The following is a 70,170-nucleotide window of genomic DNA, read 5'->3' as shown; positions in this document are numbered from 1 at the left end:
ATTTATAGAGTAGATCGTTTGTACCCATAATAACTTTTTTTATATTTCATTTATTTGTTGAGTTATTTCATGTAATTTACGAAGACTTTGATTTATTTTATTCTGTCTATGAATATAATTAATCCTTAGTTTTGAACATGTTAATTGAAATGGAGTACTAGATTTAAATATCACAATAGATAATACCTTGGCCAGTCATAAAAATTATTGCCACTACATGTAAAGTGAATTGACTTGAAATAAAAATTTGTTATCATGTTCGTCTCTGTCTTTGTACATGTCCTTTTTTATACACAGGCTCTAGCCATTTAGTTTGAACCCTAAATGCCCAAACTCATTGCATCTTTCCTATAATGGTGTCGCATACACCGATTATTTGTGTGCCGGTAAACAAACACTCGATGTATGTAAATGAGTACGGCCCACACGCTGCACCGGTTGTATTTGTTGGGAGCTGGATATTCTTGTTTCGACCTTCAAAATCCCATGATTCCTTTGCCAAGACTTCAGCCGGCAAATGATCCATCAGCTTACTCTACGTCAACAACTTGGACAACAACTTTAAGAGTGGCTGCATATGGGTTAAAAATGTCTTCTCGCTGAAGACAGGTAAGTTGCAGTCATAAACCTTAATTTTTTCCTCGTATATTAGTATCTCAAGAGGGAGAAAATGTGTGACATCCATATTCATGACTGCATGGAATCTCTTTGCCTTGGTCCATCTCTTGCCATGTGGATATGGCCTCTTTCCTCTAATATATTTAATCGCTTCTTCATCCCATTAAAACGTAGAAACTATCTGATCAAATCTCGGACCATCGAAATCAGCTATCTTATAGAGTTTAGCGTACCTATCCTTGAAATTATTGTAGAAGTTGAGGTCCATTATCCTATCGACAACATCATAAGCATCCGGGTACGCTAATTGCCTGCCCTTCATGAGGCAGAGAATTTCATCAACATACTATGGTATAAGAAGATAATTTTTAAATAGGTTAGAAATTGTAAGGAATAAAAACACAGTCGAAAGAATCCGATAGAGAGGGTTCTCTAAATCAGTTCACAGATTACCCAGCCAACGCAACTTATGCAACAAATATGTATTATGTTGCAATAGAATACCAAATTTTTGCAACAGATTACACATCTGCTGTATAGATTCTTCTTCATGGACTAGATTGGAAGGGTAGGTTAGCAAAAGTAAACTTACCTTGTCCTCGTACCACACACACATATTTGTCATATTCGAGAAGTCTTTGGCGGTAAATAAATGCATGGTGTATTCTTTTCAAACCTTCATCTTGAGGAATTCTTCCAGTTTCTTCTTATTCTCCTTGCCAAACTCCGCGAATATATCCACCTTCTTCGGCTGCCCCTAAACTTCAAAAACTATTAGAGCGGGAAAGGGGGAGGGGGGAGTTGTAATTTTTGTTGATTTCAGAATCGAAAGAATTTGTCTAATTTTTCTTCTCTTCCTCCTAACGTCAATTGTAGAAGTGCATGGCTCCCTTACCTAGTTGGATGGTATGACACCCCTTATTAATTGCAACTCCTCGACAGCTTCAGCAATAACCTCTAGCTTTTCAAGGAGTTTATCCTCTCAGTTCTAGCATACTTTGCATTTGCAATGAGAACATGAGAGTGAGGAAGGGTGAGAGGGACCACTATAAGGGTGGGAGGGATCGGTGTAGGGGTGAGAGGGAGAACCTGTGCAAGGGGATTTTTAAACATATTTATTTTTTGCTGAGCACCAACATGCTCATAATCATGACTGGCAGCAGAAGCAGCAGCAGGATGGCTGCCACCATCACAAATAACTCCACCAGCAATACCCCTTGAAGAAACACCCGGATCGGTTGCAGTTTGAGGTTGGTCGTAAAGAGCTTCAATATTAGGCTGACCTTGCCTAACTGCTCTTCTTATGGATGTTGCTCTATCCAATTCTTTATTTATTAACTCCACCGTTTGGTCTTCTTTTGTATCAACAAGACCTAGAGTAAGAAAAGAAGTCATCCCCAGGCCATCAATGGTAGGCACGATCCAAGGATGCACAACCTATAAAAAAGACAGGAGGAATTTAAGTCATTTAATAATAATTTGTAGTCAGTTGGGTTACATGGAGCTCGGGTTATATTAACACAACCAACTTATGCAATAGACGATCTAGCTACTGCAACAGCTAATCTGTATGTTAAAATAGATTGATAATATGTTGCATCAGATTACCCATTTGTTGCATAATTTGTAGTAGATGGGTAATCTGTTGAGTAGGGTTTAGAGACCAGAGCAACATATGGTTAATCTGTTGTGAAATATGGATTGTCTGTCACAATAGATTACCTATCTGTTGCATAAGTTGCAGTTGACGGGTAATCTGTTGTAACAGACGACCCATCTGTCGCAATAGATGGAACATCTATTTTAATATCTTTCTTTGAGACAAATTATTTTAGTTGAAAAAAGACGTATTGCATTATCCGAAGGGTTAAAGAGATCAGCCTCGTTAATATTTTTTTTGCTGCTCTCTACTGCAGCCAACTACCTAAGGATCCTTGGATGAGAAACCTTATCCGGGTAATCCTTGAAATGCTTTCGGAGGGGATAAATGGCTTCACATGCCCAAGCCTAAAACTTATAAACAAGAAGCAAGCAAAAAAAAAAGTCACAAGTATATTCAATATAAATTAATGAATGAGTAAAAATAGTGATCAATTCTACCATGAAAGCCCAAGGAAAGTCATATAATATTGTCGTCTTTGGCTTTAGCTCTTTCAGTAAATATTTGACAGTCAAGTAGTAGCTATCGTATCCCCAGGGATAATCGTTGAATTTCCGAAAATCATCAGCAAGCGCCAATAAATCATGTTCTATGACTTCCTGACGTCTCTTGCCAATAAAATGGAATGGACAAACCAAACTAAGCACAATTTCTCCCTGTAGTGCTTTGGCATGTCTTTGTTCTTGAAATCTGCCATCAAATCCTCTACTTTTTAGCTAGGTCCAACAATTCCCAACAACCCATCTTTTTTCTACCTTGTGTTTTTTGGACCCTTTGTGGGGTGTTTTCTCGATGGAAGGTTCTTCTGGACGATCGCATCTCAAGCCCATCACAATGGCAAACTCTTTCAATCCAAAACAAACCGACATACCATAGTAGTTGATCCAGACTTCATCCATCTTTTTTCCACCCTTATTCGAACCTCCATCATCCCCTACATACTTGATCCTGCGCTTGAGAAGGCCATATACCATGATCATTGGGAAACAGAGAGGGCGAGGCCCAAACAGCTCAAGAAAGTGTGCAAAGTAGCTCTTCTTAAAAAGTCCATCTATGTTTTCCTTCTTCATAATACTCCTAAGTTCGTCAAAAGGTTTTCTCAACTGACATTTAAGTACAAGATCACCAAATACTGCTTTAGGGCTATTCATCGGCATCGTAACTCAAAACTTATCAATACTAATGATTTTGACAGAATCATGTTGGAATTTCGATATTATTTCATGCCCCATTGGTGAGGAGGAGCTATCACTTTCCTCGACTTCATTTTGCCCTGATTGAGATTGTTCTGGAAGTTCATCCGAATCTATCTGTACTCTAGCCTTTTTTGTTTGGTGATCGGAAGTTGATTCACTTTCTTCACTTTTAGTTTCTTTTCTTTTGGGAGACATCTTTTAACTACAAATAAAAAAAGTATATATATTGCATTTGATGTCTGCATAATTTTTTTAAAAAAGGTGAGACAAATTTCAATAAATTATTCTTACCACATAACAAAAAAATACTCCAACAGACAACCCATCAGTTGAAACAGATGAGGAACCCAAATCTGTTTGAATACCTATTTAATATCTCCCAACAGATATTCCACCTGTTACAACAGGTGGACAAATTTCAATAAATTATTCTACGCCACATTACAAGAAAATATTTCAACAGATAACCCATCAGTTGGAACAGATGGGGAATATGTTTGAGGACCTATTTAATATCTCTCAACAGATCTTCCACCCGTTGCAACAGATGGACCACCACCACCACAACCAATGTCACCACCAGTGCCACCAAGACCACCACCAATATCAACACCAAAACCACCGACACCACCGCCAAAAAATACAAATACCAACACCACCACCAACAGCCACCAACAATACCACAAACACCATCAAATAATACCACGACAATCAACAAAACACTGAGAGAAAAAATAGGGTTTTCTCGGGTGCTTCCTACTTTTTTAGCATCAAAACTCAAAATTGTTAACTATTCTCGAAGATAATACAACTAAAAGTCTTCTTTTTAATCATTAACTAAAAAGCCCGATTTTTTAGAATAAAGAACAAATGTAGAACTCTTATCGAACTCTGTTACTTGCAAAGACAGAGAAAATGACGGATACAAGCGAGAATAAAGTAAAAAAAACAACTATATGTAGTTGTAAATGGGAAGAAAATCGACTTGTTTTGAAGGGTTCAACAATATGTTAAGTAGTTATTGTTTGTATTATTGAGAGGGAGAGGAGACCCCAAAAGAGAGAGAGAGAGAGAACAGCGAGAACTTAAGATTTGAAATGAAATTTTTTTCGCGCAAATGGATGATTTGTAATTTTGGAAAAGAATGAATGGTTTTGAAATTGCTAATTTAGTCCGAATTGATCTTAATTAATTTTAAAATTTTTAAAAGATACAGTTTTTAAAACATTGAGTTATGAGAACTCATTTCAACTCAGAGTGATCGATCGACGACTCGGGTCGGGATGAACGCAGTACCAACGCCATGCAATTACAAAGACTCGATTGAATTTGTAATTGAACCTGCGAGCCCATTCATTCATCCCTAGTTCCACCTAAATTAACTTAGGTACTATCATTATCCTAATATTGAGTTGATGAGAACTCATTTCAATTCAGAGTGATCGATCGACGACTCGAGTCAGGATGAACGCAATACGAATACTATGTAATTACAAAGACTCGATTGGATTTTTAATTGAACCTGCGAGCTCATTCATTCATTCCTAGCTCCACCTAAATCAACTTAGGTACTATTACTATCCTGATATTGAGTTTATGAGAACTTATTTCAACTCAGAGCGATCGATCGATGACTCAGGTCGGGATGAACGCAATACCAATGCCATGAAGTTGCAAAGACTTGATTGAATTTATAGTTGACCCTGCGAGCTCATTCATTCATCCCTAGTTCCACCTAAATTAACTTAGGTACTATCACTATCCTAACATTGAGTTGATGAGAACTTATTTCAACTCAGAGTGATCGATTGATGACTCGGGTCAGGATGAACGCAATACCAATGCCATGCAATTATAAAGACTCGATTGGATTTGTAGTTGACCCTACGAGCTCATTAATTCATCCCTAGTTCCACCTAAATCAACTTAGGTACTATCACTATCCTAACATTGAGTTGATCAGAACTCATTTTAACTCAGAGTGATCGATCGACGACTCGGGTCGGGATGAACACAATACCAATGCCATACAATTGTAAAGTCTCGATTGGATTTGTAGTTGACCCTGCGAGCTCATTCATTCATCCCTAGTTCCACCTAAATCAACTTAGGTACTATCACTATCCTAACATTAAGTTGATGAGAACTCATTTCAACTCAGAGTGATCGATCGATGACTCGGGTTGGGATAAATGCAATACCAATGCCATGCAATTGCAAAGACTTGATTGGATTTGTAGTTGACCCTGAGAGCTTATTCATTCATTCCTAGTTCCACCTAAATCAATTGCAATAAAGTTTGTTGCAACAAACGACTGAGCTGTTGAAAATTTTCAACCAGGTATTCATATCTGTTGTAACAGATGACATATCTGATTTAATTATCAAATAGACATTTGCATCTGTTGTGACAGATGACTGAGCTGTTGAAAATTTTTAAACAGATATTTATATCTATTGTAACAGATGACATATCTGATTTAATTAATTATCAAATGGACATTTTTATATGTTGTCATAGATGACTGAGCTGTTGGGATTTTTAAACAGATATTTATATCTGTTGTAACAGATGATTGAGCTGTTCAAATTTCTAAACAAAAATTTATATATGTTGTAATAGATGACATATCTGTTTGAAAATCTTTTTTTTCTCTTTTAATTTTAAAGCAAGCTTCTGGTCCGAGTAGATAATAGAAAGCAATAGTACTTACTACTAAAGACGGTAAAAAATGTTTCTTGGATATCTCAAAAGTGAGTTCATTGAGCAGTCTTGTCATGTCTTTTCAATATCACTAGTCTTAGTCTTCCTCGTGCCTCTCAAATTATTAATGAAATTAATTAGTGAATATTAAAAACCCCCACGTCTACGTACACAATACATCTATAGAAATTATCTCATCTCTTCCTTCAGCTGCAGTTTATTTTATTCAATTCTCATCTTTTTCTTTCTCTCCTTTTTAAGGTAACAACCTTTTTTCTCTATTTTCTCTTCTTTTCTCATAAAGATCTTTTTGGATATAAACCGATCCATATCTTTCCTCGACTGAGATTTTTGTTTTGATCCTCTATTTGATATTAAGGTATGGTTCATTATTGCTCTTTCATTCTCGTCTTCTTCTTTGCAAGTTATTTACATATGTTCTTTTATTTAATTACTATTTACCCATATCATATTTATTAAAAAAATTTGAAGGAACTTTTAAGTGTCGAATAAACAAATCGAGAATTTTTATTACAATGTGCAAAAAAAGTCATCTGCTGGGAGAAGTTTAAAAGCCTTGTTGGCAGTATCATTTTTTTGTATGTATTTTATTTGTTTCTTTATTGTTGATGCAGTTATTGATGTTGTTGGTGGAGTTGGCGTTGTTGGAACTTATGGTATAGTGTTGTTGATGGTTTTGGAGCAAAGAATGTTGCTTCTTTATTGTTGATGATATTGTTGGAACAAATATTGTTGTTTCTTTGTTGTTGATGTTTATGCTGTTGTCGATATTGCAATAGATGGAGAAATTATTGGAACAAATCAAACTACCAGAAAGGCTGGTTTGATGTATTCCATCAGACTCCATATCTGTTGCAACAGACTCCACATCTGTTGCAATAGACTCCACATCTGATGCAACAGATGGATAATGTTCTTTTTGTGACATCAATTTTTTTCCTTTTCTTTGTAGATATAAGTAACTGACAGTTGATCAACTTTTGCTGGACTATCGCAAGAGGCTGCAATAAAGATGGGTTCGGAGGAATAAGCTGTTTACAGATGGAACCACATCATATGTGGGAGGTATGTATTACTGATAATGTTATCGTGGAAACACACATAGAGTGCACTGATTTTGTGAATGCTGTTTTTATTGATTAGTCATAGATTGTTCAAAAAAGATATCTGTAATTTTACAGTTAGGATTGGTAGGTCCGAACTGATAAGACTGAGGGACCATGAATATGGTTCTGATACCCTATTAAGATTTAATGTTGGTTGTTTCTCATGTTTATTTGTCAAGCATTGTGAAGGGATCTAGTTTTGGTGTCATTGTAAAGAGATTCAATAGCGATTGGACTAACTTTTAGAGTGCATTGGACCCTTAGAGGGCCTTCGAAGCTTAGCACTGCATCTAACAAGAACGAAAATCCAATATAATTATTGCCCTGGCCAAAATTTATATAGTTAGGTTGCTCGCTCGGGGTGATGATTATATGCCAGAAGGTGTGGTAGGAGAATGCCTTCGAGAGAAAATAGATGGTTGATGGAAGACTATATCATCTGAGAGCTAATTGAAGAAGAGACATAGGGTAGAAAGTAACTTCTAGCAAATCTGGCCGATGGAATTGTCTTAACAGATGCAAAATCTTAATCAAGTGCAAATATGAAAGTGTTCGATAATGTAATTTCGTCTGTTGTGTCTCTGAAAGAAAAATAATATAGATGGACACTTTGCTAGGGAGCTGCATGGCCGAAATTATCACCTAGATAGAAAATAGGAGAAGACCAACAAAGCAGCCTCACGGGTATCGAATCTAAGTGAAGGCGGTAATTTTTGAATTTTAAATTTCATCCCATGCCATTTTGTTTGTGTTTTCGATCAGGTCCACTGTTCGTTGACCAGATCAGAACAACAAACGAGATTGAAAGGCAAATAGAGTGTCATTGCTTCCTTAGAAATATGGTTATAATTGATTGTGTTTTCTTGCCTTAATATGCTTTCAATATTCCTTGGAGAAGATCAGATGCTTGCTGTAATATGTGAATCCCAATAATTTTCAAGCTTGCCTCCAGCTTGCTGATTCTGTATTCAAGTTGGTCGTTGCCATATTCAAAGTTGGTTAAGAGTTTCTCATCTCTTGTGAGTTCGATCAAGGACACCACCTTTAAAGTTGTGGCATTCTAGAAGTCCTTCAGAACACTTTCTTTAGAAGCCTAAAAGGATACATAGAGGGTCGCTGTGTTTGTTTTAGGTCAAAATATGTTGATACACGTTAAAGATGTAGTCCCAACAGTGAACAACACACTTTTATCGAGCGATGTTCAGTGCATCTTGCTCACTAATCTAATAAATTAGTAAGCATGAAGTAACGTAGCGTGTGATCTAAACTGGCTCTACCAAGCCTATCAAACGTTATGTAACTCCGAGCTTATTACCCTATCAAAAAAATATGATCGAGTTAGTGCACAAATCGAACGAGCTCAATCTCTCAGCCTTTCTGTTGATCGCTCTTCTCCAATACAGATGACAAGATATCTGCTATGCAAAAGTCTACACTGTGGCCAGAAATGCTTACCTAGGAGTAATTCTTCTGAAGATATCTGTTGATTTCTTCTGAAGAATTGCTCCCAGGAAAGCATGTCTGGCGATGGTGTAGGATTTTGCATATCAGATATCTTGTCATCCATATTAGATAAGTGTGATCAGCAGAAAGGCAGACAGATTGGGCTTGTTTGATTTGTTCCCTAACTCGAGCATATTTTTTTGATAGGGTAATGAGCTTGAAGTTATGTTACGTTTGATAGGCTTGGTAGAGCCGATTTAGATCACATGCTACGTAACTCCATGGTTACTAATTTATCAAATTGGTTGAGCAAGATGCATGGAGCAATGCTCGATAAAAGTGTGTTGTTCAACTGTTGGGACTACGTCTTCAATGTGCATCAACACATTTTGACCTAAAACAAACACATTGACCCTCCATGTATCCTTTAAGGCTTCTGAAGAAAGTGTTCTGAAGGGCTTCTAGAATGCCACAACTTTGAAGGTAGTGTTCCTGATCGAGCTCACAAGAGACGAGGAACTCCTTACCAACTTTCAAGATAGAAACGACCAGCTTGAATACAGAATCAGCAAGCTGAAGGCAAGCTTGAAAATTATCGAGATTCACATACTACAGCAAGCATCTTATCTTCTCCAAGGAACATTGAAAGCATGTTAAGGCAAGAAAACACAATTAATTAATCTATATTGCTAAGGAAGTAATGATACTCTATTTTCCTTTCAATCTCATTTATGGTTTCGATCAGGTCAACGACAGTGGACCTGATCGAAAACACAAACAAGAAGGCATGGGATAAAATTTAAAAGTCAGAAATTGCCACCTTCACTTAGTTTTCTTATTTTAACTACAGTTGTTATTGGCGTAATTTTTCTAGACTCGCTGAACATCATTTCAACCCTTGATGCCCGTGAGGCTACTTTGTTGGTCTTCTCCTATTTTCTACCTAGGTGATAATCCCGACCACGCATCTCCCTAGCAAAGTGTCCATCTGCATTATTTTTCTTTCAGAGACACAACAGATGAAATTACATTACCGAACACTTTCATATTTGCACTTGATTCAAATTTCGCATCTGTTAAGATAATTCCATCGGCCAGATTCGTTAGAAGTTACTTTTTACCCTATGTCTCTACTTCAATTGGCTCTCAAATGATATAGTCTTCTATCAACCACCCCTTTTCCCTCAAAAGCATTCTCCTACCGCACCTTCTGGCATATAATCATCACCCCGAGCGAGCAACCCAACTATATAAATTTTGGCCAGGGCAATAACTATATTGGTTTTCCGTTCTTATTAGATGCAGTTCTAAGCTTTGAAGGCCCTCTAAGGGTCCAATTCACCCTAAAAGTTAGTCCAATTGCTATTGAATCTCAGCAGGAACGACAAATATGGATCCCTTCTCAAAACTTTACACGCATAAACACGAGCAACAACCATTAGTAATTCGTAACAGGGTATCTGCACTATCTTCATGAGGTCCTCAGCCTTATCAATTTCGAACCATCAAGCTTAATGGTACAATGCAAGATCTTATTAGAATGATCAATGCCTAATCGGTTAAAAACTGTATTCACAAAAACTTTGTACTTTGTGTGTGTTGTCCCGGTGACCTTATCAGAAATACATACTTAACTCCCACATATATGATACTGGATCCACCTGCACACACCTTATTCTTCCTAGTCCATCTATGGCTTAAATTGAATAAACTGATGACTAGCTAGTTGCAATAGATGACACATCTATTTCTATTGTCAAATAATTAGACACATCTATTATGATAGTTGATCAACCTGTTGCAGAAATCAAACAGATATATACATCTGTTGCAAAATATTGCCAGTATGTTGTAAGTTATCTAGCAGAAAGAATATATTTTACAACAGATTACCCATCTATTAGATTTATTTTAAAACAATTTTCTTTTCTTTTCGAGATAGAATAATTTATAAATTGGTACCTCCTTACAAATATGGATGATCCAGATTCGTACAAGAATATTCATATCGAGTCCTTGCGTGAACTTCAAAGGCAGTTTGATGAACTCCAGAGAGATTTGACTGACTTCGGAGCAAATCTGCCGGATGAAAAATGTCTGATTGACAATAATAAAAATAGTAGTAATAATAATTAGGTAATATTTTTTTATTTTAGTACATGTATGTATTTTTCTCCTTTTGTATATCGGATCTACCTAAGGGATTCAAAAATCTATGAACATTCATTTCATTTTGTTGTCGACTTTGAATTTTTAATTCTTATTTAGTATTTAATAATAATCATTCTGTTTATTCCTTGTTCTCAACATGTCGACGGTTGGTGGTAGGGATTGAGCAGCAATTTATGTCTACAGAGATTAATCTGCTACGACAGATCGATCATATGTTGCACCTGACAGTTATTAATAAAAAAGGGTTATTGTTGTTATTGAGAGGGTGAAAAGAAAAAGACATGACTTTCCGATTATTCAATATGAAAAATGTTTTGTAAATAAATAATAAGGAAATAAATGATAAACACAATTTATAACCACAATTTTAATAACTGATCGTGACTTTTCACCATTTTTGTTTTTGAATTTATTTTTTAAAATTATTTATTATATAATAAAATGGTTATTATTTGATTATGGAATTTGAAAAGGTGTTTTTTTATTTATAAAATAAAAAAGTAAGCAAATTTGGATTAATGATATGATGATAGTTATTTTTTTAAAAAAGTAGATTAGATATTGCAACAAATAAATTATATGATGCAACAGGTTCATTATTGTTGCAACAGATGATATAACTGTTGTCACAGATGATTTCTCTTATGCAACCAATGTCGAATCTGTCATCACAACTCAATAAAAATGGTTCGTGGAAAGAACTAATTAATAATAATAATTTGAAAAGTCATGACTTATGACTATATTTCTTAATTTAATTAAGTCATTACTTTTTCACATTAATAAAAAATGTAATTAATAAATGGAGGTGAACAATTAGATTATATGTTGTAGCAGATAGGTTATCTGATGCAACATATTTTATATTTGTTGCAACAGATAATATATTTGTTGTCACAGATGTGTTATCTGATGCAACAGATATAGAATCTATTGCCACAACTCAATAAAAACGATTCTTTGAAAGAACTAATTAATAATAATAATCTGAAAAGTCATGACTTATATCACAATATTTATTTTTTTAATTTAATCAAAAATGTAATTAATGTATGAAGGTGAATAGTCGCGCATTTTGCCTCTCATTCAAATTCAATCCTCTTTAAATACGTCCCTCCTTACTCAATCGTTCATTCAACTACACTCCATTTATTTATTGCATCTCGTCTTTCATATTACACTATAGAAGATAAGATTATGGCTGACCCAGTGTGGGACGTTGCTTTTCTGCAAGACGCCGTGAATGAACTTCGAAATCAAGTTTGTGACCTGTAATGGGAACTGGGAGGAGTTAGAGCAAAAATGCTCCACGAGATACGCAGGATGAGGAGGGCCTTGCTACTTCCAGTTGAAGATTGGCCGGCTGACAATGATGATGATAATAATAATAATAATTAGATTATTATTTTTCTTTTAGTCTATTATATGTATTTTTATTTGTTTTTGTTTAGTAAATAAATTATGTTTGATCTTTGATGTTTTAATCCATATTTAATTTTCATTCTGTCTATTATCTTCTCAACAAATATGTCGATGATTTGACGTAAAAAGGAATAATTTAGAATCCAGTAGCAATAGCAAGATTTATCTGTTCGGTTTGTGGCAGGGGTTGATGTGTTGTTCAAAACAGATTATTCATGTTGCAACAGATAAGAAGTACAATGCAATAGATAAATGGTCTGTTTCAACAGATGACTAGTTTGTTGCTTTGCTTGACTCTGACGTTTTAATTTGTACTCCTTCCGTCTCAAATTACCCATCCCAAATTGAGATGCCACATTGATTAAGAAAAATAATTAATAACATGTCTAGTTTACCATAACCCACTGATCAGTTGATGGGACAGTAGACGTGTTTGAAATAACCATTGTTTGCTATTCAATCAAAATTTCATAAGAGAAGAAAGCTATTAACATCGGTCGGCGTATAGTCCCCCTATTAAATGATGTTTCCATTTTAATTTGAAGAAAAAATGATTAATACAAAGAATAAACATGGATTTTTTTTAATCTTTTCTTGATTTATGAAAAAGACAAGTAAAATGAGAAATTGAATTAGGAAATTTAGGACGGGTAATCGAATGTAAGGAATAATTTTGAATCCAGTAGCAATAGCAAGAGTTGAAACATATTGGTTATTTGTTGGGTTTGTGGCACGGGTTGATTTATGTTGTTTCAAACAGATTAATCATTCGTTGCAATAGATAATTAGTCTGGTGCAACAGATAAATATCCTGATACAACAGATAATAGTTTGATGCAACAGATAAATCTCCTGATGCAACAGATTACTCATCTGATGCACCAGATGATTGATCTGTTTAAATTATGGGCACTTATGCTGGATTCATGATCGGGGTTCTATCCATTGTTGGAAAAACAGAAGTGTACCCAGATGACAAATACGAATAAAAATCAAAATTTTACTTACCAAAGTCACCTATGACAGATAAACATCCTGATACAACAGATAATATGCCTGATGCAACAGATAATACGTCTGATGCAACAGATAAATCTCCAGTGCAACAGATTACTCATCTGATGCACCAGATGATTGATCTGTTTAAATTGTGGGCACTTATGTTGGATTCATGATCGGGGTTCTATCCATTGTTGGAACAATAAAAGTGTACCCAGATGACAAATACGAATAAAAATCATAATTTTACTTACCAAAGTCACCTATGAAGTAATGCCAAAGTGGAAAGTGATGTAGTAAATAAAATTTGACCTAAGAAATTGGTCAGATTGCAGCAGTAGCGTTGTACCAACAACAACAACAAATGGTCGACAAGAAGAAGATGAAGATGATAATGAAGTAGAAGATGATGATAATGAAGCAGAAGATGATGAATAAAGCAACATAAACAGAAACAATGAACAACAAAAATCGCTAAGAGAGAAAAAACAACAATGGATTAGAAGAGAGAGAAAGACGCCTTTTTTCCCCTCCGTTTCTCATTATTTTAGGTATACATTGGGATCAAAGTATAAATTTTAAAACTTGTGGGTTATTTTCAAACTTCCCCAACTTTCTTAATCCATAATAAAGTAATTGTCACCTCCAACTAATAATTAAGATTTGTGTCACCTACACCTCATTTTAAAAACTCTTTTGTCACCTGTGGCCCAAACCCCCGAATTGACATCTTATATGAGGCCCGTTTGAATTTTTTTCACATTAATTTTTTACAGTAATTTTGTTATATCACTTCTTATAAGTTATTATGAGTCATTTAAGACATGTACGCTTCGCTGCTTCAATCGTGATTTTACTGTGTCACCCTAATTAATTATTATGATCATCTAAATACTAAAAAAATATTTCTTAAAAAAAGGTAAAATAGACACAAAATGATATGTCAATATAAAAAATTTGGTTGACTATCGAAATTATATTAGTGTCACATAAATTGGGATGAGATAGAGGAAGAAATAAAGTAACATACATTATTTGAAAATAAGATGTATTATAAATAACAATATTAAGAACTTAATATAAAAATATATAAATTACATAATTAACAGCTTAAAAAATTTAAAAGATATAAAATATTTGGTCGACTCTCCAAATTATATCAATGTCACTTAAATTATAATAGAAAAAACTATTATAAATGACAATAATTAAAAAGTTAAATAATTTTAGTGACTAATTATCTAACTTCAATTTGCATAACATAAATTGAAACAGAAAATAACAAATATTGAACCATCACAAACAAACTGAAAATTCGGATAGCAAATCAATTGAGCTACTACGATTCCTTAAGTCACATAAATTGAACTTCTGTGAATAAGTTATAAAGTATACTTTGGTTAACTAAGTAATTTTAATTTTAGAATCTCTATAAAGTGATTGTACCACATACTTCGTTTAGTGAAATACTAGATGGGCCCGTGCTTTAATTTACTAACAAATGGGGACGAGAAGGCAGTTCAACTTCAGATTGTTTCGTGGGTTGTTTTAGCGCTTTCTCGCTTAACACTCAAGTGAATGGCGTGCAATATTAATACGACATCTATAAACTTCATCAGATCTTCTCTCTCCTTCTCGAAACACCAGAGGTAAACTGCCAGATATTAGGTCCTTGTAAATCTATAGATAATTGCACCATAATTTCATGAGCAAGAGTATCATTTGTATAGCTACTACCCACCTCTTACATCCACCTAGGAATAACACTCATTGTCAACAAATGTCCAAAAGTTTGGCTAGTATAACACTCAAGTTTCCCATGCTGTCTCGATAGAGCATCAATAACTCTATTCTCTACACCTTTCTTGTATTGAACTTCGTAGTTTAGCCCCAAAAGTTTAGTGAGACCTTTTTGTTGTAAAGATGAAGTCACCTTTTGTTCCAAGAGATATTTCAAGTTGCGGTATTGGTCAGTTCTAATCACAAAATGCTTGAACTGCAAGTAGAGTCTCCACTTATCCACTGCATTCAAGAGAGCCATGTATTCCTTTTCATAAATTGACTTACCCCTGTGTTGATGAGCTAACACTTCACTCAAATAGGCAATAGGATCTACCGTCTTGCATTAAAATTGCCTCTATACCACCGTGACTTGCATCAATTTCTACTATGAACTCTTTAGAATAATTAGGTAGAGCTAATACAGGTGTAGTGGACATTGAAGCTTTGAGAGCAGCAAAAGCTTTGTCAGCATCCTCATTCCTCTTAAGAAAGTCATTCTTCAATAAGTTTGTCAAGGGTCTGCATATTGTACCATAATTTGAAACATACTTCCTGTAATATCCAATCAACCCTAGACATCCCCTAAGTGCTCTAATTGAGCTGGGAGTAGGCCATTCAATCATTGCTTGTATCTTAGTGGAATCAGTGGACACCCCATCCTTGTTTATAATATTGCCTAAAAACTCCACTTTGGGTTGACCAAACGAGCACTTAGACTTTTTTGCAAATAATGAATGCTCTCTTAAGGTAGAAAATACAACCTTGAGATGATGAATGTGGTCCTCAAGTGATAAAACTGTACACTAATATGTCATCAAAGAAAACTAACATAAATTTTCTGAGATAAGGCTAGAAAACCTAATTTATTAAAGCTTGAATTGTTACTGGTGCATAGGTCAACCCAAATGGCATGACCTTGAATTCATAGTGTCCTTCATGAGTTCTACAAGAAATTTTGTGCACATCCTCCATCTTCAGCCTTATCTGATGATATCCAGCCCTAAGGTCCACCTTTGAAAAAATGATTGAACCATGCAGCTCATCCAATAGATCATTAACAATTGGAATAGGATATTGTATTTAATGGTGATTTCATTTAATCCTCTGTAATCTACACAAAACCTCCAAGTGTTGTCCTTCTTCTTGACTAGTAGAGCTGAAGAGGAAAAATGGGACTGACTTTGTTGGATAATGCCATGATCTAGCATTTCCTTGACCTGCCTCTCCAGTTCATTCTTATGATGTCTCAAACTGACTGGTGTTGCTCCAGATTTAAGGGGTATAACATGGTCTAATGACCTCACAGGGGGTAAGGATTTAGGTTCATGGAAAACATCTGCATATTGCACCAACACATGTTGAATCTGATCATCTGTTACTGCTTGCCCACTACATACACTAGCTATCACTAAAAACAATTGAGCTATGATGGCATGTCCTCTCTTAAGCACCTTTCCCATTGAACTCCTAGAAATCATACTCAGACCACCGTTTTCAGTAATGCCTTACAAAACTACCTTATTGTTTTTAATTCAACTGTTACACTATTCTTTTCATGATCAAACTTAGTGGAATTATTTTTCTTCATCCAGTCATTACCTAACACTAAATCACAACCTCTTAGAGGAATCATGAGCAAGTCCTCTTGAAATGTTTTGCCCTGCATCTTCCAAGTGAACCCCTTACAGTTGGATTTACACATTGCATGGTTGCCATCAACCACAGTGACTCTAACTGGAGAACAATAATTGGAATAGTTACCAGTTTCCTTCACAGTATGCTCATCAATGAAACTATGGGTGCTCCCATTATCCACAAGCACTACTAAGTTTCTATTCTTTACAATTCCTTTCACTAGTATAAAATTGACACCTCTGTTGCCCCCAGTTAATGCACTTAAGCATACAACTTCTTGGACTTCCTGCTCAATCTCCCCTTCCAGTATTAATTCAGAAGGCTCTTCATTAATCTCCACCACTGGTACAACCTCTCCCACTAGATAATTGAGCTGCTTTTTCTTACCTATGTGACCTGGTGCAAATATATCTCCACACCTAAAACACAGGTGACTAGCCTTTCTATACTCATACACTTCAGGAGTTAGTCTGAATACACTAGTTTTACCAGGTGGATTAATAGTAGTTTTAGGTGTCATAGCACTCATTTTAGACCCTTCCATTAGGGTTTTTGTAGGATCCTTTGCACTGCTTCGATAGCCTTCTCTTAAAGCCTAGCTTGTTCTACTGCAAGCTTAAGAGTAGTAGGTTTATACAGTTTAACCCCATACTTGATCTCTTCTTTCAATGCTCCTACAAAGCTAGATAAAAAATGAGACTCACTCAAATTAGGATTCCTCATCAACATTTGGGCTTTCAATTCTTCAAACTTTACCAGTAACTCACCTACAGATTCCGTTTGAGAGAGTTTATTGAACTCTTCTGCTACATCTGGCTCCACACTAAACCCGTTGCATAATTCCTCCTTAAATTTAACCCATCCTATCACTCCTCTACTCATTACTAACGAGTGATACCAAATTTCTGCAACTTCACTTAAATAAAGAGCTATTACTTCTACTTTTTTGTTGTTTAATAGTTCGATACAAACTGAAATACCTCTCACATTTTTTAATCCATACCTTAGGCTCCTGTCCGTCAAACCTAGGTAGTTCCCATTTAGAAGGTGGTATGGGAACCATGTTTCCCCTGTTATTTATGTTTTCCTACCCAGGAATAGGAAGCAATCCATCTCTGAGTGGTTGATCTCTATTTTTGTCAATTCGGTGCCCTTCCTAAGTTCATCAAGGGATCCAAAATAAGTTCCAATGTTCTTTGTATCCCTGTTTGACTGTTACGAAGCTCTTGTTGTTGGTTCACTGGCACAACCAAAATTTTTTCATGTCGAGCTACCCGATTCTCTAGAACCTTAGAACGAGTCCATTCAGCCATATCTGCAACCACAAGTCGCACAAATCGCGGGTCTGATACCAATTGTAAGGAGCTGACCTCGATTACGTAACTAAAACTCACTGAATTTCAATTGAACTCAGCAAAATTCAATAATCTCAGGACAAGAAGTATTTTGGGGCAATTTTCTATATTCAAACTTAATGGAATCTAACTGAAATTGCAGGTAACTAAATAAAAAAAAATAAACTACAATTGTGAATCGCTATGAATAGAGCTTCAACCTGTAATTGATAGAAAAGAATTAGAAGGAGAAGAAGACGAAGAGGAGGAGGAGTGAGCAACGAATGAATGAATTTCTGTTAGAGGAGAGAGAGTAGAGAGCATGAAGAAAATATCAATTTGATCTCAATGCTTCTTCTCTCTCTTAGCAGTTGCTTTTAATCATGACTTGAGCAGAGGTGAATTTTGCTGACGTGGCATAATCTGCGTCCTTACACTTCATTTAATTACTTCGAATCACCCAAAAGCCTTCTAACTAATTATCAGAATTCTAACTACTATTTGAATTAATCAGCTATACTTACTGAATTAACAGCTCAACCATGACAAATTTGTATCCTTATTAGCTGATGGGAAATATAAAGTTAAAATCGAAATAGGACGTCTGCCATTGAAAAGGAAGACTAAACAAGCAAAGCCGTTATCAATCCGATTCCCATTTTATGTAGTCGTTTAGCTATGAAAATCATAATTTTGTAAAGTTGGAGTTCTGTTTGGCCATAACCATACATTGGAGTAGTTTTGAATTTTTATAGAAGAAGTGAAAAAAGTGAAAATAAATTTCACTTACTTTCATTTCTCTAAATATGACTCTAAGTTGTATTAGCAATTCTTATGGCCAAATAACTTTTTTGGAATTAAGGATGTGTTTGGTTGAAGGAAAATGTTTGTTTCTCATGAAAAATATTTTTATAGAAAATAAGTTGTTTTCTTACTTATTTTCTCATGTTTGGTTGGTGAGTGAAAAATATTTTTTAAAAATATTATAATTTTTTAGGAATTAGTGGAAAATACACTGCGAGTGTTCATTTATATAATTAGCTAGATGAGTAAAGCCGTGTTATGCACGATCCAACGTTCAGCTCTCAACTTTTAAAAAATTAAAAATTTTTTTTTTAAGGGGGGCGAGGAGGAGGAAGGGAGTGACTGAGAGGAGGGAAGGGTCGGATAAGGAATGGAATAAGAAAAAAATTATTTTTTAAAAAAAAAAAAATTATTTTTTTGAAGGAAGACGGGGAGTAAGGGCCGAAGCAGGAGATGTGGTAAAAAAAAATTAGAATATTTTTTTAAAATGAAAATTGTAGGAGATAGAGAGTCGAAGTAAGAATGGATAATTTTAAAAATTATATGAACATTTCAAGTTTCAACTTGAGAGTGAGGTTGAGAAATAATTTTTAAAAATATTTTTCTTATTTTTTAGAAGAAAGTCTTTTTTCTTAAATTTGAGAAAAATAAGTTGATTTGAAAAACATGATCAACATTTAAGCCAACCAAACATGAAAAAATTTAAAATAAGAGAGTCGAAGTAAGAATGGATAATTTTAAAAATTGTATGTACATTTCAACTTGAGAGAGGTTGAAAATTTTTTTAAAAAAAATTTCCTTACTTTTTAAAAGAAAGTCTTTTTCTTCAAATTTGAGAAAAATAAATTAATTTGAAAAACATGATCCAAACATTTAAGTCAACCAAACATGAAAAAATTTAAAACAATTTTAGAAAAATATTTTCTTCATACCAAACACACTCTAAATGAATAAATTTCCAAACACACAAAAAAAAAAGACAAAATGCTCTATTAGACCTCTGTACTATGTCAGTTTTGTAATTTGAACACTTCTACTTATATGTTTGTCATCAAGACCCTTTGACCATTGACCTTGCCTATGTGGCAAGGTCATGGTGACTAGGACAAAGAGAGTGTAACCACTCGCCTAGGGATGCGAGTGGGGTCAATTTTTGACCAATTTTACATTAAAATAATTTAAAAAATAAAAATAATATTAAAATTTAAAAATAAAAAATAAAAAAGGGTTCTTTTTTCCCTCCATCTTTTTAAATTTAAAAATATTTTTAAAATCTTAAAAATAATTAAAAGCTATTTTTAAAAATTTTAAAATAATTTTAAATATTTTAAAATTTAAACAAAATAAAAATATTTTTAAAATTAAAAAATAAAATAAAAAAGATCTTTTTTTTCCTCCATCTTTTTAAATTTAAAAATATTTTTAAAATATTTTTAAAAATATTTTTTTTATAAAAATTTAAATATTTTTTCCCATCCCACCCCCTCTCCAGCTCCCCTACCCCAGCCTGTCCCCACCCCACCCATCCCCACCCAGCCCTCTCCCCTAGCCTGTCCTCAACCCACCCAGCCCCACATAACCCCTCCCCCTTGCCCAGCCCTATGCAACCCCTTCCCCAGCCCCCCACATCACCCAACTCTCTTCCTCCAGCCCCCCACCCCACCCAATCCCTCCCCCACCCCCCACCCACCTATCCCCACGCAACCCCTCCCCCAGTCCCCAGTCCACTCAGCCCCTCCCCCAGTCCCCCACCCCACCCCACCCCAACCCCACCCATCCCCTCCCCCACAATTAATTTAAATTAAATATTTTAAATATATAAATCATATTTAAATTAATTAATTATTAAAGTAAAATTTATTTAAATTAGGTAAGAATTTTAAATTTGATAAATTAATTAATTTAAAATTTAATTAAATTAAATAAATTAATTAGTTAAGAATTTTAATTAATTAATTTTTTACTAATTTAAATTTAAAATTTAAATTAATTTTAATATTTAATTAATTTTAATTTAATACTTTTTTTTATTATTTTTTTATTTTAAAAATGATTATTCAAATTTTTTAAATTTTAAAAGCATGATTATTCAAATTTTTCTCTAATTTATAATTTTTTTCTTATTTAATTAAATTAATTTTAATATTTTATTCAAATTTTTCTCTAATTTATAATTTTTTCTTATTTAATTAAATTAATTTTAATATTTAATTTGCTATGTAACATTTTAAAAATAACTTGAAATTTAATGTAATAATTTTTCTTTTTTTTTTTTAAATAACGTGGCAGATGACGTGGCATGCGTGGCAGATGACGTGGCACACGTGGTAGCTGATGACAACTGACATGGAAGAGTGTAACACACTCTCCAAAAAAGTTAAAATGTAACTTTTTCGTCGGTTCATGAATCCAGATGACAAATATGTAAGTAGAAGTATCCAACTAACAAAACTGACATAGTACAGGGTTCACTATATTATTTTGTAAAAAAAAAAAAAAAAAAGCAAAGTCCTTATGCCCCAAGAGGGCTTAAATTTTTTGTATACAAACAGCAAAGGAAAGAACAATACTAAGACAAAAGTTAAAAAAAATCATAAAGACGGACTAACGCAACTACACAGTGGGAATGACATCTACCATAATAACTAACAAAGAAAAAAAAAACAGCATACGCTAGCTGATCAATCAAACCATGTATTAATACTTGCGGAAAATGACAGCATCAGAGTGCGAGCGCTTCAGCTGCTGATGGCATCGAGTAGCAGTGTAAGGTGAACAAGATGGTGAGTAAGAGCCATAAGTGTCAGCACGTTAAGAAAGGATGAATATGAGTTCAACTTGTTAAGCTTCTGGCTTAATTTCACCGATTGGGCGGACTGCTCTGGAGACATTTCTGCCTGTTTAGTTGTTGTTGTTGTCTGACTGGTCGTCTTTGTCCTCGTAGGATCCAATATAGACTCCACTCCTCTACTGCTTTGTTCACTGTTGGATATGTGTATACCTCTGCCTTCTTCCTTCTCTAACTTCAATCTCTCAAACATAACCTGCATATCCCAATAGCACATCATTAAAGAGAACTACAAATCCAAAAATAAGATCACTAGTTAGAAATTACTACCAATGTAGAAATACGAGGATTAGAACACAATTTTGCTGTCACCAGTTCTTTTAAAATAAATTTTATATATTCTTGAAGACAGCCGAATCGGAAGAAACAGGATTGAGATATGTTTTCCATTTGGGGTCATTTTTTTTTTCCAAATTTGAAATAGGCTAACATACTTAAATGACACACATTCCGTTTTTCGAGTTTCAAACTATTCCCTCCATTCTTTCTCCTTTTTTGAGATTCAAACTACTCCTTTCGTTCCAAATTTTGTGTAATATTTTTTCTTTTCGAGATTTAACCTACTCCCTTTGTTTCAAATTTTGTGGAATACTTTCTATTTTTCAATATTCAAACCACTATCAATGAGTGTGCCACTTTTTATTTTTTGATTTTCAAACTACTACTTTTTAACTGCTCTTTAAGGCTTAAATTGAACTACATCAACTAAATATCTTCAAAACTAATATATTTAAAAACTAAAGTAACAAAATTAGTTCTTGGGAAAAATGTGCTAAAAATATCTGTACTTAGGCGAAATTTGCAGTTACGCCACCTTGAACTTTGCGGGAGTCCTACGACCCCCTAGACTATTTTTTACCATATTTAACTGGCATATATTTAGAACTTGGACCATTACGTGTATTTCACGCACATTGAACGCATAAGAAAAAATTGTTTGATAAGGAGCAAATATATGCCAATAAATGCGGTAAAAAATAAGTCTAGGGGGTCATAGAACCCCCGCAAAGTTCAGGATGCGTAACTACAAATTAGGCCAAAGTATAAGTATTTTTGCACCTTTTTCCCACCTTTTCCCTTAGTTCTTTCCATTCAATTTGTTTGGCCTCCTTCCATTTTAGTTGGAAAAAAATGATCCTTTCGACATGCTTAAGACCCCACTTTAAACAACAAATTAAAGGTCATTTCAACATAATTGAAATATCTTTAATTTAAAACCACAAGATTTAAAATTCTTTACTTAATTAATTATATGTTAAGTCAAAATAGATCAATCAAATTGAAACTGAAATGGAGGAAGCACTAAGTTATATTATGAAAAAATGGCCAAAATTCACATAATTTAAATCATAAAAGAACTCATAAGTTGGGATCGAGGGAGCAAATGCAAAATTTATGCAACAGTTTGTAATGTATGAAGAATGTTAAATTATTTAATCTACTTTGTTAGATCAACGGAATTTTGATGATTGACTTGTAAAGTAAACATGGAACTCAAGCTGGTCCAATCACATGAAGACGGAGGACAGATCTCACTAAGAGGACACAGACAAGATCACTTGAAGACAGGAATAGATAAGCTCTATTGATGGATCACGCGTGATAAGGAAGAAATTATAGTTAAATATAACACTTCAAGATAAGCTGAAGAAAGAGTTCTACTCGAATAAGGAGAGCAGGTTGAAGAAGGAGTTTTACCTATGCAATGAGTTGTTCTTCACTTTGAAGAGTTGTTGATAAATAGAGAAAGTGATCGACAAAATCACTCATGCACTTACAAAGACAGCAATATATCGACAAATTACCTCTGAAGTTCCAAAGCTTGAAGCAATCGAAGTTGAACTTGTTCCTATTACTTAGAATTAAAGAGTCTTAAGTCTTTATGTATTAGGTTGGTTCTTGAGTTGTTGTGTTTTCTAGTCTCAGTGAAGTATAAACTGAGTTAGGAACTTTGTCTTCAAGTTGGGGAACTCGAAAACTTGGGAACACTCCCCTTGGGAAGGTTTTTGTTTTGTTAAATAGGAGTTGGAGTTTAATTCCTAGATTACAAGAGTCTTGTAATTTGTTGATTGTTGAGGCTCGGTTGTTTTAGTGAAGTTGGGGCTAAATTTTGTAGAGATACGGGTCGTGCTTTTTTTACACCTCTCTGACCCGGGTGTTTTCCACGTAAACATCACTGAGCAATTACTTACTGTTTTAGATAGAAACATATTAGTCAACCCGTTCCATTAATAGGCAACTGTTAGACTAAAATAAGTAATCAGTAGGGCACGTACTCTAACAAGTGGTCTCAGAGGGAGGTTGTCTTATATATGGCTGAGCCTAAGAAAAGATCACTATGATGAATTTCGCACCTCCTACTGGTCACAGTGAAGGTCAATCCACTACTAGACCTCCTCTTTTTATGGCACTCATTTCAGTTGGTGAAAAGCAAGGATGTAAATGTTCATCCAAGGTTAAGACTATGAATTATGGGATGGGGTTAGATAGTCCAATTATTCCAATGAATCTGGTTGATGGAGAACAAGTCAAGAAAGAGAGAAGTAAATTCACTACGGATAATCTGGCTGCATTAAGGAAAAATGCAAGGGCCAAGAATATCTTAGTGTGTGGTTTAGGCCCTGCTGAATATAACAGGGTATCTGTCTCCACCGCTGCCAAACAAATTTGGGCTAAGGGTATTACCAAGTTCAAATGGGATGTTAAGGTTACTGCAATTAGGGAGGCAACGAATCTTGCTGGAAGAACTTTGGATGAGCTTGTAGGAAATCGGAAATCTCAAGACTTATGAGATGCAGATTGATGAAGCAAAAAGGGAAAAGGCAACTCCTAAAAAATTCTTGGCTTTAAAGGTTACTGAAAGTGATGAAGAAATTGAACTGACTGAGGAGCAAGTGACATTTATAACCAAGAATTTCAATAGTATTCAAAAAGAACAATGGAATAAGTAGCAAAAGGAGGTCCAACGACAATCCTACGAGATGTTACAAGTGTGGCAAGACTGACCATCAAATCCGAGATTGTACTGTATGGGAAGTTGAATGGAGAAAAGAAAGAGATGAGAAGGAGTGGAAAGAAAAGACTTAGAAAATGGGAAAAAAGAAATATGCTATGGTAGCTACTTGGGGATCAGACTCATAAGAAACAGATGAGAAGAGATTGATAAAACTGCTCTCATGTCCATTGGAGATTCAGAAATGGAAGAAAAAGATAACACCACTGAGGTAAGTGTTCCTGGACTTAAAAATAACTTGCACCTATTTTCTAAAGAAAAGTTTATTTCTCTGATGAGTATTTTAATTAATGACTTCCAAGAAGTAACTTCTAATAGAGATGAGCTATTCAACAGTCCTGCAAGTCTCAAATTTGACCTAATTGATATGGAAACTTGCAAAAATACTGTTGAAAAAAAAAACAACTCTCAAGGAACAAGTCATCCAAATTGGTTCTTCAAATCTGATTCTAAAATCTGAAATCTTAAAACTAACTCTTTCTAAAAAAGGAAAAAGAATGAAAAATGTTGAACAAGAAAAAATTGAGGTTGAGTTTGCTAGGGTCAAACAAGAATGCAATGATGAAAAAGATAAGGTAAAAAGGTTAAGTTAAGAAATTTCAAAACTGAAACTTGATCTTTACAAGGCTACTAGATGGACAAATTCCTAAAGAATTGTTCATCAAGTGGGTGAAAAAACTCACAATAAAAAGGCTAGATTAGGTTTTCATAAAAGCTACAATATTACTATAGGTCTATGCTATATATGTGGCAACCATGATCATCCTTCTACTAAATGTCCTATTACTGCTAAGAGTAGATCTAGGAGTACAATGTTGGCTATGAAATCTGACTACATAAAAATCCAGAAAAATAAAATAAATAACAGATCTGGTCAGAGGAACAGGTCACACGACTTGTTGCCTTGATGGGCTAGAAGAAATCTGATCCACCCTTTTTCTCATAAGAAAAAACCCAATCTTGTCTGGTATGAAAGTACCCAAGCTTGTCCGGGTTCCAAAATATAACCCCTGATATTTTTTTTTTAGGAAAACATGAAAGGAAGCAAGAAGCACTGGTACTTGAATATTGCTTGCTCAAGACACATGACTGGTGATAAGAAAAAATTCCTTTTACTCTCCAAAATAAGTGGAGGGGGAGTGTTTTTTGGTGATGGAAAAAAGGGAACCATTACAAGAATTGGGAAGATTGGGACTCAGAGTCAAAGGCATTGGAAGATGTGTACCTTGTAGAAGGACTGAAACACAATCTGGTTAGCATATCACAACTCTATGATAAAGGTAACAAAGTCATTTTTACTTCTACAGGTGTTGAAGTCAAAAGGGCAGATACCAAAGAAGTGGTACTTACTGCAAGAAGACACGAGAATGTGTACAAAGCTGATATAATAAACATGCCAGCAACAAGGCTAACTTGTTTGAGCTCAATAAAAAAATGATTCCCTCCTATAGCACAAAAGACTTGGGACAGGCAAGTCTAAAACAATTAAACACTCTTCCAAATACATGATGTTGGGTTTGACCAAAACTAAGCTTAAAGATGAGAAGGTTTGCAGTGCTTGTGTAAGGGGGAAAACAGGTAAGGTCCTCATTCAAATCAAAGAACTAGGTCAGTATTATCAAGTGCTTCGACCTGGTCCATATGGATCTTTGTGGACCAATGAAAATTCAAAGCATAGGGGGAAAAGGTATGTTTTTATAATTGTTGATGATTATTTCAGATTTACCTGGACACTCTTTCTAGCTTCCAAAGAATATTCCTTTGATGTCTACTTCATATTCATTAAGAAAATGGAAAAGAAGCTAGGCACTTCCCTACTTTTCATGAAATCTGATTATGGTACGGAATTTGAAAATGCAAAATTTTTAGAATTTTGTTCCACAAATGGTATAGATTATAATTTCTCCGCTCCTAGAACACCTCAGCAAAATAGAGTAGTAGAAAGGAAAAATAGGACATTGGAAGAAATGGCCAGAACAATGATGCTTTCAGGAAAACTTGCAAAAAATCTATGGGCTTAAGCAATCAGTACTGCTGCATATATAAAAAATAGATACACGAATAGGGCCTATTCTAGATAAGACTCCCTATGAATTACTAAAAGGAAAAAAGCCTAACATTTCCCACTTTAGAACCTTTGGTTGCAAGTGTTTTATTCATAATAATGGCAAAGATAATCTAGGAAAATTTGATGTTAAAAGTGATGACGAAAATATTCATATCATAGCAAAACTTATAGGTTTTAAATAAAATAACAAACTGTGTTAAGGAAAGTGTGCATGTGGTATTTGATGAATCCTACGCTAAGACTAACATGTAAGAAGAAATTGACTCTGAAGAACAATCAACGAAATAGGTTTCACAATCTGGTCCATCGACTCGAGAAACTGAATCTGGAGGCACCTCGACATGGGGGACTGAATCTAGAGGCATTCAGATGGGGAACTAAATCACCATCTATTCCTGCTCAAACTAGTTATGGCAATCCTAGAAGCTCTCTAAAATTGATCCCAAAAGGGTACAAGTATCAAAGATCTCATCCTATAAAAAATATTCTTATAGATCTCACTTAAGGAATCACCACAAGATCAGGACTGAGAAGTTTGTGTGCCTTCAAAGCATTCTTGTCTTTGATTGAACCAAAGAGGGTAAATAAAGCATCCTTGATGCTGATTGGATCATAGCCATGCAAGAAGAGCTAAATCAGTTTGAAAGAAGAAAGGACTGGCACTTAGTTCCACCTCCAAAAGACAAAAGTGTGATTGGGACTAAGTGGGCGTACAGAAACAAAGTTGATAAACATGGAACAATTGCAAGGAACAAGGCCAGATTGGTGGTCCAAGGATACAATCAGGAAGAAGGCATATATTTTGATGAGACTTTTGCACCTATGGCATGACTTGAGGCTATCAATCTTCTTGTGGCATTTGCGGCTTAGAAAGAATTCATACTTTACCAAATGGATGTTGAGAGTGCATTCTTGAATGGTATTCTTAAAGAGGGGGTGTATGTGAAACAACCTCCTGGATTTGAAAGAAAGGAATTTCTTGACTATGTGTACAAGCTTAACAAGGCATTGTATGGACTGAAACAAGCTCCAAGAGCTTTGTATGAGCGTTTGTAAAAATTCCTTTTGGAGAATGGACATACTAGAGGTAAAATTGACAACACTTTATTTTTAAAGACTAACGGAGAAATTTGTTAATAGTGCAGGTTTATGTTGATGACATCATATTCGGCTCAACAAACATCAATATGCCTTATGACTGTGCCAAACTCATGAGTTGTGAATTTGAGATGAGTATACTGGGAGAGCTAACCGTTTTCTTAGGCCTGCAAATCCAACAATCACCTTCTGTAACCCTGATTCATCAACAAAAATATGTGAGAGAACTTCTCAAAAAATTCTCCACGAAGGAAGCCAAGGAAATCAGCACACCAATTGCCACTGCTACTAAGCTGGATATGGATGAAATAGGTCCATCTGTGGATTAAAAGTTGTCTAGAGGGATGATTAGGTCACTGTTATATCTCACAGTAAGCAGACCTGATATTGTGTTCAGTGTAGAATTATGTGCAAGGTTTCAAGCAAATCCCATAGAGTCATCTAAAAGCTGTGAAAAGGATCTTCCGATATCTTAAGAGAACCATTGATCTTGGATTATGGTTCCCTAAAGGGAGTAATTTTAAGTTGGTAGATTACTTTGATGCTGAGTATACAGGGTATTTAGTGGACAAAAAAAGCACTACAGGTATGACACACTTCCTTGGATCATGTCTAATTACCTGGTCCACTAAGAAACAAAACTCAGTAGCCTTGTCCACTATTGAGGCGGAATATGTTGTTGTTGGTTCTTGTCGTGCCCAATTTTTGTGGATCAAGCAACAACTCATGGATTTTGGTATGGATGTGGGTTGTGTTCCTATCTTTTGTGATAATACAAGTGCCATCAATATTGCTAAAAATCCTATGCAACATAAAAAAACTAAACATATAGATATCAGACACCATTTTCTTAGAGATAACATTGAAAAGGGTCTTATATCAATCGTGTTCTATTTTACTGAGGACGAAATAGCTGATATTTTCATTCAAAGAACAGATTATAGCTAGAAATGATTAAGATTGCATAAACTCTCCTCGATGATTGACTAAAAATCTTAATTTCTGTTTATGTTCTGACTAAAATATTGAGTAATCAAGTTTTGTATATTAAGTTGTGTGTCCTAATTTTAGAATTTTGAATGACCTGACAAAATTGTGTATTTAATTATGCAGAAATATTAGTTCATACAAGTGATTTTGGCGTGTTTTGAAATCCACCAGGTATGATCTCCATTAATCTTTTCTAGATTCAGCTTAATGAAACAGCTAAGCTTATTTGGTCCCCAAACTATTCGCCTCTGTAACAGTCAAGTCCCTAGAGTCCATCTTTTTCAAAACACTGCAAACGTTCTCCCATTAGACATCTACTTTACCTAAAATTCCTTCATCTTCACATCTTATATACCACATATTCCCTCACTCACCAATCAACTCTCACACTGCTCTCTCTTTTTATCAAGAGTGTGTTTCCACTTTCTTCTCAATGACTTTCTCTTCATCCTCTTCCAATACAACCAAATCTAAACCTCCTAGTGACTCTCACCTCACCCAATCCATGCCTTATGCTTCTCCCCCCCACCACTAACCACATTCCTCCAACAAACCTTGGCATGCATTCAGATCTCTCTCCTAATTTTTTTCACATCAACAAAAAGAGGCATGTTGCAACACTTGTTACCATCCCTACCTTTTTCTCTATAGAAGTGTTGTGTGGTTCAATGTGATTGGGAAAATTAGTGGAACATTTTATGGTTAAACCTTCTTTACAATCCATTCAGTTAAAGTCTCTCTTCTGTCAAGAAATGAGTTATAAAATTGTTCCTTATATTCCTTAGATTCTGAAGAAAATTTGGATGCCATAGTTAAGCGAGATATAAACTTTAATATTAAGGAAACCTCTAAACCAATGGGGGAGTCCTGCTAATCCTATGCAACAGTTGAGAAATATGCTTGTTGAATTGGATCTAGAAAAGAAATTTGAACGCGAAAAATCTAAAAAGGGTCAGCCTACTTCCTGGGAATTTGGTCAAACTGAAATCCTCCTTGCTCGAACTGTTCGTAATAGTGAAAAAGAGTAGCTTCTTGCTAAGATTGATGTTCTCCATAGTTTTCTTTCTAAGAAGAGTAATGCATTGGCTAATCATGAGGCTGAGAGAATACTGCTTCCTGCCAAAATCAATTCCCTTCAAGATGATCTTGCTTGTGAACGCGCTCACAGTGACCACTGGACCACCTAGTTTTTTATGTTCCATCTACCTGCAATAACTCTTAAAGCCCTAGGATTTTTTTCTATTTTACTAGTCATTTTTGGATTGATTATTTGTTATCATATGTGGGTGGTTTTAATAATATGGCTTCTGTTTCTAGTTAAACTTATTCCTCGTACGTTTTTATGTATTATTTGTCTTTTCTTTCTAGTTCTGCTTGCTTTAGTGATAGCTCCAGTGACCCTGAATTATTAAACATCTATCTTTTTTGGTTTAGGCGTATCTTGAACAAACTTTTTGATGATGTCAAAAGGGGAAAGATGAGTTGTGCAATGTTTATAACCTAATGACTAATTTGTTTCATTTTTAATGCCTTTTCTTGACTAAGTGTTTCAGGGAATATAATGGCCGCATCAAGAAAGTAAGATTGTCATCATCAAAAAGGGGAATTTGTTAGATCAACGAAGATTTGATGATTGACTTATAAATGAAACGTGTCACTCAAGCACGAAGACGGAGGACAGATCTCACTAAAAGGTCATAGACATGGATAAGCTCTATTGATGGATCATGTGTTATAAGGAAGAAGTTGTAGTCAAATACATCACTTTAAGATAAGTTGAAGAAAGAGTTCTACTTGAATAAGGAGATCAAGTTGAAGAAGGAGTTTTACCAATACAAGGAGTTGTACTTGAAGAAGGACTTTGACTTAGCAACAAACTCTGATAAGTTGAAAAGTCCAATTGAAGATAAAAGATCAAGGACATTGACTCTTTGAAGAGTTGTTGATAAATTGAGGAAGTGATTGACAAAATAACTCATGCACTTACAAAGACAGCAACATATCGACAAATTATTTGTGAATTTCCAAATCCTGAATGTCACGATCCGAGCCGGGGCCTTGGCCGTGAAGGTCATCCCGAACCATCAAGGCCCGAAGACCTTTGTAACTCCCCAACCCACTAGTGATGTTGTCCGCTTTGGGCCTAGGCCTGTACGGCTTTAAAACGCATCACTGGGGAGTAAGGCTTGCTTACTTATATACCCAGCATCCCTTTTGTGTTTTGCCAATGTGGGACTCCTTATCCTAAGTTGGGGTGTTACAAATACCCCCTCATGGACTCAGCGTCCTCGCTGAGGTTTGCCCCACCGAATGGGATTTGCCTAGACTCAGGACTGAGTTTCCGCGACCGGCATTCGAACCATCAAGACCCGAGAGATCCCTGTAACTCCCTAACCCACTAGTGATATTGTCCGCTTTGGGCCTAGGCCCGCACGGCTTTAAAATGCATTACTAGAGAGTAAGGCTTACTTACTTATATACCCAGCATCCCTCCCGTGTTTTGCCGATGTGGGACTCCTTATCCTAAGTTGGGGTGTTACATTGAAGCAGTCGAAGTTGAACCTGTTCCTATTACTTAGAGTTAAGGAGTCTTAGACTTTATGTATTAGGTTGGTTCTTGAGTTATAGTGTTTTCTAGTCTCGGTGAAGTATAAACTGAGTTAGGAGCTTTGTTTTAAGTTGGGGAACTTGAAGACTTGAGAACACTTACCTTGAAAAAGTTTGTGTTATGTAGAAATAGGAGTTAAGAGTTTAATTCCTAGATTATAAGAGTCTTGTAATTTGTTGACTGTTGAGGCTCAATTGTTTTAGTGGAGTTGAAGTTAAATCCTGAAGAGGTACAGGTCGTGGTTTTTTTACACCTCTTTGAGCCGGGTGTTTTCCACGTAAACATCACTGTGTAATTACTTACTGTTTTAGCTAGATAGGCACACATTAGTCAACCTGTTCCATTGATAGGCAATTGTTAGGCTAAAATAAGTAATCAGTAGGGCACGTACTCTAACATACTTTAGCTCCAAAAAATTATTCAATGCGGCGGAGAGATTAATATCTTGTGCTCTAGTATTTAAGGCCAATACATCATTAAGCCTGATTTTACTTTTAGTGTCAGCTTGGTGATGAAACAAGGGAAACGTACATAGCAAAATAAACTTAAGTTCATAATTAAGCTAAATAACAACACTTTAATATAGTTATTTTAAATAACAAAAATAGCAATAATTTGATAAAATTCAGATTTTATGCGCTTTTTTCTTCTTTTTTTAAAATCCTTTTTCAAATTTTCATGTCTCTTACACTACCTATTTATCTCCTACAATTTAACATTAAACTTCGACACATATTCATCCGATTTCTATTTTCATATTTAATTTGTGATTTTTCTTTTCTTCACTCGATTTCATTCAATTTCTTCGATTTTAAATATGCTCCGACCATATCTGGACATCACCAAAGCTGTCATCAGAGGACATGGCTAGTGATTTGATGGAAGAGATTACTGCTGGTTTGTTGTTATTGTTATGGTTGTTCATCGGAGTTCGTGGATTTGCTACTACCGAAGTTAAAGGCGTGTCCAGTGAAGTTGGAGCTCGTTGGTGGATTGATTTCACCAGAAAAGAAAATGGGATCCATTTGGTCGAAACTCAGGGCTTCACCATTAAGGATGGGTCTCAAGAAAAGAGGATGATAAAAAAATGTGTTCTTGTGATGGTAGAAGTCATCAGAGAAAATGAGGAAAATGAAGAAGGGCAAAGTTGGAGGTTGCTTAGTGGTGTTGTACAAGTATTTTGTATATGTATTGAACGAATGATGGCAATGTTTTAATAGTCTACATGTTGCATATGTATTTTGTCCATGTATTTGATGTCAACAAAGTCCGAATTTATTGTGTATGTATTTCATAACAAACAAATGAATTTGTATATTCGTTTCAAAGAATGAGGACAGTGTTTTTAATAGATCTACGTATTGTAGATATATTTGATGTCGTAAAACAGTTATGTACGTTTTATGCGATATCAAACTACACATGCATGTTTATAAAACTTAAATCATACAGATACAAATCATACTTGTTTATATACAAAATAATAGTGACAAATATAAATACAAATACAAACAGTTTATTTAAAGTATATTGTTTGCTAAAATAAAATATAAAAAAAAAAAGAGAATATAAAATAAAAAGAAGGTAAGAGTGCGATAAGATGAATTAAGAATATGAATTACCTTTGTGGCTCGAGGCTCCAAGTATAGCAAATTGATCAAAAGCATGGAGATGGACGCTAGAAGATTGAAACCTTGAACCGCTTCAGCCGAGTTGGCATAAGGTCGACGTTTTTGGCTTAGAAAATGGGCGAGGAATGCTGCGCCAACGCAATAAGCCATGAGCTTGAAGTAGACAGGGTAAATCCTGCTTTGAACAAGTGCAAATTGCTGCCTTGGCAAAGCTCTAGCCAGCACATGACTTGAAACAAATGTTACCCAAATACACATCCCATAAGCCATTGTAAATCCCAGAAAATGTGTCAAACGCATCACAGGATACAAATGCTCCAGCGAGAAGGTATACGCAAATACATCACGGAAGAATAAACGTCCTCGCTCGAGGATATCTTTCAAGTCCTCCTTCCCACCTTCTTTCACTTGTTGTGTTTTCTCAGATATTTCTTCTTTCGCGTGCTCCATTTTTCTCTTTGTCGTGTCAACAACATCCTTGGCTTTTTCTTGAACTTGCTCAACTATCTCCTTCGCCTTATCTGGGGCTCCTGTAACGGCATCTTCAACTTGATCAGCAGCTTCATGGGCTTTTTCTGAAGCCTTGTCTTTGTTTCTTCCCAGAGCAATAGCAATTTTTTCTTTGCACTTGCCAAAGGCGTCACAAACTAACTCTCTAGCACTTGTCTTAGTATGAAATAATTCACCATTTTCTTCATCATCTTGACGACTCACATAGGCAGCCGGACTCGACATCCCTTGACCCATATTATTTGGCTCTACTTTTTCGTATAACTTGTCTTTGAGATCACAAATATACCCTGATTTTGATTTTCCCTTCGCAATTTCAGATTCTTTTGGGGAGATTAAGACCTTGGTGCCATCATCTTTATCAAATTCAACTACTAAAACAACATCATCCTTCTTATTCTTCGGACTGAAAAATCCTGCTGTAACAAGTGTGGACAATACCAGAGAAATGGCCAAAATATTCATCATCTTTTTTTTTTTTTTAGCAAAAGACAGCGTTGTACCAGGGATGGAAGCTAGTGGGAGGAAATCGGAGGAACAGTCAATTTGAACGTTTCCCACGTCAGGGATGAAAACGTATACGTGTTACATTGCATGCGGTCTGAGAATCTACGTGTCCGCTCCTAACGTCTGATCTATAAGCATTTCAGATGTGGACTAAAAGCTTTGTCCGCCTAATTTCACTTCGACTAACATTATAGTAAATCAATAAAAATAATTTTATTATATTAATTTTTAAAAAAATAAGTTAAATGATGAATAATATTTAATAGCAAAAATAAAATTAGTATAAAATAATAAATTATTTATTAATTTTTAAACTAAATAAATATTATTAGACATTTTTATTATAGTAAATTTAAATACCGTTGGATAGAAAAGAGTACGACTGGAAAAATTATAAAAATCATAATTTATATTTTTAATATTATAAAAAATGTCAACTCCCTAAATATATTACAAAAATATCAATATATACACAGAATACTATGTATAAGTTGACTATGTTTTATATATTAATAGGGAGAGAATAAAGTAATTAAAAAAGTGGGAGAAAGTGTAATTACTTCCAAAAGGATTGATATTTATGTTATTTATACTTAACTACGATAAGACTTTTTAAGAAAGTTCTAATATAATAATCGTTTTCTCCGCTTAGTTTTATTTACCATAATTTAACTTGATATATTGATTAAAAAAAATAATTTGTAACAAGTAAAACTAAACGGAGGGAGAATAACTTATAAGTTGGTAACGTAGCAGTAGTCACAAATGTTAGTAATCCACAAAATAACCATTTTATCAGCAAATCGCTTTTACAATCAGTAAAAGATTGATAATATTAATTTCAGGGAGAATACATCGTCAGGTCCTTAACTTGACGTCATCTTTCACTTTGACATCTTAAATAGACGTTGCTCACTTTTGGCATATCAAATAATCATAAAGTGTGTCAGTTTGACACCTTTTGCCCGAAGCAATAAAAATATATCGTGTGCGTGTATTACACGCTACAATAACGTGTAAAGTGATCAATAATAGTATGACATTTATCATTTTTCTTTAAATTAATTGTTAAATAACTATTTTTAATTAAAATGAGAAAAACACCAATCAAATATTGACACTTGGCAATTTTTAAACTTAAATAATTATAAAAAAATTATAAAATTTAATTTTTTCCACCCCCAACAAACCCCGTAAGTCATCTTCTCCGTACCCCCTCCCCGCCCCTCCCACCCCACCCCCACCCCCAAACTACCATTTTGTTTGGCAGCCTCCCCCCTCCCGTCATCTTCCTCAACCCACCCCACCCCCAAATCGAGACACCTACTTCGCCACCGAAAACGCACACACAACTTTCATTTCATCTGAATAGGCATACACACAGCTACACACATGGAAAAAAATAAATTAGCGGAAGAAAATTATTATATATTTAGTAATTCAGAAAACAAAGAACCTGAAATCCTTCAGCCCTTTTTGAGCCAAGATTTCACTATTTTAGTTCCAATTTTCAGTACTTTTGGAAAGTTTCAGTTCCAATCATGATTATTTCATTATCTTCTGGAAATTTTGACTATAAATTTTTAATATTTTTCCTCTTGAATTTCTTATAATTGGGTGTGTTTCGTTGATTAATGGAAGGAATATTATTTGGTGTTCATGATGTGTATTATTGTTGTAGGCATGTTAATGGAGTGAGTATTTTGTTAATGGAATGAAATTTATTTTTGAGTGTTGATTTCACCTCCATTATAGGAGGTTAAGATAAGAAAAAGTTGTGGAGAAGACAATGTGTGATTTTCAATAATTTTAAAAAAACTTAAAGATGAAAAATTACGAAAATACCCCTGAAAATTACGAAAATACCCCTCAACGCGCTTAAAAGCGAATGTAATACCCTCTCTTTGTTGATTCAGCAAAAGATACCAAAATGACACACTTTGTGACTACTTGAGGTGTCAAAAGTGAGCAACGTTCACTTGAGGTGCCTAAGTGAAAGATGGTGCGTACTTAAGGGTCTGCCGATGCCTAAGTGAAAGATGGTGTGTACTTAAGGGTCTGCCGATCTATTCTGCCGTAATTTTAACATTCAGGTTTGCATCGTTTATACATGTATATGCATGTTATTTACATATTTATAGAAGCTGATAATATTTAAAGATTACATAATTACAGAATCTGATAGCAGACTTAAGGTAACATAACATTCATGTTTGCAAAGTCGCCTGATTTCCAGCGCCCGTTCAGGAAAAGAAAATAAGTCACTCCATCCCACCAGTTTTTTGTTTCATTTGATATCTTTGAAGATGAAGTGTCTGATTTGGTATTTTACCTCAGAAAAGAAAAGTAGCCCTTCTGCCTCCGGAGTCGTGAAAAATGAGCGCATGCGTTTTAACATCCAATGAATAATCCTTTTGGGAAAGGGAGAAGATTCTAAGGACATCTTGAGAAAAATCGTATAGAATTGTTGGTCATTTTTGTTGCGTAGAGATGCCAATGGATGTGTTCAGTCATCAAAGATATGATGACCTTCAGTAATCTTTACCTGTCACTTTAGTCATAAAAACTTGATCCAAAATAAATCACTTTATAACTCAAGAAAGTAGGAGGTGCCCATCCACTCCTTAAGCTGGAGTGGCTAATTGACAATTTATATCAAGTCGAGGAGTTTCCAAATAATTAGCGTGGATCTATCAAAAACAACCACTTTACCTCTGAACTAGAGGTAAGGTATACTTACTTACACACTACCCTCCCCGGGTCTCACTTTGAGAATCCTCAAGTGATACAAAGGTTGGCAGTGCAACTTTCACTTTACCAAAGCAGATAAAATGCAGGTGAAAAAATACCAGCGCCCTTGAATTACTTTTACAGGAGCAAAGGAGAAAAAAATACCTACATTAGTCTATAGCCAAAAAGAAAACAACAACAAAAAATTACCCTAAAAAATATAATTCTAACCCAATAAAGTTAGCCCGCAGGTATTTTCCAGCAAGATTTCAAATAAAACTGCATTTACCTTAATCTAGAGAAAAAAACTGCATTTACCTTAAAGCTAGAGACATTTTCTGCACATCTATCAGTTTGCTTAAGGGAGAACTATAATGACATCTGTCCTGACGTTAACTTGATACAAAGGGAATTTCGACAAGGGCGAGGGAGAATATGGTAAGAAGAGAACAAGAACTAGAGCATCGGGTTGTTGACAAAGTACGTTGCTAAATTGTCCATTCTTTGAAACGAAGCCTTCTGCCAAGAGAATCCGATTCCTCCTATCATGACTTATGCATAATACATGTACAAGCTGTTTGCAGCAGCACATGCAATTGAATTTTCAGTTGGATGCCATGTAAGGTGGAGCAGTTTGGTTGTGAAATCATACGAGTTTCCACTAGCATCAGCCCCAGGACTTTCTGATCCTGTAATGCATCATAAAGATTCAGATATATTTCATAGTGATGGCGCAAATTTTCAAATATAGATAATGAACGTGCTCAGATATGGGAAAAAACTTTATAATTGTATCTAGAAAAGCATACCTCTCCTGACAACACGCGTTATACTGCTGCCCAAGGACCTGGAAGGCCTCGAAGGGGTCTGCACTTGTCTTCTAAAGGAAAATAATCAAAGACCAAAATCCATGACTTTACAACATATCCATATAAAATTTACATGCTGAAAAACTTTTAGTACAGGTACCTGGGGTTTTTGCTCGCCTCTAATGTAGTTGCTTCCGTGCTTCCCGCAGCACAACCAAACACACGAAACAGATTGCTGAAATAGTAGACAGTATTTATTGAGAAATAATCACTGGTCAAGAAGCAAAAGGAGAGAGAGAAAAAAGAAGAACTCTACGCACCTATAAGATCCAGTTGCTACCCGTGAACCATCACCACTAAGGCAACACTCAAATTTATCAAAGATGGAATCATTCTCATATAAATCACACAGCTGCATAGCAATACAAAAAATTATTAATCAGCTCAGACACAAATGAGAAACTAACCAAGCACAAACACCTAACTCTGGGAGAGAGCAATTCACCTTTGGTCTCAAATATTCATGAACCTGAAAAGTTGAAACTGGACCAGAATCCATGTTTATGTCCCATAGCTGCAAGGTAAGGTGAGTTTCAGTAACAAGGAACAATCTTTCTTTCATATAATTAGGTTAGGATTACCTAATCGGGAAAAAAGAATCAGTGACAGAAATAGCAGCAAATTCAAACTGAAGACCAGGTCCCATACCCCTCACATCTTCTCATTGTTTCTTTCCTTAAAAACAAAAAATTTGGCAAGTAGGCCCACCTAACCTAAAGCTAACAGAAAGTAGAGATCTTGCAGGAACTTAGCATAATAGTTACCCTGTTCTAAACAACTTTTTTCAAATTCACAAACGTAAGTTGCAAATGAAGCTAAACCTAATGGAACTTTGAAAAGTTAAATCTATTTTGAATTCTTTAGATATGTAAAATCATGAAAAGTTTTGCAGTACCCGTTTGGTACCATTTTGTGAAACAATACTTTTACTTGCAAAAAATAAACAGACGATGAGGAAAAAAAACACATGAAGATACAGTCCCATCTTCCAGAAAGTCTTCTAACAAAATATTTCAGTAAAGAAAACTCAAATTGCACTATAAATGTTTATCAATGTGCCTTTTCAGGAATAGGTAGGTATACTAGCAAATTAGATCCCACTACGGCAGTGAAGAATTGCCACAGCTCATTCACTAAACGTGTTCCCAAACAAATTACCAAGAATGGACCTAGAGATGCAGTGGACCAGAGTCATGTTACCTTTTGAGAAGTCTGTTTTCCTTACTTCTACATATCAGACAGTACTTCAGAGAGTCAAGAATGTGATACGCAATTTGCACATCTCTCATATCAGTCAACTGAAAAGGATTAGCCCTAGAGAAAAGAGTGAAAGACCAACCTTAAGGGTCATATAGTCACGACTAAGTATGTATCTTCCAGTCTTTGCAAATTTTATATCTGAAATTGAAGCAATTATCTCGGTAAAAAAGGATCTTGAGCCAGGAGTTTCCTGTTCCTCAAACCTGCACGTAGGAAAAACCCAACATTTCAACTTATTAAAGCTACGAGAAAGTAATTTTAAAATAAGTATCTCTCAACTTGAAGGATATCATTTTTCAGAGCCCTTTATACGGGTAACAAACTAGTGCTCTTCCAGAATACTTCTTTGCAGGTGATATCTTGTTTTGTTTTACAGGATAAAAAAGAAAAACACTCATCAGCAAAGGACGACAAGTTAAGTGTGATTCTTACAGTTTAGAGTGCGAGTCGCACAATGCTGACTGCCGCATATCTACCAAACGTATTGATCCTTTTGAACTGCTATAAGCCAAAATGTTACAATGAGTAGGGTGAAATTCAGCTGAAGTTATCACCTCTGCAATAACAAACAAGTAAGCAAATTTGAGCACTAATAAATAAATAAGAAAACTATCATGTATTGAGGTGACCACAACAAAATGGAAGTTAAGATCGATATACCAAAAACTCACCAGTTAGATCTTCCATATTTACAGGCTTGAGATCAACAATATTGAAACTTTGATTGCTTATTTGCAAGTTCCAAAGGTTAATACGGAGATCATCAGCTGATATAAATGTTTCCCCATCACTAGATGGAAGAAAGAAATGAACAAAAATTACTATTACACGCTCACAAATGAAAGAGACATGGTAAATCAGATCTCAAAGTAGCATGGATCTTCACCAGTTATTTGAAATAGAATTGATATGATAGTCATGTGCATGGGCATACACTCTTCTACATCTAGCAGCAAGGCTGCTCTCACCGCTAGTAACCTGCAATTCAGATTCCAAAGCTCTTAGATGCAGATGAAATAACAAAGAAAAATATTTCAACAAACAGCAATTGTCAGGGAGAACATGAGCTAAAGCCCCATGAAAATCCCTACAGCAAAGCGGAAAATAGTCAAGAACAAAAGCATTAAGGGTTTTCAGTTACCCAGCCTGAGAAGTAGAAAATACACGCATCTATGTGCTGACCCATATCCATGCAAGCACAAATACACACGTGTACATATGTATTAGCTTGAACGCATAGTTAAAAAATATTCAAAAGGTGCAACTTGGAATATACTAAAACGTGAAATACAGCTATATTTCTGGCTTCTTGTATTTTGCACCAAAACACGGACGAATAAATTAACCAAAATGATACACCTTAACAGATATTTTGGAATAATATGCAAGTCATCAAAACAGATTCTCCAAATAAACCAAAGTAAGGAGTATCATATATGAGTTGAGCTCAAACATTAATTTGTGAAACATTCTCCTCTCTATAGTAATTTCTTTCTGGCAATTATATGCAACCTTTTACCAATAAAGTTGCTGTTTTTATAGGTATTGTTGGACATAATTAAGAGAACTAATCTACATACTTGGAGAGGTTACAAAAACCAATGCACATAGAAAAAATTGACATCCACATGCAGTAGAAGATAGGCAGTTGCGTATATAGCTTAAGTACAATACCACAGGTAAGCGCAATGCAGAAAGACCCCCAGGTGGAAATGACAAATGATTGCTTAAACATTGGGAAGATCCATCTGTGTAGCAGCCATTTGCAAGATGCTGTTTTTGACTGGAAGAAACGCTTGAACTGGGCATGCTGCCATTTGCAACACCTAAGTAAGGTTCCACATTCAAGTCAGATATTTTCTGAACCTTCTTCTCTTGGACCTGAAAAATTTAGAAAAAATAATTAGGAAGCAAATTAGCATGTTGATAGGCAGCGTCACCCTCAACAAGCAGAACTAGGTGCTTCAATAGTAGCTTGTCAAAAAATTGCGCATCTCAACTAATACGCAGTCCACAAGAATGGAAGACGAGTTCTATCCATGGCTGATGTACAACTATAAAGAAACAATATTCCCAACAAAAGACAACTTCTCCAACGCATTCAACCAAATTTCACTTTTCCCAGGCATCCCACCACACAATTTTTCTCAGCCTCTTCCTAATACAACAAATTTATACTACTATCATGAATTCGAAGATGAAGACATGTCAGACTACACACTTGAAATTGCTATTAGGATCACTCTCCCATGTAACAGTACTTTGGGAAAGGTAAATAAGGAAAAAGATACATTTTCTTTTTACTTGATAGGGGTAATCAAACACCTATGCTACATTTACTACCACTAAGAATTGTGGAGAAGCAAATCGAATGAGATACCTTACCTTCCAGAACTTTATAGTTTTATCATTCGTAGACAAAAGAAAGAGGGCACCATTAGTCATTTGGCACCACCGGATCTTATTGATCTTCTCCTCAATCTCCAAACTCTTCAAATAATCAAACTGAATGATGCAGAACAGGAAATTAGAGTTCCACTTGAATCAGCAAAAGGAGGAAATAAGAGCAGATGAAGAGTGAAAACTAGCAGTATGAAAAGCAATAATCTACTTGCACTCAAGGGTGTGGGACAGTGGTTAATGAGGTGGGTTAAGAACCATGAGGTCTCAGGTTGCAATGCAACCGGTGGGAGGTATAGCAAGTATCCCGTGGAAAAAATCAAAATGTGTGAAGCTGGACTGGATACCACAGTTATTAAATAAAGGGCAGTAATCCACATCTCTTACCAGGACAAGGGAACCTGAAGGTAAGCTCTTTTAAAAACTGTTGCCCGATAAGTACTCGATGCAAGAGTTCCTAAGCAAAAAAACCAGCAGGAAAGAAGGTTACGAATAGAGATGTGTCACCTACCTCAGGCTCATGGCTTTGAAATTCTGTCTTGTAGTGGAATTCGGGATGCCGGGTGACTGGATAAGCCATTCTCTCTAATTCTCTTCGGCTTCCAACATGCTAACAAAAAAATAGTGCACGGTAAAGATCTGATCAATTAAAAGAACCTCCAAATCTGAATAACTACAAGGTTGAAGAAACAACCTCCTTTGTATCGGTCCTTTCAAATAATACCACCCTACCCCCGCGATCCCCAGTGGCAAGATGGTCACCAGTTCTATCAAACTCAATAGCTGAGATGACATCAACTGCAATAACAGAGACAGAAAACAAATCATAAGACCCCAAAGTGCCAAAATTTTCTAGGAAAGATTTTCCCACTATTTGAGAAAGTTATGCAACTGTAGAAAGATCAACAGCATTATTGCATGACATCAAGTTATGTAATATTGATCCGACAATTCCGTGGCTTCACAGGAAGGTTCATCTACGTGCAAAAGTTTGACAGTAAACTGTCAACAACTATCTTCATGTAACACGAACTGCCAAAACTACTAGTCAAAGTACGTTATACACCAAAGGACAAGCTGTGTATTATTAAGAGGAAACCATGCCCAATATTGAGAGACAACCCTCTGTCTCTTTCTTTCACCTGGATATTGCAATATCAGCATAAATGCTGCAGTATCCTAAACTGTAAAATCCTATATTAAATGAACTCAGATGAAGGCAACCATAAAAAAAATTCCTGCAAAACAGTATTACTGGCAGCAAATTCACGAGTCACGAAAGGATGGATCTAGGGTATCAGTCCCCGGAGCCTGTAACTTCTGCGTAGACCCTATATTTATATTGAGAAATTCATTAAATATATAAAAACTATTTGATGGGAACCCTATAGCAAAGTAAACTTTTGGTCCAGCAGAAGAATTGGAACCTCACTTATAATAATGTTTTTTTCTAATTTGAGACAGTTTTAAACCCATAAACTTTCTATCCTGGATCCACCTTGTAGTCATGTGCTTGAATTCTTGATGTAGATGCTACATAGTTGGTTCTCATCCTTCCGAGAGTCTTGAGCGTAATAAGAGCATCTGTCAACATAATGATCACCTAAGATGATCATCTCGTGGATATAGAGTGTGAATTAAATCATATGGTTACATTTCTCAATCTATCTAACTTGCTCCTACAAAATCAAGGTCGAAGAGATTGGAAAAATTGTGAATGAGTGATGGAGAAGAATTCCTTGAAAAGTTAAGGATTAGTAATCCTTTTTAGAAATCAAAACGATTCAGTTTTATACATACGCTAGAAAGGTAATCAAAAAGAAGCAAAATTGTTCTTCTTTCTTTTATCCCTTAGGAGCAATGTAAAATAGAAATCCCGTGCACGGTTTTGAGGGGAAGGATGACGATAGGTTAGCCGAAAGATGATTATCGGTTAAAGAACGTAAGCTGTCCCTTCCTAAGTTGATCGGACTCGGGTTCGGGTGTCTGATACAGGTACGGATCTAGAGGTCGGTTCCTTCACGGTCTCACTTCAAAGATTCGGGGATATGGATCTAGAGATGAATACGGGTGCGGGAATTCGGTAAAAAATAATTTAAATATCTAAAAATAGAATTAGAAAACATAAACTATGAGATATTATGTGGAAAACTTGAGGAGAAAATATTGTTCAAGAAGAAAATCCTGAAAGGAGATAAAAAGAAAAGCAATAACATAGAAGTTCCTATATACAAGGTATTCCATCTTCTTCAATTTCACCTTATTTTGTTTTGATTACAAAATTTCTTAAATCTATCCGGACTCTCCCAGTAAATTTTGGTGAAAGTACCCAAAATCGGTTGACCAGAACGGGTACGGGATCCCACACCCATGTCGTGTAGACACAAATGCGGCACCGAAAGTGAAGAGTATGAGTAACTTGGGTCCCTTCAACATATGCATTTCAAACGTCTGATAAATTACGCTTCAACATCAAGATAAGTGCAACATTGTTGAAAATTGTCCAAAACCTACATTTTCTTTTATAGGTAACTATGCAAAGCCTACACTAAATGAACTCGCTCAAATACCACCCGAAGAAAGCTCCTAAATGACGAGCCTATCCTTATAAAGAAATGAACATTTGCATGAATTGCCGCTTAATGCGACAAAACGTTGCGAAGTTAGAGGGTTATCTCTTCATAATGAAGCGGTGTAGATGCTACATAGTTGGTTCTCATCCTTCAGATACTACGAATATAACAAGAGCATCCTATGACATAATGATCACCCTAAGATGATCATCTCACGGCTATTGAGAGCAAATTAAATCACATTGTTATATTTCTCAATCTTTCTGACTTGCTCCTACGAAGCAAAGGACAACAAGATTGAAAAAATTATGAATGAATGATGAAAGATTCCTCGAAAAGTTAAGATTAGTAATACTTTTTAGAAATCAAATAGATTTAGACTTATACATACGCTAGGAAGGAAGGTCATCAAAAGAAAAGAAAAGGGGTTCTTCTTTTATCACTTAGGAACCACGTAAGGTGAAAGTCTCATGCACGGTTTTGAAGGAAGGAGGAGGCTAGGTTAGCTCAAAGATGGTTATCAATTCAAGAACATGAGGTGTCCCTCATACAATGCATTTCAAACATATGATCATTACGCCTTAACATAAAGCTAAGTGCAACATTGTTGAGAATCGTCCAAAGCCTACATTTTCTTTTATATGTATCTTTACAAAGTCTACACTAAATGAACTCACTCAAATACCATGCAAACAAAGCTTCGAAATGACGAGGTTATCCTTAGGAAGAAATGATGAACGTTTGAATCAATTTATTAACACAACTACTACAGAAGGAAGTTTTTATTAAATGCCATCATTTTGCCGCTTAAAGCGCCAAAACAATGTGAAGCGAAGGGGGTTATCGCTTTATGAGTGAAGCCAAGAGCTTTAGAGAAGTTTGCGCTTCAAACAACGCACATAAAATGATTTAATAAGAATCCATTGATTATTTGAATCTCAACTTTGAGGAGTTTGATTAATATACCTGAATTCTTAGTGTCGATACTATACAGTGGGTTCACATCCTTCAGCTATGAGTTTAACAAGAGCATCCGTCAACATAATGATCACCCTAAGATGATCATCTCGTGGATGCTATTGAGAGTGAATCAAATCATATGGTTATATTTCTCAATCTTTCTAACTTGCTCCAACGAAACCAAGGTCGAAAAGATTGAAAAAATTTGTCAATGACTGATAAAGGATTCCTCGAAAAGTTAAGGATTAGTAATCCTTTTTAGAAATCAAAAGGATTCGATCTTATACATACGCTAGGAAGGTAATCAAGAAAAGACACAAAATGGGCTCTTCTTTCTTTTATCACTTAAATGCTATCTAAAATGAAAGTTTCATGCACGGGTTTGACGGGAAGGATGAAGATAGGTTAGCCGAAAGATGGTTATTAGTTAAAGAACGTAAGGTGTCCCTATTACATTGCATTTCAAACATAGGACAAATTATGCTTCAACATCAAGATGTGTTGCATTGTTGATAATTGTCCAAAGTCTACATTCTTTTATAGATAACTATACAAAGGCTACACTAAATGACTAACTCAAACACCATGCAAACAAACAACAACAACAACAACAAACCCAGTGTATTCCCACACCGTGGGGTCTGGGGAGGGTAAGATGTACGCAGTCCATACCACTACCTTCGGAGAGGTAGCAAGGTTGTTTTCGATAGACCCCCGGCTCAAGACAGAGAATAATAAACAAATTCATAATAAAAGCATGAAACAAGATGGCACAACAGAGATAATACACCCACACATTAATATCCTACACTAACGTATCAAAGGCACCCCCCACATGCACTAGCCTTCTATCCTAATTCGCGTCCTCCACACCTTCCTATCTAGGGTCATGTCCTCGGTAAGCTGTAACTGCTCCATGGCACGTCTAATCACCTCTCCAATACTTCTTCGGCCTACCCCTACCCCGCCTGAAGTCATCCAAACCTAGCCTCTCACACTTACGAACTGGGGCATCCGTGCCCCTCCTCATCACATGTCCAAACCATCTCAGTCGAACTTCCCGCATCTTGTCCTCCACCAAAGCCACTCCAGCCTTCTCACGGACAGTCTCATTCCTAATCCTATCACCCCTAGTAAGCCCACACATCCAACGCAACATTCGCATTTCCTCCACCTTCAGTTTTTGAACATGAGTTCTTGACTGGCCAACACTCCGCTCCGTACCACATGGCCGGCCGGACTGCCACTCTGTAGAACTTGCCTTTCAGTTTGGGCGGCACCTTCTTATCACATAACACTCCTGAGGCGTGCCTCCACTCATCCAACCTGCCTCAATACGATGGGAGATACCCTCATTAATCTCACCATCTCCCTGAATCATTGACCCGAGATACTTAAAACTATCCCTCCTACAAACAACCTGGGACCCCAACCTCACTACCCCGTCGTCTTCCTGCCTCAAGTCATTAAACTTGCATTCCATATATTCAGTCTTGCTCCTACTCAACCTAAACCCTTTAGACTCAAGGGTTTGTCTCCAAACCTCCAATTTATCATTCACACCTCCTCGCGTCTCATCAATCAAAACAACATCATCTGCAAAAAGCATACACCAAGACACCTCACCTTGAATACGCCGCGTCAACACATCCATCACCACCGCAAACAAAAACGGGCTAAGAGTCGATCCCTGATGCAACCCCGTTAAAACCGAAAAATGCTCTGAATCTCCTCCTGCCGTCCTCACCTGAGTCTTTGCTCCCTCATACATGTCCTTAATCGATCTGATATACGCCACCGAGACCCCACTCACCTCCAAACATCTCCAAAGCACCTCCCTAGGGACTTTGTCGTATGCCTTCTCCAAGTCAATAAACACCATGTGCAGGTCCTTCCTTTCCTTATACTGCTCCACCAGTCTCCGCACCAGATGAATTGCCTCCGTCGTCGAGCGCCCAGGCATAAATCCAACTGATTCTCCGAAATAGACACTATCCTCCTCAACCTCCGCTCAACCACTCTCTCCCAAATCTTCATCGTGTGACTCAACAACTTAATACCCCTATAGTTGGTGCAACTCTGGATGTCACCCTTGTTCTTATATAAAGGCTCAAACACCGTGCAAAGAAAGATAAAAAATGATGAGCTTATTCTTATAAAGAATGATGAACATTTGCATGTCTTTATCAACACAACTATTAAAGAAGAAAGTGTTATTAAATTCCATCACTTCGTCGCTTAAAGCGACGAAACAATGCGAAGCGAAGGGGTAATCGATTCATGAGTGAAGCCACGCGTTTTAGACAAGTGTGAGCTTAAAAATATGCACACAAAGTGATTTAATTTAATTAGAATTGCTTGATTATTCTAATTTCAACTTGAGGAGTTAGATTAATATACTTGAATTCTCGATGTAGATGTTACATAGTTGTTTTCATCCTTCAGAGACTACATGGGTAACAAGAGCATCTGTCGACATAATGATCACCCTAAGAGTATCATGTTGTGGCCATTGAGAGCGAATTGAATCATATGGTTATACTTCTCAATCTTTCTGACTTGCTCCGACGAAACCAAGGTCGAAAAGATCAAAAAAACTGTGAATAATTGACGAAAGACTCCTCTAAAAGTTAAGAATTTAGTAACTCCTTTTAGAAATCAAATCGATTCGATCTTATACATATGCTAGGAAGGTAACAAATGGATTCGATCTTATACATATGCTAGGAAGGTAACTAAAAAGGAAAGAAAATGGGTTCTTATTTCTTTTATCACTTGGATTTGTGTGAGATGCCAGTCTCATGCACGATTTTGAAGGGAAGGAGGAGGCTAGGGTAGCCAAAAGATGGTTTCACTTCATGAACGTAAGGTGTCCCACATACAATGCATTTCAAACATATGATCATTACGCTCCGACATCAAGATAAGTGCAACATTGTTAAGAATTGTCCAAAGCCTACATTTTCTTTTATTTATATCCATACAAAGCTACACTAAATGAACTCACTCAAGACCATGCAAAGAAAGCTCTGAAATGACGAGCTTGTCCTTATACAGAAATGATGAACGTTTGCATGAATTTATTAACATACTATTAAAGAAGGAAGTGTTATTAAATGCCATCACTTAGTTGTTTAAAGCGATGAAACGATGAGAAGTGAGGATGTTATCATTTCATGAGTGAAATCACGCGCTTTAAAAAGTGGGTGCTTTAAACAACATGCGCAAAGTGATTTAATGAGAATCACTAGATTATTCGAGTCTCAACTTTGAGGGGCTATGCGCTTTAAAGAAGTGGGTGCTTTAAACAACATGCGCAAAGTGATTTAATGAGAATCGCTTGATTATTCGAGTCTCAACTTTGAGGGGATATGTTAAATCAACATATAGAATGCTAAAAATGTGTGCGCTTCACTTCTCGCGTTTAGAAGCTCAACGTAACATGTCGCTTCTTCGCACTTTCACTTTTAGAAACATTGGAAGCAAACATATAAAATCAAAACCTCAACAATGCTAGAGCGAGGCAAAATTACAAAAGAAAGAGATAAGATACTTTAAACACGTAATAAGATCTCAAAGCACCTTCTTTAAAGAGGATTACTGTTGATGGAATGCAACTCTTCTACTTAAACAGGCATAGCTGCCAAGATACATAGTGAATTTGGTAGTGCCATGGATTTCCACAGAGCCTTGCAACTTAAAAGAAGTCTTCTGGCTTCCAAATTATAGAAACTACGACTTTAGACAGAATAAGAAGACCGCCGCCATAAGTCAAGCAAACTAGCTCCATGAACTAGGACTTCTGCAACTATAAGTGTTGTTTCTAGGCACTCTTTGGCAAATTTCGTTGATCGACAGTATCAGTCAGTGCCTCTTTTCTTCCACTGTGATATTCTGCATGCTTGATCAATAAACCATGAGGATTGAAGGAAAAGGATCCAAGCACAAAAAGCATAACGAGAAGGGATCTTGAGTGTGGTTTCTATTGAGGGGAAATGACTTCAACGACAATCCATGTTCTACAAAAAAGGAACCCTAATGGCTGAGTAAAGTCAGAAAGAAAATCCTAATCTGGATTTAACTTCTGTAGGAGTCTCACTTGGACCCAAATTGTGAAAAGTACGAAAGAGCTACCAGTCGATCCAACTTCTTATTACTTCCTCCTTTTACGTTTTCACTCTCTGAGGTACTTCAGTAATTATTTAACGGGTACAATGAACTAAGCTATACCAAAGGTCATAAAATATACTTCTCTTTCATAAATTAAATTTTCAGCTATAACTAACAAACCAATTGTTATAGGACAGAGCTTAAAACCCAGAATCTGGCCGAATCCTTGGTTGGACTTAAATTCCCATGAAACGGAACTTCCCTGAGATTTTGGTATGACGTTGAAGCAAGAAACAACAATTTTTCAATGCTGGAGTAACCAAAGTTGGAATTTTGGCTTGGGGAGAAAGTTCTATGATTGGAAAGTAGAGAACTTCAGGTAGCTGTTATCCAGACTAGAGGGAGTCCGCAGACAGGCAGATATTCCTGATTCTCTAACACAGACAGAGGACAGAAAAGGAAAGTTAATAAAATCTTGCTATTACCAGATAAATCTCCAAAGGGCAGGAAATATGGCCATGGAAAGCAGTGAGGAAGAAATGAAAATTACCAAGAGCACCTTGCTTTGGCTCGCTGGCAGTACAGGAAGCATTCCTAACACAGAACAATTTACTAAGAAGGTTTCCAGCTATGCAGTAGGTGTTCTCTACGTGAAGCCAACAGTGGATCTCCCGCTCATTTTTTTATTTTTTGTATAGTCAATATACATGGGAGGCATGGACCTTGTTCCTTGATGTGTTTTCGATGCAATGGGTGCATCCAGAAACACTTTGGGGAATAGAATCAGGATTTCAATGGGTATGTTGTTGTTGTTGTTGTTGTTGTTGTTGTTGAGAAATGGAATCAGGAAAGTTCTAAAAGAGGAAGTTAAAGCACAAGGATAGGAGATGGAGGAGGCTGAAACACTCAGCAGATGGATATGAACTTTTGCCTGGGAGATGTCAATCAAATTACAATAAACAACTTGACCACCCATCAAGAGTCCAATGACGTCGCATCTCAGGGAAGAAAAAAAGAGGCAACCTGATGAACAAAGCACCCGCGTTCACGCAGTGTCCGGGGAAGGGCCGCATCCCAAGGGGTGTGATGTAGACAGCCTACCCTAAGAAAAGCATTAGTGGCTGCTTCTACGGCTCGAACCGTGGCCTATACGTCATACGGAGATAACTTTCCCGTTGCTCCAAGGCTCCCCTTCATGTAGCATCTTGAAACCACAATAGAAAACTTAGCTGATACAAAATACTATCAGGAAGCCTAACAGCATTGAATAAATTCTCATCGAACAACTTTAGAAACTACATGAAATGGACAAGTTCTAATAACAGAACAATTTGAACCAAAGTCTTCTCACTGGGACAGTCTCCATTTGTCATGGTGCAGTTAAGCACTTGGCTGGATTCAAGCCAAGCCAACACCCCATGGGCAATCTCCAATCTTTCCAAAACTCAAGAAAGGTGTTTTGTCTACCTTGACCATTTAGGCATCTCAGCCAGTATGGATTTGGATTGTCTGTCTGGGCAACCATCCCACGGAGTATTGACGTATGCCCTGCAATCTCTAGAAACTTATTATAGGAGCTAAAAAGATGTCTAGTGACTGCATCATAAAAGGTTGAACAACCTTAAACAAGAGGGTACATGTTCCCGAAACTGATACCGAGGTAGAGTATACCTAGAGGCAAAACACTTAACTACTTTGTCACAAATACATCATATGAGAATTCAGGACTGTAACAAGCAATTCATGCTCTTATAACTTAAACTGAAGTATGAAAGCTCTACACACTTAATCAATAAGTTCATACATCACCTACACCATCAACTAATCACCCTTGCAATTGAATAAAGTTTAACAAGTAATAATTCAAAAATCTTCAAAATTAGAAAGAAAACACATAAACTTAAGCTAAAAAAGTGAACTTGGTCAGTTCATTTACACGATACTGTTCATATCCAGTGAGTTTGGCATGCAAATCCGTAATCGAAATCAAAACAGATTTTCTCAGCTTTCAAACAATGAACTAAAAACCTAAAAACAACAAATGACACAAAGAAAACAAGTATGGATCCAGCGTAACAGATGAATTTTTACCTTCCTGAACTTCTTCGCCGGCAGCACGTTCACCAAAAACCTGTGAGAATTTCCACTCCAAATGAGCTGGTGATACCGCCGAAGCTCCAACATCACCACCAACATTCATTTTCTTTCCCACACCGATTAATTAAATCAATAAAAAAAAAAACACCAATAGAGAATTCACCAAGCAAGCAAAGCAAATGATCGAAAATTGATAAATATAGAACAAAATTAATAAATATAAACAACTCCAATCGTCTAGAAATCTCCGTCAGTCGGTTGAAGAGATCGGTTCAAATCCGACTAAATTACAAATTCGCAAACGTGACGAGTAACGCCACATGGCTATTCGAACACGAGATTTTCGCTGATAATGATGATGATGATGAGGATTGAGATAATGCAAACAAACACAAATTTGGAGGTAAGCAAAACCGTTTTCAGCACAACACTCACTGTTTTCTTCTGTTCTCTCTCTAAAAATAAAAAATAAACACAACAAAGGTTTGTAGCTTTCTCTCTCTACTTTCTATTTTTTGCATAAGCCCTGCTTTAACCTTGGCATTTTTGAGTCAAAAGAGATGAAAAAAGAAAATGGATTTTAGTGGGGGATTGATTCTTTTCTGGGAAAATATTTTGTTGAAGATGGAAAGAGGTAAAATAAAGTAATTATGTTACCTTGTTGTAATTAAGTGGTAAATTGAAGTAAATGTACTTAATTAATTAAAATTATATGGTAAACTTTATTAGAACACACATTTTATGGAATATGCTTTTGGGGGAGACTTAAGAGTAATATTTTTATTTTTATTTTTTTTAAATGAGGGGATAATGACGGAATCGAATCTTGATCAACGTTCAATGATATGAAATTTCAGATGGTCAACCTACTAAACTCTTAAAATTACTTGTTATGTTTTTATTATCAAGTAGAAAAAATTTGCGTAATAAAATCTTATGCATATATTGACGGAGAATAAATACAATCTTTAGATTTTTTGTTTGTTCATATTTATAACTTGTGAAGTTGTAATGTTTTGAAAATAACATTTTTAAAATAATTTGAAGGTAAAAGTTCTTTAAATTATATATATACATTAAGTATAAAACATTTAGCATTATTAGCAAGATAATAATGCAATGACACTTTTTACTTATTGATTAAAACTCTTTTTAATTTTTTTGTTAATATGTGTTTTAAGAAGTTAATGTTCGTTGTTATTTATCGATCATAGCTATAGTTATATTTATGATATTTTATGGGAAAATATTTTGTAGAGGATGACAAGAGGTAAAATAAATTAATTATGTTACTTTGTTATAATTAAGTGGTAAATTGAAGTAAATGTAATTAAATTTAATTAGAATTATATGGTAAACTTTATTGAAAGACACATTTTATGAAATATGTTATTTTAGGGAGATTAAGAGTAATATTTTCAAAAAAAAATAAAAATTAGAGAGATGATTATGAAAATCTTGACCAATAAAATGAAACTTCAAATAGTCAACCAATTAAGCAAATAAGATTCTCATTTATACTTTTATTAACAAGTAGAAATGGTTCACATAATATAATTTTATGCATAAATTGATTGGGATATGTATACATTCTTTAGATTTTTTATTTGTTCCTATTAATAATAAGTTGTAAATTTTTTATTTGTTCATATTTTATTTTTTGTGACCATTAATGGGGGGTTGATTCTTTTGTGGGAAAATTATAGTTGAAGATGAAAAGAGGTAAAATAAATTTATTATGTTACCTTGTTATGATTAAGTGGTAAATTGAAGTAAATGTAATTAATTAATTAGAATTATATGGAAAAATTTATTAAAAGACGCATTTTATGGAGTATATTTTAAAAAAAATTAAGAGTAATATTTTTATTATTTAAAAGAATTAAAAAATGATTATGAAAATCTTGAACAATAAAATGAAACTTCAGTTAATCAATCAACTAAATTATTAAGATTATTCATTATATTTTTATTATCAAGTAGAAAAGGTTCACATAATAAAATCTTATGCTTATATTTACTGAGGATGTATACATTATTTAGATTTTTTATTTGTTCATATTTATTACAAGTTGTGAAGTTGTCAAAATGTTTTGAAAATAACATTTTAAAAATAGTTTGAAGGTAGAAGTTCTTTAAAATATATATATTCATTAAGTACAAAAACATTTCTCATTTTAGCAAGACAATAATGCAATGATACTTTGTACTTATTGATTAAACCTTTTTTTAGTTTATTTGTTAATATGTTTCATCTACTAGAGTTTTAAGGAGTTAATGTCTGTTGTTATTGATCAATCATGGATATATCTAGGATATTAGTCAAATTTAGTGAAATTAATTTGAATATATACTGAGAAAGTTAAAACTCGAACAAATAACATAATTTTTGCATTCAATAATATGATAGTAGAACACAAGATTTTCAACTATTTATTAGCTTCTCATATAGTTATTTTATGAAACATTTTGATGTTTAACCTTAGTACATAAACATAAAACCTTTATAGAGAAAAAAACCATGAGGACTAAATTGTTATTATTAAAATTCTCTTTTCTTGAAATAGAGATATCATTTAGAGAATTTGTTAGCTAAAAAACATAACGTATATGGACTCTAAAGATTCTTTTTCCTCAAAAAGTGATTTACAAAATGAAGTATAATGTGATTTCACAAAAAGCCAAACAAATAAAGAATGCAAAAGCCTCGTGAAATTTTCTATTTAAAAATTGAACATATCCTTTTTTTAAAAAAATATATATATTATTATGTGGTTAATTGAAATTTTTAACAAAGCTACAGTATTTTCTCTGATTTTGCTCTAAATAATATTTCGGTATTTGAAACAATAATGATATTGAAAAACTTTTTTGATGCGTATTAAAATTAGAGATTTTATCCCATAAAATTTTCGTCATTTTTTTCAGATGAATTTATGTCTTAGGGAAACTCCAATTTCTAAATATTAGTTGTCATTTTTTAACTTTAATAGAATTTTTTTTTTGAAGTTTCAACTAATCTTGTCCAAATGCTTAGAGATTTTACAAGTTCAATTTGTTCCATTACCGTATACATATTTACTTACTAAAATGAGTACAATGGGTAAATTAAACAAAATATTTTTTTGACTTATCTAATTACTCTTTTTATTTGTATATCATTAATTACTCAAATAATTCAAGACTGACAAACAAATTAGCTGAAGCACTATGCTCGTGCTTAGAGACAGCTTCCTTTATTTCCTTAGCTGGCCTTGGAGTCTTGTACAAGTTCAACAAAAATAATATTTGATTTTAAAAAGGAAGCTCAAACACGAGTCTATTATATTTCTTGAAGTTAACGATACAATTTTCTCTTGTTATGTGCAGTATAATATATTTTTTCCAACAATTCTTTAAATAATTTTTATATTTTCCCTCTTTTTGTTTTTTAAATATAAAAATAGAAATATTAGCAAATAGCAAACCATTTTTGGACTAATAAAACTTTAAAATAAATCAACAAATAAAACAACTACGACAAGAATTAATTGAAAAAAATATATTAGATTCACTATTTTACAATTTAAAAATTTTATTAATAAGAAAATATATTTTTACAAAAAAAATATTCTACAAATGAGAATAAAATGTGTATCTAAATATGACTTTATTTTTTATATTTTTTTACAAGTAAAAGTTGCTAAATGATATAAATTTAACATATCAAAACTAAACGCTTTTTTTGTTTGTTTCTTTTTTTAAATAATTTGTTTAAGAAATGATCCAGTACTCTGTGATTGTATATTAGTATACAATATATATCATGGGTGGTCACATAGAAGACTAAACTCCTTTTGAAGGAATGAATCGATCCTTTGTGATACCATATTAGTATACAATATAGTGTGTGTTATGGAAAATTAAGGAATGTTTTTTTAAGAAATGAGTTAGCCGACTATGATAATATATATCATATGGATGTTATAGAGGACTGAGAATTATTTTAAATGAATGAATTAACGCTCTATAATATTCTATCAGAAAATAATATATATCATGTGGATATCATAGATAGCTAATTTTTTCTTATGAATAAATCAACAATTTATAATACTCTATCAGTATATAAAATATACTATGTGAGTATATAGAGGATTAAATACTGTTTTTAAAATGAATTTAATTTGTATATCATTTATTACTCAAGTAATCCATGAGTCACAAACAAATTAGCTGAAACACCATACTCGTGCTTAGAGACCACTTCCTTTATTTCCTTGACTTACCTTGGAGTCTTGTGCAAGTTCAAACAAAAGTATTATTTGATTCGAAAAAAAAAGCTCAAATACGAGTCTATCATGTTTCTTGAAGTTAACGATACATTTTTCTTTTGTTATGTGTAGTTTAATATTTTTTTTCAACAATACTTTAAATAATTTTTATATTTTTTTCTCTTTTTTTGTTTTTCAATAGAAAAAAATACATATAAGATAGAAATATTAGCAAATAGCAAACCATTTTTAGAATAATAAAACTATAAAATAAACAAATAAATAAATTGACTGCAAGAAGAATTAGTATACAATATGATTGTTTATTAGTATACAATATATGATTGTTTAAGAAATGATACACTCTATGATTGTTTATTAGTATACAATATATATCATGTGGATGATCACATAGAAGATTAAACTCTTTTTTGAAGGGATGTATCGGTCTTTTGTGATACTATATTAGTATACAATATATACAATGTGCGTGTTATAGAAAATTGAGGAGTGTTTTTAAAGGAATGAGTTAGCCCTCTATAATAATATATATCATGTAATTGAGAATTATTTTAAATGAATGAATTAACGCTCTATAATATTCTGTCAGAAAATAATATATATCATGTGGATATCATAGATAGCTAATTTTTTCTTATGAATAAATCAATAATTTATAATTCTCCGTCGATATATGAAATATACTATGTGAGTATATAGAGGATTGAATATTGTTTTTAAAATGAATGAACCAACACTCTATGACATCCAATCAGTATATAATATATACCATGTAAATATCACATATAACAAATATTATGAATCAATTAATTACTCCAATAATCCACGAGTAACAAACAAATTAGCTGAAGCACCATACTCGTGCTTAGAGACCACTTCCTTTATTTCCCTAACTTACCTTGGAGTCTTGTGCAAGTTCAAACAAAAATGATATTCGATTCAAAAAAGAAGCTCAAACACGAGTCTATCAGGTTTCTTGAAGCTAATGATACATTTTTCTTTTGTTATGTAGTTTAATATAATTTTTTTCAACAATACTTTAAGTAATTTCTATATTTTTCCTCTTTTTGTTTTTAATGTAAGAAAATACATAAAAGATAGAAATATTAGCAAATAGCAAACCATTTTTAGAATAACAAAACTATAAAATAAACAAATAAATAAATTGACTACAAGAAGAATTAATTTGAAAAAAATAATTAGAATCACTATTTTATTACTTAAATTTTTAATTAATTAATAATAATTTTTTTATAAGAAAAATTATTCTACAAATGTGAAAAATTTGTATCTAAATATGACTTTATTATATTTTTTTTTACAAGTAAAAGTTGCTAAAGGATATAAAATTAACATATCAAACTAACTATTTTTTTTTGTTTTTTTAATATTTTATTTAAAAAATGATCCAGTATTATACGATTGTTTATTTGTATACAATATATATCAAATGGGTGGTCAGATAGAAGACTGAACTCTTTTTTGAAGGAATGAATCGATCTTTTGTGATGCTATATTAGTATACAATATATACAATGTGTCATAGAGAATTGAGAAATGTTTTTTTTAGGAATGAGTTAGTCCTCTATGATAATATATATCATGTGGATGTCATGGAGGACCGAGAATAATTTTAAATGAATGAATTAACGCTCTATATTATTCTATTAGAATATAATATATATCATGTGGGTATCATGGTAAGCTAATTTTTTTTTTCTTATGAATAAATCAACGATTTATAATACTCTGTCGATATATGAAATATATTATGTGAGTATATAGATGATTGAATACTGTTTTTATAATGAATAAACCAGTATTTTGTAACATCCTATTAGTATATTATACATATCATATAAATATCATAGATAACAAATATTATGAATTGTTAATTACTTCAATAACCAACTAATCACAAACAAATTAGCTGACGCACCATACTTGTGCTTAGAGACCGCTTCTTTTATGTCCTTCTCTTGTATTGGAGTCTTGTGCAAGTTCCAATAAAAATGTTATTCGATTCAGAAAAAAAGCTCAAACACCAGTCTATCATGTTTCTTGAAGTTAACTATACATTTTTCTTTTATTATGTGTAGTTTAATATATATTTTTCAACAATAATTTAAATAAATTTTATATTTTCCCTCTTTTTTGTTTTTTAATATAAGAAGATATATAAAGATAAAAATATTAGTAAATAGAAAATCATTTTTGCACTAATAAAACTATAAAATAAACAAATAAGTAAATTGACTACAAGAAAAATTAATTGAAAAAAAAATTAGAATCATCATTTTATTACTTAAAATTGTAATTAATAAGAAAAAATATTTTTATAAAAAGATTATCCTACAAATGAGGAAAAAAAATGTATCTAAATATGATTTTATTTTTTATATGTTGTTTACGAGTAAAAGTCGCTAAAGGATATAAAATTAACATAACAAACTAAACTTAAAAAAAAAAAATTGTTTAAGAAATGATACAGACTCTATGATTGTTTATTAGTGTACAATATATCTCATGTGGGAGATCACATAGAAAATTAAACTCTTTTTTTGAAGGAATGTATCGGTCTTTTGTGATACTACAATAGTATACAATATATACAATGTGCGTGTCATAGAGAATTGAGGAATGTTTTTTAAAGGAATGAGTTAGCCCTCTATAATAATATATACGTCAAACGCATCGATAGGCTCCTTAACTTGGCACAATTTTTCACTTTGACATCTCAAGTGAACGTTGTTCACTTTTGACACCTCAAGTAGCTTACAGATGTGTTATTTTGGCACTTTTTGTTGAGTCATTATGGGATGTGTCTTACACGCATTTTATGCGCGTTTCAGGGGTATTTTCGTAATTTTTTCATCTTTCTTCTCTTTCTTCTTCACTCTTTCAATCCATTAATTTTCCACCATTTTTTTTTCATTTTCTTAACACATCCGTATGCTAATTTTTCCTTCATTGATCAAACTAACAGAGAAAAAAAAAAGAATGGTTAAACCAAGAATCTTCCTTCTTTAATGAGAATTTTCTATTTGATTTTGTATTACCAACAGTACTTTGTTGGAGTTAGTAGCTTGTTATGTTTTAATGTTTAAAGGCATTATCAAACAAATGGAACTACTGCATCAATATATTTGTTATCTTTGAAGTGCTGTAACTTGATTTTGTGTTGAGAAAAGTTTTGGAGATGGAGAATAATATGGGAGTTTTGGAGATGGAGAATAATATGAGCTCTTTGAATCATTTTAAGAAAAAAAAAAATCAAAAAACAAGAATGGTTAAATCAAGAATTTTCCTTCTTTAAGAAACAAGAAATCAAGAATTAAAAATGGTTGCTTTTAAGAAACAAGAATGGTTGATTTTTTCTTCTGTTGATTTTAACCATTCTTGTTTCTTAAAATGATTTCTTTTTCTTTGATCAAATTAACAGAAAAAAATGACATATTTTATAACTTGTGTCTGAAATTCGTGAAACTTTTAATGCGTATCTGTCATCCTTAGAGAATGGGGAGGTATGTTTATCATCCTTAGAAAATTTAACCTCCATTAATGGAGGTCAAGAAGGTTGGGTGGGGAAGACATTGTTGAGAGTTTTTTTTGTAGTTATTTGGTCAAAAAACACATGTCATTCATTCATTGGACATAATTGTCATGTGTTTTAGTCTTTTTTTCAAAAATAAAAAATTGTAGGTGCATATAGTGATGTGGCAATTTAAATGAGTTGGAACATGTCAATTGGTTGTTTTGTCCATGTTGGCAGCGGTTGAGATGCAGCAGTAGAGTTGATGCCGAAAGATGTCAAAATGACACATTTTATAATTATTTAGGTGTTTAAAATAAATATCGTTCACTTGAGGTGCCAAAGTGAAAGATGGTGCCAAGTTGAGGTGCATGTCGATTTGTTTGGCCTAATATATATAATGTGGATGTCATGGAAAACCGAGAATTATTTTAAATGAATGAATTAACACTCTATAATATTCTGTTAGAAAATAATATATATCCTGCACGTGGATATCATAAAAGGTTGACTTTTTTTTCTTATGAAAAAATCAATAATTTGTAATTCTCTGTCGATATATGAAATATATTATGCGGGTATATAGAGAATTGAATATTGTTTTTAAAATGAATGAACCAACACTCTATGACATCCTATCAGTATGTAATGTATACCATGTAAATATCATAAATAACAAATGTTATGAATCAATTAATTACTCCAATAACTCACGAGTAACAAACAAATTACCTGAAGCACCACACTCGTGCTTAGAGACCACTTCCTTTATTTCCCTGACTTGCCTTGGTGTCTTGTGCAAGTTCAAACAAAAATGATATTCGATTAAAAAAAGAAGCTCAAACACTAGTCTAACAGGTTTCTTGAGGTTAACGATACATTTTTCTTTTGTTATGCAATTTAATATAATTTTTTTCAACAATACTTTGAATAATTTTTATATTTTTATATTTTTTTGTTTTTTTAATATAAGAAAATATATAAGGATAGAAATATTAGCAAATAGCAAACCATTTTACACTAATAAATTATAAAATAAAAAAAATTGATTACAAGAAGAATTAATTGAAAAAAATATTAGAACCACTATTTTATTACTTAAATTTTAATTAATAATAAAATATATTTTTATAAAAAAATTATTCTACAAATGAGAAAAAAAGAGTATCTAAATATGACTTTATTTTTTTTTATGTGTTTTTTACAAGTAAAAGTTGCTAAAGGATATAACATTAACATATAAAACTAAACTCATTTTTAGTTTTCTTTTAAAAATAATTTGTTTAAGAAATAATCCAGTATTCTATGATTGTTTATTAGTATACAATATATATCATGGGGTGATCACATAGAAGACTGAACTTTTTTTTAAAGGAATGAATCGATCTTTTGTGATATTATATTAGTACACAATATATATAATGTAGGTGTCATAGTGAATTGAGAAATGTTTTTTTTCAAGGAATGAATTTGTCCTCTATGATAATATATATCATATGAATGTTATGCAGGATTGAGAATTATTTTAAATGAACAAATTAACATTCTATAATACTCTGTCATATAATATATATCATGTGGATATTATAGAAAATTGATTTTTTTCTTATGAATAAATCAACAATTTATAAAACTTTGTCAGTATATAAAATATACTATGTGAGTATATAGATGATTGAATAATGTTTTTGAAATGAATGAATCAATACTCTATAATATTTTATCAGTGTATAATATATATCATATAAATATCATAGATAACAAATATTATGAATCGATTAATTCCTCTAATAAACCACGAGTCACAAACAAATTGGCTGAAACACCATACACGTATTTAGAGACCGCTTTCTTCATTTTCTTGGAGTCATGTGCAATCTCAAACAAAGACAATATTGATACAGGGAAGAAGCTCAAACATGATTCTATCATATTTCTTGAACTTAACGATATAATTTTCTTTTATTATTTTAGTTCAATATATATTTCTTTGGACAATTCTTTACATTATTTTTTATAATCTTTTTATCCTTTTCCTATTTTCTTTTTATTTATATTCAAGATAAAAATCAAATATAAATACAATAATAAAAGCGAAGCATTTCTAGACTAAGAAAAATATATAAAAAAAAACTAAGTAATGAAATCACAACAAAAATTAATTGAAAAATATTATTAGAATAACTATATTACTATCACAAATTTAAATTATAACAAAATATATTTTTACAAAAAAATTAGTTTAGTTTACACATGAAACAAAACTTGTATGTAAAGTATGATTCTATTTTTTTTTCACTAGTAAAAGTCGCCAAATGATATAAAGATTGAAATATCAAAATAAGATTAAGCTCTTTATTTGTATTTTATTATAATTTTGTAAGTGAAAAACTTAGTCCTCTATGATAGTCTAACCGTATATGACATATATCATGTGGGTGTATTATAGAAGACGAAGATCTTTTTTGAAGGAATGAATCAGTCCTCTATGATACTATGTTAAGATACAATATATAATGTGATGTCATAAAGAATTAAGGAGTGTTTTTTTTCTAAGGAATGAATCAATCCTCTATGATAATATATACCATGTAGGTGCATAAAGGATTGCGATTTTTTTTTGAATAAATAAATCATTACTCTATTATACTCTGTCATTATATGATATATAGCCACATGATATCATAGGGAATTGATATTGTTCTTTTAATAAATGAATCGACACTTTATAATACCCTGTCAATATATGATATATACTATGTGAATATATAAAGGACTGAAGAATGTTTTTCGAATGACTAAAGTAGCACTCCGTAACATTACATTACTTTATGATACATAACATGCGGATATCACATAGGATAGATGAGTTAATTTTGCGAAGGAATGAATCTACCTTCAATAATATACTTCTAGTACACGATATAGATACAAATTGATATCGTAGAGGACTACGTGTTTTTCTTGAATGAATGAATAAGACGTTTGTGATACCCATCAGTATATAATATATACCATCTGCATAGAACATAGGACTGAGAACTATGTTTCTAAATAAATAAATTAGATCTTTATAATATCCTATGAGTATATAATATATGTCATGTGGTAACATAGCATACTGCAAGAGTATCCTACAACTGCTGCTGATTTACATTATTTTTTTGATATAATATATGCTAGACTAAGTTGTTTTCTGATAATTAATATAGAAAAGCATGAAACAAATTTTAGAAGGTACACTATCAGCTATATTTTTTTTTCCAAATGAGGAGTCAAAGTTTTATTTTGACTACATATTTTTCTCTTTCAAATGAGTTTTATCTAGTTAGTTAGATTTTGTTTTTAAACAATGGAGGAGTCATTTTTATAGAAATTTGTGGGAGCATTTATTGGGAGATTGATTAATATTGTTATATTTTCCATGATCTACGCTACCCACGAACATGACAAGATGAGATTGTTCCAATGGTTAGCATAATTTTGTAGTTGTGGATCTTTGTCACCAAGGAAGCAAAGAAAAAGATGAGAGTTTCTACGAAGGGGTTAAATTTTATCATCATTTTTTTAGAAAAAAGCTAATCGCAGACACGATTCCTTTTCTGACTTGATTAACTATAACACTGGCTAACAAAGTTTATAGCTATATGTAATTAGGGCTAAATGAAGACAAGTTGTACTTTAGGCATGGTTAATTGATTTAGGAAGGAATAAGTTGCCGCTCCTAAGAAATAAGGGGCATTGATCCCTAGTAATTCGTTGCCTCTTTACTTGATTGACTATATAGTGCTAATATTTTTTAGGGCCCTGTACATGGACTAGCCACCTATTTGGGCTAAAGCTATAAAAAGGAATCAGAAATATGAATGAAGCAAATAGAAAAAGGGTGGACTTTCATCATCAAAATGACAAGTGAAGTGTGAAAAGAGAGGAAAAAGAGGTGAAGTTTCACATCTTGTCAAGAATACCTACCATTAATTTTGCCCAAACATAAAGATATTCTTGTAGATAAGTAAAGTATGTTTAATAGTAGTACCATTAGCCCTTCTGTCATAAGCCACAATAAAACATCCACCAAAATATTTGGGCTTGGATTTTACTAGCCATTGAGTTTGGGCCATTTGAAATTGGTGCAGCATAAGTGATTACAAAAGCCTGGTTGTGGAGAAGCCACACAAGTTATGGGCTGAGTAATGTCCATACGACACTGCTACATACAGTTATATTTGCACAAATAGGATAATTTGAGTTCATTGTTTAGTTTTTGTGCAAAATTAACCTTGGTACACCACGAAAGGATGTGGTGTAGTGGATGAGGCTACTCCTCCCTTAACCAGAGGTCTTGAGTTCGAGCACTAGGTATGAAAAAATCCTTGGTAGAGAGCGCAACCCCCGAAAAGGCACTGCCTGGCGCGAATCCGGATTAGTCGGGCTGCAATGCGAGTATCGGACCGAATGTGAAACCAAAAAAGAAAAAGCCTTTGCACAACACAATTGGAAGAATGAAATACTTCTTCACAGATTGTGTCAGTTAGGACATAACTTTAGTGCAATCTTTATCCTATATATCTTGTTGGATTTACATACCATATGTTGTTCACAAGTTACAACGTGTGTAACTCTGGTACAAATCATTCACAAGTCTTATCGGATTGGAAAATAAACTCTTGTTCGCCAATTATATAGATGAGGTGTAATTATGGTACTAATCATCCACAAATCTTTTTGCATGGCAGATCATGTCTTGTCTGCAAGTTATGTCAAAGTGAGGAATCACTTTGATAGCAATTGTTAACTAATTCCGTAAAATAGGAAAAACTTATCACGTCCACAATTTTTGGTAAGCGACCGTAACTTTGATACAAATTAGAGTTATTCACAAGTTCTGCCGGATGAACAAATTTTGCATATACTGTTCACAAGTTTGTATACCTTGATTGGAAGAACTATACTATATTCATTCTATCTATTTGTTAAATTATTCACAAGTCTTGTCGGATCGGAAAAACTTACATTTGTTGTTCAAAAATTTTGCCTGAGTAGTAAGCCTTGGTATTACATCCATTCCACTTGCCTTATTAAATCATTTGTAGATTTTGCCAGAAGTCTTGCTACTCCAATAGGCCCCAACAGTGCTAATCCTATATGCATTTCAGTAAAGTATGAAGCCCAATATAGTACTAGTAACATAAATATTTATTAAGTTGTACTATATGATGGAATAAATAATCTTTTAGAATTGTTTATGTATTTATATATTAACCGGTTATATCATGTTACTTATCGGATTCAAGGTTATCACTTCATGTTTATAATATAAAACAGTTACGTGTAGCTGATAATTCATATTGTTCAAAACCATTATACCGTCCATATCGAAAGAGTAAACATTTAGAATTTATAAACATATCACATGATAATGGTGCATTAGAAAATCAAATGAATCTGGCATGGCAAGATGAGTGAAAAATAAAAGCAGGAGTCATGCTATTGCCCTTTATCTAGTGGATGTGCCAAATAAAAGAATCTGGATGCTTCTAAATCAACAAACTCACTACATAATTTCATTGTTCTTGGAATATTCCAGATGTCCCCTTAAAATTTTCTTTCTATCTCAGACAGTTGCCACGTAATGACAAACCACGATCATATTACTAAGAACTCGTGGTAAAAGTGAGTTTTGTTCTAGTGTTCGAAAATAACATTTCAAAATATTCATTTGTTCTCCGTTATTTATGTGGATAAGCCTATATTCTAAAATATACGTATGATTTAATTTTGATCACATGAATCACATTTCCAGTCGCGTAACTTGATAACAATTCTGCAAAACGCTTCCGCTTAATGTCTTTCGAATTGAGCCGATATTTGTTAGGATCATCATTCAAAATGTGAATATTTCTGCTCCATTCATAACTTTAATTCCATAACCCCTTAAAAAGTGATTTTGTCCATCATTGAGAAACTCTCATTTAGACAAAATTGTCTTTTTAATATTTTATTTAATTATTTTTTATTATATTAACTAAACTCCTAAAATATATAGGACTACTAAAATATATGGAATGAGAATCAATTAATATTTTCCTTTATACCGATCAATTTAAAAAATACCCAATTTTGTTCTTCCTAATACTATGAGAAAACGTAAGATAGAGTAGTATATTGTAGAAAATTTTCATTATTCTATATATAGAATAGAATAGGTTAGATTTATGATTATGGAAATCTATTTTGTCATTATCGGTAATGACGGCGTGCCTTTAGAGATTGAACCTAAATTATTCTTTTGGACAGTATCATGGTAACATTGATAATAGTACTCTACTAAAGAAATACTTTTATAAATATTGAGATGTGTTATAAATGTATTTACATTATAGTGAATGTCTATCAAGATCTAATAACATCTAGTTGATATCTAGTATCTGACTATTAGTCAGAAACTAGGAGTATTTTTTCCTATAAATAAAAGAGTTTTGTTCATTGTATTCTCAATCTTATAATCTCTCATCCTCGACAGAAATAAAGAAACCTCCTCTCTTCTCTCTCTATTTATTTTTATTTTTGTTCTTTATTATTTTATAACACGTTATCAGCACGAGACTCTGTCAAACAAGGTGAGATTATGTCAAACAAAGTGAGATTATAAATCTTAAGGATTTCAAGATTAGTAATTTCTTATGTTTTTTATCTTTTGCTACTAATAATATAATTATTGTTGGATTTGAGGAAAAATAATTGATTTCGAACTATTTATGTTTTAAATTTATTCCTCAAGAACAATATTATCAAAGGGGATGATAATATGTTGGGTTCAAGTCCCATCGATTTATGCCTGAGACGCCTTTATATGGATAAGACCTTGGGTTTGAATCTCAATGCACTATATTAATGATATTATGATGGCTAATGCAAAATAATGAATATTTAATGAAACATGTCTCATTAAATATGCTCCATTCCTTGAATTGAATGTGGTAGCAATAAATCATATGTATGCCTTAATTTGCTTTTGTAGTAGCTATCATAATTTGATACGCTTAAGACATGATTATATTCTATTTTTTGGAATGAAAATTTTGATTATTATAAATATAGATCTATACCCTGGGGGTGAATGTGACTGTATATATACTTGAACATATTTTTTGTTGTGAAGACGTCACAATGCACCTCCGAATGAGGAAGATTAATTGGGAATTGATTGTGATGATATCACAACTCACCTCCGAATCAGGAAGAATAACTGAGAATTGATGGTATCACAACTAACCTCCGAATGAGGAAGAATAATTGAGAAAAGTTATTTTGAAATCTACTTCTGAAGTAGTTAATATGAAATTTATTCATGTCATAGTAAAACTGAAATTTACTAACTCAAAAGCACATGTCATGTCAACTTGAATTTTACTAGATTAAAAGTTCATAAATTGACATGAACGATTGCGACATCCCAAAGATGTGCATACCGAGTATGTAACAGATATTGAAGAATTAGAAAATTCTTCATTACTTTTAATGTTGCTTGTTCTCATAATAAGTTGGTTGGACCAATTAATATTGGGATTGGATCCCTTAAAATCTGAAAAGTATAAAAGGTGAATATGGGCCCGTTCACTAGTCAAGTGATCTATTAAGATGCATCGATATAGGTAATCACATGTACATACATTATCAACCTCCAGTTTGACATTCATAATGTTGCTTGCTCAATAAAATTGAGTTAAGAACATAATTTTCAGATTATGTAATCAAGATAATTCATCTTGATATCTTGATGAGAATGGTTTGTCATTGAATGCCTTCGATAAATAGCTAAACCATTGCTAATGAGAACAAAGCTTCATGTGTTGATCTAAAATATGATATATTGCATACAATAGCACTTGTTTGCATTAGATCAACAAATTATGATTATTTCTTCCCTCTCAATTAGTTCTAAGTTAGGAATCACACGTTGTCCATCTAATAGTTGATGTGCGGTATACGATTAATGAATATACCATGATGCACAAAGATTGATTCCTCAAAGAAGATGGATGATGTATGTTAGTTTTCCTAACATAAAGGGGGGATTATAAGCAGCTATGAAGTATGTTAGGAATTATCATCAGATCCTCATTCATAAGATAATTCAAGTCATATGCCGAAAGTATCTCATATTTATGCTGCAAGTGCTCCTATTTTGTGTCCTTGAAGGACAAAGTCTATGCATGCATGAAACATGGTAGACTAATCGGTTTCAAATGAAATAATCCTTGAAAAGGATAAGGAGCAAATAATTATCATAAGAAGACAATGTGCTCTTGAAGAGTCTACTACACAACACTTCATGAAACCTTATGAGAGGTTTAAGTACCTGAACATAATGAAGTGATGAGATCTCAAAATATTATGTCACATTGTGAACCGATACAAAATAAGAAATCGTCGATGATATCTTTGATACAATATTGGCGTAATATTGTAAAAGATCACAAAGATCTGAATTCTACATTTATTTAAGCATGCTGACGTAGAAATATTTATCAAGTGAGATGAAAGGGTGCATCTTGGTAAGTGAAAACTTATTTGATTTGCAGTCCAGACACTTGAAGATGTCACACATAAAATGTTGAATATTGTCACTTGACAAAATTTGTATGAAAACTTCTTTAAGGATTCAAAATATAAAAATTTCTGCAAAACTTATTGATAATCCTTATATTGTATACGCTTATAGCTTGAAAATTATTGAAACTCTTGGAGAGTTTTCAAAGCAATAAATTATCTGCTGAAATGGGAAATATACTGAATTAGATTGGTTATGAAGTATCATATCTTAGTGCAAGTGGTGCACTCATGTATCTTGCAAATACTACAAGGTCTGATATAGCCTTTTCAATCAATTTGTTAGCAAGGTATATTTCTGCTCCTACTATGAGTCATCAAAATGGGATAAAACACATGAGCTTGTTTTATTCTAAAGATTGCAGTCCCGATCTTATTGTTCATGCGGATTTTGGGTACTTATCAGACCTACATAAAGCTCAGTCTTAAATAGGCTATGTGTTCATATGTGGTGGTACTACAATATCTTGGAGATATACAAAACAGTCTATTGTAGCCACTTCATTGAATCATGTTGAGATAATAGCTATTCATGAATCAAATCGAGAATGTGTATGGTTGAGGTCCATGATACATCTCATTTGAGAAAAATATGGTGTGAAATGTGATAATGTACCCATAATTTTATACGGAGATAATGCAACATGCATAGCACATCTTAATGGAGGATTCACAAATGGAGATAGAACGAAGCACATTTTGCCAAAGCTTTTCTACATATATGAGCTACAAAAGAATGATGATATTAACGTGCAACAGATTCGTTCAACTGACAATGTGAGTAATTTATTCACTAAATCTTCCCCAATTACAACTTTTAAGAAGATGGTGCACAAGTTCGGGATGCAAAGGTTCAAGGATGTTCTCATTAGGGGGAGTTAATACGCGTTGTACTCTTTTTCCCTTACAAGGTTTTGTCCCACTTTTTCTTGTAAGATTCTTAATGAGGCAGCCTATATGCGTATTGTTAGAGATGTGTACTCTTTTTCCTTCACTAGATTTTTTTTCCTACTAGATTTTTTCTAGTAAGGTTTTAACGAGGCACATTATCAAGATTTAATAAGATCTAGTTGATATCTATCAAGATTTAAAGTATCTGACTTTTAGTCAGAAACTAGGAGTATTTTTTCCTATAAATAAAGGGGTTTTGTTCATTGTATTCTCAATCTTATAATCTAACATCCTCAACAGAAATAAAGAAACCTCCTCTCTTCTCTCTTTATTTATTCTTGTTTTTGTTCTTTATTATTTTATAACAAGATGCATGTTAAACTAGAGAATAAATCAATTTACTTATTGGAAAAGTATACTAGAGAAGAAATAAATTTACTTATTGGGAGAATATGATTGATGCTCATTAATTTACTTAGTGGATGCTTAATTTTGTAACTCTCAACTTCTTCACTATTTTTGTAAACATAATAGAATTCAACGTGTGTGTATATATATATCTTCTTTGTTTTCATTCATGTCATTTTTAGAGTCAAAATTTTCACTTAAACAAGAATTATTTTAATCAAAATCAAAATTTTGTGATCACTATTGTTTTGTTGTAGTTTACAAGTCACAGATGAATGTCGGTTGACTTTGAGAGATTTCTTATATAAATATTAGGTTTAGTTATATTATTTTGATGTCTTTATTATCATTTTGTTTTATTTTAATTTACAGGTAGTAGATGAATGTCAGTCAGCTTTGAGAATTTTTTTTTAGATAAAGATTAGGTTTAATTGTATTGTCTTAATATATCTCTATTAGTTTATTATTTTGTGGTAGTTTACAGGTCATAGATGAATATCGATCAACTTTGAGGAATTTTTGTGTGTAAATTTTAAATTTAATTATATTACTTTGATATCTCTTTTATCGTATTATTTTGTTGTAGTTTGCAAGTGGTAGATAAATGTTGGCCGACTTTGAAGAATTTTTTTAGGTAAAGGTTAAGTTTAATTCTATTGCTTTGATATCTTTGATTTGAGTTTTTTTTGTGTAAAGATTAGGTATAGTTATATTATGAGAAAAGACATCTTTTCCTCCCTAAACTTGTCCTCCCAACTCACTTTAACACTTAAACTTAACTTCTGTTTATTTACCCCCCTTAATATCTTTAAACTGTATTAGTTTCACCCCTAATGCTGACGTGACATTTTCAATAAAAAAGATGCGTTTATTTGTAAAAAAAATTAATTTCAATAATATTAGATTTAAAATATAATAGAAATTAAAAATAAAAAATAAAAAAATGAACACCTTTCTTCTTTCTTTTGCAAAACATTTTCCTCCATTGGAATGTCACTGAAAATAGTCACTGGAAATTCATAAATACATGGTGTCCAAGATTTGGTGGTGGTGGAGGAGTATAAAAAACATCATGAGAAGATAAAGAAGAAGAGAAGGGGTTAATGTTTGAAGAAGGGTCCATGTCGTTGTTGTGGTTGTTCTGAAGAAAATGGAGTCGGATCATATGATCGGAGGAGTCTGTAGTAGTAGAAGTGGTGGAGAACATATTACAGCGAGAAACGACTCTTTCGCGCTTACGAGCATTCTGGTGTCCTCCAAGTGCTTGAGAAGTGCAAAACTTGC

The 70,170-nt window shown here is 33.6% G+C and overlaps 2 protein-coding genes across 5 annotated transcripts; both read right to left on the bottom strand.

Annotated features, from left to right (window-relative positions):
• Nucleotides 1–21,365: 21,365 nt before the first annotated feature.
• Nucleotides 21,366–34,233, bottom strand: LOC107854365. Its single transcript, XM_016699374.2, has 2 exons — nt 33,144–34,233; nt 21,366–21,940 (listed from the first exon to the last, which is right to left on the bottom strand). Exons 1-2 carry the CDS (start codon nt 34,128–34,130, stop codon nt 21,635–21,637), a joined length of 1,293 nt encoding a protein of 430 aa, XP_016554860.1. The 5' UTR covers nt 34,131–34,233; the 3' UTR covers nt 21,366–21,634.
• A 2,872-nt stretch (nt 34,234–37,105) lies between these two features.
• Nucleotides 37,106–51,797, bottom strand: LOC107854357 (serine/threonine protein phosphatase 2A 55 kDa regulatory subunit B beta isoform). Of its 4 annotated transcripts, none has more exons than XM_016699364.2 (15): nt 51,163–51,797; nt 50,539–50,619; nt 42,123–42,226; nt 41,940–42,038; nt 41,414–41,533; nt 40,703–40,909; nt 39,915–40,006; nt 39,700–39,818; nt 39,461–39,584; nt 39,108–39,231; nt 38,214–38,282; nt 38,029–38,120; nt 37,869–37,943; nt 37,709–37,776; nt 37,106–37,588 (listed from the first exon to the last, which is right to left on the bottom strand). In XM_016699364.2, the coding sequence occupies exons 1-15, from the start codon at nt 51,269–51,271 to the stop codon at nt 37,452–37,454; spliced, it is 1,620 nt and encodes a 539-aa protein (XP_016554850.1). In that variant the 5' UTR covers nt 51,272–51,797; the 3' UTR covers nt 37,106–37,451. The 4 variants fall into 4 exon arrangements, with proteins under 4 accessions (XP_016554850.1, XP_016554849.1, XP_047269692.1 ...); XM_016699363.2 differs by having other exon boundaries at nt 37,709–37,779; nt 51,163–51,792; XM_047413736.1 differs by lacking the exon at nt 50,539–50,619 and having other exon boundaries at nt 51,163–51,790.
• Nucleotides 51,798–70,170: the final 18,373 nt, after the last annotated feature.

The sequence above is a fragment of the Capsicum annuum genome, chromosome 6 (genome assembly GCF_002878395.1).
Source record: "Capsicum annuum cultivar UCD-10X-F1 chromosome 6, UCD10Xv1.1, whole genome shotgun sequence".
Classification (NCBI taxonomy): Eukaryota; Viridiplantae; Streptophyta; class Magnoliopsida; order Solanales; family Solanaceae; genus Capsicum; species Capsicum annuum.
Note: the sequence above shows the minus strand (reverse complement) of the source record. Positions and strands in the feature narration are given on the sequence as shown.

Bases quoted from the DNA above. Each gene is read 5' to 3' on its own strand.
- LOC107854365 (XM_016699374.2), bottom strand. From the start codon at position 34,130: ATGATGAATATTTTGGCCATTTCTCTGGTATTGTCCACACTTGTTACA. The intron at 21,941-33,143 runs GTAATTCATATT...TGGGATATGCAG, and splicing joins TGGAGCCTCGAGCCACAAAG to GTTATGTTTGAGAGATTGAA.
- LOC107854357 (XM_016699363.2), bottom strand. From the start codon at position 51,271: ATGAATGTTGGTGGTGATGTTGGAGCTTCGGCGGTATCACCAGCTCAT. The intron at 37,780-37,868 runs GTACCTGTACTA...ATTTTCCTTTAG, and splicing joins GAGGCGAGCAAAAACCCCAG to AAGACAAGTGCAGACCCCTT. The intron at 37,589-37,708 runs GTATGCTTTTCT...GATGCATTACAG, and splicing joins AACGCGTGTTGTCAGGAGAG to GATCAGAAAGTCCTGGGGCT.